This window comes from Dipodomys merriami, unplaced genomic scaffold, assembly GCF_024711535.1.
Source record: "Dipodomys merriami isolate MVZ:Mamm:240054 unplaced genomic scaffold, mDipMer1.0.p SCAF_40, whole genome shotgun sequence".
NCBI lineage: Eukaryota > Metazoa > Chordata > Mammalia > Rodentia > Heteromyidae > Dipodomys > Dipodomys merriami.
Genome location: NW_027205604.1, coordinates 2,215,895 through 2,287,983, shown reverse-complemented (window position 1 = coordinate 2,287,983; position 72,089 = coordinate 2,215,895).

Sequence of the window (72,089 nt, the reverse complement as noted above, 5' to 3'; positions counted from 1 at the left end):
CCCTCACCCTAACCCAATTCCTAACCATAACCCTTAAACTAACCCTGAACTTCACCCTAACTCTAACCCTGCCCCTCATCCTAACCATCATCCTAACCCTAACTAAACCCTCACCCTGACCCTGAACCTAACCCTAAACCTCACCTGCAACCTAACAGTCACGCTCAAGCTCACCCTCACCCTAACCCTAAGCATAACACTCATCCTAACCCTAACCCTCACCCTCATCTAACCCTCAGCCTATCCCTAACCCTAACCCTAATGCTCACACTCACCCTAACCCTAACCCTCACACTCAACCTCACCCTCAGCTTAAACCTAAGCCTAACAATAACCCTAACCCTAACCCTCACAATCACCCTCAACCTAAGCTTAACCCTAACCCAAAAGCTAACCCTCACCCTCACCCTCACCCTAACCCTAACGCAAACTCCCAAACGAACCCTCACCCTCAAACTCAAACTAAACCTCACACTCAAGCTAAACTTCAACCTAAATCTAACCCTCACCTTAACCCTCAACCTAACCCTAATCTTCACCCTCACCCTCACCCTCAGGCTCAACATAACCCTAATCCTAATCCTAACACTAAACCTCACCCTCACCCTCAACCTAAACCTATCCTTAACCCTAACTGTCACCCTAACCGTAACCTCCAACCTAACCCTAACCCTCACCCTAACCCTAACCCTCACCCTCACCCTCACCCTCAGCCTAAGCCTAACACTATCCCTAACCCTCACACTCACCATTACCATAAAACTAACCCTAAGCCTCACCCTCACTCTCAACCTCAGCCTAACCCTATCCCAAACACTCAACCAAAACTTCACCCTCACCCTCACCCTAACCCTTATCCTCACCCTAAACATCATCCTAACCCTAACACTCACCCTAACCCTCACCCTAGCCCTCACAATAACCCTAACCCTCACCCTAACCCTAACTCTCAACCTAACCCTTACCTCACCCTAACACTAAGCCTAACCCTAACTTGAACCCTTACAGTAACCCTAAACCTCATCCTAACCCTCACAGTAACCCTAACCCTCACCCTAAACATAATCCTACCCCTCACCCTACCCCTCACTCTAGCCCTAACCCCAACCCTAAACCTCACCCTCACCGTCACCCTAACACTCACCCTAACCGTAACCGTCACTGAAACCCTAACCCTCACACTCTCCAGAACCCTTATCTTCACTCTAACACTCACCCTCACCCCAACCCTCACCCTTACCTTATCCTCACCCTAAACCTAACCCTCACACTAACTCTAACCTTAACTCTAACCCTACCCCTCACCCTACCTATAACCCTAAATCTAACCCTAACCCTCACCCGAATCCTAAAACCTAACCTCACCCTCACCTTAACCCTCAACATTACCTTAACCCTCACCCTAACCTTAACCCTCATCCATAACCTAACCCTCACTCTCACCCTCACCCTAACCCTCACTCTCATTCTACACATCACCCTAACCATAACGCTGACCCTAACCCTAATCCTATCACTCACCCTAACCCTAACACTCAACCTAACCCTCAACATAACCCTAACCTCCAACCTAACACTAACCCTCGCCCTAACCCTAACGCTAACCCTCACCATAATCCTAACCCTCACCCTAACCCTTAAACTCACTCTAACCCTAACACTCACACTATGCCTAATCCTCACCCTAACCCTAATCCTAAGCCTCAACCTAACCCTAACCCCGACCCTAACACTCACCCTCACCATCACCCTAACACTCACCCTAACCCTCACCCTTACCCTCACCCTAACCCTAACCCTAACACTCACCCGCAGCCTAAACCTCACCCTGAACCTTAACCTCACCCTCACCCTAACCCTAAACCTCACCCTAACCCTAACCCTAACCCTAAACCTCATCCTCACCCTAAACCTCACATTAACCCTAACCCTAATCCTCAATCTAACCCTAACCCTAACCCTAACCGGAACCCTTAACCTAACCCTCACCCTAACCCTAAACCTCACCCTTAACTTCAAGCTCACCCTCAGCCTAACCCTCACCTTTACCCTTACCATCACCCTCACCCTTACCCTCACCCTAACCCTAACCCTCACCCTAGCCCTCACCCTAACCCTAACCCTAACCCTCAACCTCACCCTCACCCGCAGCGTAACACTAACCCTATCACTATTCCTAACCCTAAACCTCACCCTCACCTTAACCATCACCCTAATTCTTACCCTCACACTAATCCTAACCCTAACCCTAACCCTAACTCTCACACTAAACCTAACCCTCACCCTAACCGTAACCCTACCCCTTATTCTAACCCTCACCTTAACCCTAACACTAACCCTCACCCCAACCCTCACCCTAAACCTCACTGTCACCCTAAACCTTACTCTAACACTAATAAGAACCCTAACCCTCACCCTCACCATAACCCTCACCCTAATCCTAACCCTAACCCTCAGCCTAACCCTCACCCTAACCCTAAGCATAACCATAAACCTAACCCTCACCCTAACACTCACCCTAAACCTAACCCTCACCCTAACCTTAAAACTCACTGTAATCCTCAACCTAACACTCACTCTCACCCGCACCCTCACCCTATCCCTCACCCTAACCCTAAAACTAACTCTAACACTCACCCTAACCCTCATGCTATCACTTACCCACACCACAAACATAACCTTAACCTTAAACCTCACCCTCACCCTAAACCTCACCCTAACCCTAAACCTAATACTAACCCTCACCCTCACTCTAACACTAACCCTAACCCTAACCCTCACCTAACCCTAACCCTAACCTTCAACATCACCCTAACCCTCACCATCACCCTAACCATAACCCACACCCACACCCAAACCCTCAAGCTCACCCTCACCCTAAACTTCACCTAATCCTCACCCTAACCCTAAACATTACCTAACGAAGACCCTCAGCCTAACCCTCAACTTCACCCTAACCCTCACCCTCACCTTAGCACTCACCCTAACCATAACCCTAACCCTAACCCTAACCCTAAACCTTACGCTCACCCTCACCCTCAAGCTCAGCCTAACCCTAACCCTATCCCTAATCCTAACCCTAACCCTCACCCTCACCCTAACCCTCACCATAACCCTTAACCTCACACTCACCCTCACCCTAACGGTAACTCTCACACTAAACCTAACACACACACTAAACGTAACCCTACCCCTCACCCTAACCCTCACCCTAAACTTAACCCTAACCCTAACCTTCACCCTCATGCTAGCCCTCACCCTAACCCTAATTCTAACCCTAACACTCATCCTCACCCTAAACCTCACACTAACCCTAACCGAACTCCTCAATCTAACCCTAACACTAACCCTTAACCTAACCCTCAACCTCAGCCTAACGCTCACCGTTACTCTTACCATCATGCTCATCCTAACCCTCACCTTAACCCGAACCCTCATAATAACCCGAACCCTAACCCTAACCCTATCCATCACCATAACACTAACACCAACATAACCATTACCCTCATCCTAAACCTATGCCTAAGCCTAACCCTAACCCTATCTCTCACCCTCACCTTAATCCTCACCCTAACCCTAATCCTAAACCTAACCCTAACCCTAACCCTCACCCTAAGTCTAATCCTCTCCCCCACAGTCACCCTCAGTCTAACCCTAAGTCTAAGCCTAATCCTAACCCTAACCTTCACACTCACCCTCACCCTAAACCTAATCCTAACCCTAACCCTAACCCTAAACCTCAACCTAACCCTCGCCCTAAACCTAGCACTAACCCTAACACTAACCCTAACCATAACCCTCACCCTAACCCTCCACCTCAACCTAACTCTAACTCTAAACCTCACCCTCACCTTATCCCTAATCCTAACGTTAAACCTAAACCTCACCCTAACCCTAACCCTAACTCTCACCCTCACCCTCACCCAAACCGTAACTATAACCCTAACCCTAATCCTCATTCTAACAATAACCCTCACTCTCATCCTAACCCTCAGCCTAACCCTAAGCGTAACCCTAAATCTAACCCTAACCCACACACTCACCCTCACCCTAACACTAATCCTAACCATAAACCTAACCCTAACCTTCACCCTAAACCTCACCCTAAACATAAACCTAAAATTAACCCTAACCCTAACCCTCATCCTAACACTCACCCTAACCCTAACTCTAACCCTAAACCTCACACTCACCCTAAACCTAATTCAAACCCTAACCCTAAACCTAAACCTCACACTGACCCCAACCCTCACCCTCACCCTCATTATAAACTTAACTCTAAACCTAAAAATAACCCTAAACCTAACCCTAACCCTCACGCTAACCATAACCCTCACCCTAAACCTAACACTCACCCTAACACTTACCATCACCCTTACCCTAACCCTAACTCTAACACTACCCCTGACAGTAACCCTAAATCTCACCCTAACCCTCACCCTAACATTTACCCTCACCCTAACAATAACCCTAAATCTAACACTAACCCTCACAGTAACCCTAACTCTCACCCTAACCCTAAACCTCATCCTAATTCTAACCCTCACCCTCACCCTAGCCCTCAACTTAACCCTAATTCTAACCCTAACCATCACCCTAATCTTAACCTTTATCCTCACCCTAAATCTCACACTAACCATAACCCTAACACTAACAATAACCCTAAACCCAACCCTAAACCTCACCCTAACCATAACCCTCACCCTAACCCTAAACCTCACCATAACACTTACCCTCACCCTAACACTAACCCTCACACTAATGCTAAACCTCAACATAACCCTAAACCTCACCCTAAATCTAACCCTAACCCTCAACCTAACCCTAACTCTAACCCTAACCCTCACTCTAAACGTAACCCTCATCCTCACTCTAAACATCACCCTAACCCTATCCCTCAACCTTACCGTAACCCTCACCCTCAGACTAACCCTCACCTTTAACCTCACCGACACCCTCACCCTAACCCTAAACTTAACCCAAAACCTAACTCTCAACCTAACCCTAAACCTTAAACTCTCCCTAACCCTAACCCTAACCCTCACCCTAACCCTAAACCTCACCCTCAACCTAATCCTCAAGCCTAACCCTAAGCCTAACCCTAAACCTAACCCTAACCCACACACTCACCCTCACCCTAACCCTAATCCTAACCATAACCCTAATCATAAACCTCAACCTAACCCTAAACCTAAAACTAACCCTAACCCTAACCCTCATCCTATCCTTCAACCGAACCCTAACTCTAACCCTAAACCTCACCCTCAACCTAACCCTAACTCTAACCCAAACCCTAACCCTAACCCTCACCCTAACCCTAACCCTCATCCTCACCCTCACCATAAACCTAACCCTCACCCTAACCATAACCCTTACCCTAACCATAACCCTCACCCTAACCAAAACCCTCACCCTAACATTTACTCTCACCCTAACAATAACCCTAACTCTAACACTAACCCTCACAGTAACCCTAAATCTCACCCTAACCCTAAACCTCACCCTAAACCTAACCCTAAACCTCAGCCTCACCCTAGCCCTCACCTTAATCCTAATTCTAACCCTAACCCTCAACCTAAACCTAACCCTCATCCTCACCCTAAAACTCACACTAACCCTAACCCTAATCCTCAATCTAACCCTCACCCTCATCTTAACCCTCACCCTAACCCTTACCCTCACCCTAACCTAACCCTCACCCTTAGGGGAAGACACACTGTCAGCCTAAGCCTCACCTTTACTCTTACCATCACGCTCACCCGAATCCTCATCCTAACCCTAACCTTCATCCTAACACTCACCCTAATGCTAACCCTGTCCATCACCCTAACCCAAACCCTCACCCTCACCCTCACCCTCAACCTAAGCCTAACCCTAACCCTAAGCCTAACCCTCACCCTCACCCTAGCCCTCACCCTAAACCTAATCCTAACCCGATCCCTCGTCCTAACCCTCACCCTAACCCTAAACCAAACCATCACCCAAAACCTATTCCCCACCCCCAACCTATTCTCAGCCTAAACCCTTATAAGCCTAATCCTAAACCTAACCCTAACCCTCACCCTCAGCCTCACCCTCACCGCAAACTAAACCCAAACCAAAACACTAACAATAACCCGAATTTTAAACCTAGGCCTAACCCTATTCCTCACCCCCACCCTCACCCTCAGCCTAACCCTAAGCCTAACCTAGGCATAACCCTAACCCTCACCGTAACCCTAACCCTAACCCTAATCCTAAACCTAACCCTAATAATCAGCCACAACCTCACCCTAACACAAAACCAAACCCTAACCCTTACCCTAACCCTAAGCCTAACCCTAGCCTTAACCATAACGCTCACACTCACCCTCACGCTAACCCTAATCCTAAACCTAACTCTATCCCTAACCCTAACCCTCACCCTAACACTCACCCTAGCCCTCACCCTAACCCTAATCCTAACCCTAAACCTCATCCTAACTCTCTCCCTAAGACTAACCCTAACCCTCACCCTAACCCTAACCCTAACACTAACCCTAACTCTAACCCTAAACCTCACCCTCACCCTAACCCTAACCCTAACTCTAACCGAAACCCTAAACCTAAACCTCATCCTAACCCCAAACCTAACCCTCACCCTTACCCTAACCATAACCGTAACCCTAACCCTAACCCTAACAATAACCCTAATCCTAACCCAACACTCACCCTAACCCTAACACTAACCCTCACACTAACCCTAACCATCACCCTAACCGTAAACCTCACCCTAACCGTAAACCTCACCCTAACACTAACCCGAACTCTCACCCTAGCCCTCACCCAAACCCTAATCCTCATCCTCACCCTAAACCTCACACTAACCCTAACACTAATCCTCGATCTAACCCTCACCCTCACCCTAACCCTTACCCTAACCCTCACCCTAACCCTAACCCTCACCCTTACCTTAACCCTCACACTCGGCCTAACCCTCACCTTTACCCTTATCGTCACCCCCACCCTAAATTTCACCCTAACCCTAACCTTCACCCTAACCCCCACCCTAAACATAACTCTACCCCTAAACTTCACTCTCGCACTAACCCAAATTCTAACTATAACCTTAATACAAAAACTCACCCTAAACCTAACCCTCACACTCACCCAAACAGTAACCGTAACCCTCACCCTAACCCTAACAATATCCTCACCCTAACCCTAACCCTCAACCTAACACTTACCCACAGCCTAACACTATGCCTAACCCTAACACTAACCTTCACCCTCACCCTCAACCTAAACGTAACTCTAACCCTAACCCTATCAATAACACTAAACCTAACCCTAACCCTAACCAAAACCCTCACCCTCAGCCTCAACCTCACAGCAACCTTAACCCTAACCATAGCACTAACGATAACCCTAAAACTAACCCTAACCCTAATCCTCACCCACACCTCACCTTCAGCCTAACCCTAAGCCTAACCCTATCCCTAACACTAACCCTCACCGTAACCCTGACCCTATCCCTAACCCTAACCCTAAACCTAACCCTATCACTAACCCTAAAACTCACCCTAACCCTCACCCTAGCCCTCAGCCTAACCCTAACCCTAACCCTCACCCTCACCCTAGCCCTCACCTTAATTCTAATGCTAACCCTCACCCTAACCCTAACCCTCATCCTCACCCTAAACCTCACACTAACCGAATCCTCAATCTAACCCTCACCCTAACCCTAACCCTAAACCTTAACCTAACCCTAAACTTAACCTTAACACTCACCCTTCCTTAACCCTCACCCTCAGCCTAAACCTCACCATTACTCTTACCATCATAATCACCCTAAACCTCACCCTAACCCTAAATCTCATCCTTACAATCACCCTAACCTAAAACCTACACAGCACCCTAACACTAACCCTCACCCTCAACCTCATGCTCAGCCTAACCCTAAGCCTAAGCCTTACCCTAAACCTCAACCTAACCCTAACCCTCATCCTCACCGTAAACATAACCCTGATCCTAACCCTCACCCGAACCCTAACCCTAACCGTAAACCTTACCCTAAAACTAACCCTAACCCTCACCATCCCCCTAGCCCCCACCCTAAGCCTAATCCTAACCCTAATCCTCACCCTAAATGTAAAATTAACTGAACCCTAACTCTCACCCTAACCCTAACCCTAACCCTCACCCCAACCCTCACACTCACCCTAACCCTAACACTAATCCTAACCCTCAGCCTAACACTAACCCTAACCCTAACCCTAAACCTAACCCTCACACTCACCCTAACACTAACCCAAATTCTAACCCTAAACCTAAATGTCACCCTCACCCTAAACCTCACCCTAACCCTAACCCTAACCCTCAGCCTCACACTAACCCTAACCCTAAACCTCACCCTCATCCTCACCCTAACGCTAAATCTAACCCTAAACCTCACACTCACCCTAACTCTAAATCTAACCCTACCCCTAAACCTCACCCTAACCCTAACCCTAAACCTCTCCCTAGCCCTCACCCTAACTCTAACCCTAAACCTAAACCTAACCCTAACCCTCACACTCAACCGCACCCTCACCCTCACAGTAACTCTAACCCTAACTCTAACCCTAACCTTAAACCCCACCCTAACCCTAACCCTAACTCTCACCAGCACCCTCACCCTCACTGTAACTCTAACCCTTACCCTAACAGTAACACTAACCCTAACCCTAATCCTCACCCCCACCCTGACCCTCAGCATAACCCTAAGACTAAGCCTAACCCTCAACCTAACCCACAAACTCACGCTCACCCAAAGCCTAAACCTAAACGTAACCCTATCCCTAAACCTCAACCTAACCCTCACCCTCACCCTAAATCTAACCCTAAACCTCACACTCACTCTAACTCTAAATCTAACCCTACCACTAAACCTCACCCTAACCCTGACCCTAAACCTCTCCCTAGCCCTCACCCTAACTCTAACCCTAACCCTAAACCTAACCCTAACCCTCACACTCAACCGCACCCTCACCCTCACAGTAACTCTAACCCTAACTCTAACCCGAACCTTAAACCCCACCCTAACCCTGACCCTAACTCTCACCAGCACCCTCACCCTCACTGTAACTCTAACCTTTACCCTAACAGTAACACTAACCCTAACCCTAATCCTCACCCCCACCCTGACCCTCAGCATAACCCTAAGACTAAGCCCTCAACATAACCCACACACTCACGCTCACACAAAGCCTAAACCTAAACGTAACCCTATCCCTAAACCTCAACCTAACCCTCACCCTCACCCTAACCCTAACCCTAACCCTAAACCTCACCCTAACCCTCCCCCAAACTCTAACTCTAACCCTAACCCTCACCCTCAACATTAACCACACTGTAATTCTAACCGTAACCCTAAAAGTAAGAGTAACCCTAACCCTCACCCTAACCCTAACCACACTGTAATTCTAACCGTAACCCTAAAAATAAAAGTAACCCTAACCCTCACCCTAACCCTAAACATAACCCTCTCCCTCAGCCTCACCATCACTGCAAACTTAACCCTAACCATAACACTAACAATAACCCTAACCCTAACCATAACCCTAATCCTCACCCCCACCTTCACCCTCAGCCTGACCCTAACTTAACCCTAACCCTAACCCTAACCCTGACCATAAACCTAACCCTAACCCTAACCCTCACCGTAACCCTAACCCTAACCCTTAACCTAACACAAACCGTAACCCTAAACCAAACCCTAAACCTAACACTAATCCTCAGCCTCACCTTCCCCCTAACCCGAACCCTAACACTGACCCTCACCATAAACTTCACGCTCACCCTCCTCCTAACCCTATATCTAACCCTAAACCTCACCTTCACACTAACCCTAACCCTAACCCTAACCCTAAACCCCAATCTAACCCTAATCCTAACTATCATCCTCACCCTCACCCTCACCATAACTCTAACCCTAACCCTAACAATAACACTAACCCTAACCGTAACCCTAAACCTAACCCTAATCCTCAGCCTTACCCTCACCTTAACCCTAACCGTAACCATAACGCTCACCCTAACCCTAAGCCAAACCCTAACCCCAACCCTCACCCTCACCCTCACCCTAACCCTAATCCTAAACCTAACACTATACCTACCCCTAAAGCTCACCCAAAGCCTCACCCTAGCCTTCACCCTAAACCTAATCCTAATGATAAACATCATCCTAACCCTCACCCTAACCCTAAACTGAACCTTCACCCTAACCCTAAACCTAACCTTCACCCTAACCCTAATCCTAACCCTCACCCACATGCTCGTGCTAAGCCTAAGCCTAACACTAACCTAACCATAAAACTAACCCTAAACCTAACCCTCATCCTAACCCTCACTGTAACCCTACGTCTAACCCTAAACTTCACCCTCACCCTAAACCTAACTCTACCCTAACCCAAGCCCTAAACCTCACAGTAACACTAACCCTAACCCTCACCCTCACCCTCAATGCAACCCAAATCCTAAACCTAACCCTAACAGTAACCCTAACACTAATCCTAACCCTCACCCTTACCATAACATTCATCCTAACCCAAACCCTCACCCTAACACTTACCCTCACCCTAACACTAACCCTAATCATAACACAAACACTCACACTAACACTAAACATCACCCTAACCCTAAACCTCACCCTAATCCTAACACTAACCCTCACCCTAACCCTAACCCTCATCCTCAACCTAAACCTCACACTAACCGAACACTAATCCTCAATCTACCCATCACTCTAACCCTAGCACTCACCCTAACCCTAACTCTCACCCTATACCTCACCTTAACACTAACTCTACCCCTAAACCTCACCCTCACCCTAACCTTAACTCTAACACTAACCCTAACACTAAAAACCTCACCCTAACCTTAACCCTAAACCTCAGCCTCAACCTCACCGCAACTCTAACACTAAACCTACCAATAACACTAACCCTCGACCTAACCCTAACCCTCACCCTAACCCTAACCCTAACCCTCACCCACATGCTGGGCCTAAGCCTAAACTAAAGCCTAAGCCTAACCCTCACCCTAACCCTCACCCTAAACCTAACCCTAACACAAACCCTAACTCTAACCCTAAAACTCACCCTTACCCTAACCCTAACTCTAACCCTAACCCTAAACCTAAACGTCATCCTAACCCTCACCCTAACAATAACGCTAACCCTAACCTTAACCCTACCCTAACACTACCCCTAACCCTAACACTAAACCTAACCCTAACGCTAACCATAACCATAACCATAACCCTCACCCTAACCCTAACCTCACCCTAACACTAACCCTAATCCTCACACTCACACTAGCCCTCACCCTAACCCTAACTCTCACCCTCAACCTAAACCTCATCCTAACCCTAAACTTAACCTGAACACTAACTCTCACCCTAACCCTAACTCTAAACCTCACTCTAACCCTAACCCTCTCCCATACCATAACCCTCAACCTAGGCCTAACCCTCATCTTTACCCTTACCGTCACCCCCACCTTAACCCTCACCCTAACCCTAAACCTCACCCTAACCCTCACCCTAACCCTAACTCTACCCCTAAACCTCACCCTCACCCTAACCCTAACTCTAACACTAACCCTAACACTATAAACCTCACCCTAACCTTAACCCTAACCCTCACCCTCACCGTAACCATAACCCTAAACCTAACCCTAACAATAACCCTAACCCTAACCCTAATCCTAAACCTCACCTACAGCCTAACCCTAATCCTAACCCTAACCCTCACCCTAAACCTAACCCTCACCCTTCCGTAATCCTAACCCTCACCCTAACCCTAATCCTAATCCTAACCCTCATCATAACCCTCCCCATAACCCTTACCCTTCCCCTCACCCTAACCCTAACCCTCACCCTCACCATCACCCTCAGCCTAACCCTAAGCCTAACCCTAAACCTAAAGCTAACCCTCACCCTCACCCTAACCCTAACACTAACCCTAACCCTAACCATCACCCTAACCCTCCCCCTAACCCTATATCTAACCCTAAACCTCACCCTAACCCTAACACTAAGCCTAACCCTAAACCCCACCCTAACCCTAAAGGTAACCCTCACTCGCACCCTCAACCTCACTGTAACTCTAACCCTAACCCTAACAATAGCACTAACCCTAACCCTAATCATCACCCTAACTTTAATCCTTACCCCCACCCTCACCCTCAGCCTAAACCTAAGCCAAAGCCTACCCCTCACCCTACCCCTCACACTCACCCTCACCCTAACATTAATCCTAAAACTACCCCTATCCTTAAACCTCAACCTATACCTCACCCTCACCCTAACCCTAACACTAAACCTAGCCCTCAATTTCACCCTAACCCTCCCCTCTCAACCTAACTCTAACCCTAAACCTCACCCTCACCCTAACCCTAACCATAACACTAACCCTAAACTTCACCCTAAACCTAATCCTCACCCTCACCCTCAACCTCACCGTAACTGTAAACCTAACCCTAACAATAACACTAATCCTAACCCTCAATTTAACCTTAACACTAACCATAACACTAAACCTAACCCTAAACCTAACCCTAAACCTAAATCTCAACCTAACCCTACTCCTCAGCCTCACCCTCACCCTACCCAAACCCTAACCCTAACCCTCACCATAACCCTAAGCCTAACCCTAATGCTAACCCTAACCCTCACACTAACCCTCACCCTAACCCTAAATCTAACCCTATCCCTAACCCGAATAATCATCCTAGCCCTCACCCTAACTCTAATCCTAACCCTAAAAATCATCCTAAACCTCACCCGAACCCTAACCTTAACCGTCACCCTAAACCTAACCCTAACCCTCACCCACATGCTGGGCCTAAGCCTAAACCAAAGCCGAAGCCTAACCCTAACCCTAAACCTCACCCTAACCCTAACCCTAACACAAACCCTAACTCTAACCCTAAACCTCACCCTTACCCTAACCCTAACACTAACTCTAACTCTAAACCTAAACCTCATCCTAACTCTAACCCTAACCCTAACCTTAACCCTACCCTAACCCTACCCCTAACCCTAACACTAAACCTAACCCTAACTCTAACCCTAATCCTAACCCTAACCATAACCCTCACCCTAACCCTAACCTCACCCTAACACTAACCCTAATCCTCCCTCTCACCCTAGCCCTCACCCTAACCCTAACCCTCATCCTCATCCTAAACCTCACCCTAACCCTAAACTTAACCTGAACACTAACTCTCACCCTAATCCTAACCCTAACCCTAACCCTCACCCTTACCATAACCCTCATCCTAGACCTAACCCTCATCTTTACCCTTACAGTCACACCACCTTAACCCTCACCCTAACCATCACCCTAAACCTAACCATCACCCTAAGCCTAACTCTACCCCTAAACCTCACCCTAACCTTAACCCTAACCCTAACACTAAGCCTAACACTAAAAACCTCACCCTAAACTTATCCCTAACCGTCACCCTCACCGTAACCCTAACCCTAACCCTAACCCTAACAATAACCCTAACTCTAGCCCTAATCCTAACCCTCACCCTCACCCTAACCCTAATTCTAACCATAACCCTCACCCTAACCCAAACCCACACCCTTCCGTAACGATAACCCTCACCCTAACCCTAACCCTAACCCTCACCCACATGCTGGGCCTAAGCCTAAACCAAAGCCTAAGCCTAACCCTAACCCTAAACCTCACCCTTACCCTAACCCAAACTCTAACCCGAACCCTAAACCTAAACCTCATCCTAACCCTAACCCTAACAATAACCCTAACCCTAATCTTAATCCTACCCTAACCCTACACCAAACCCTAACACTAAACCTAAACCTAACCCTAACCCTAACCCTAACCATAACCCTCACTAACCCTAACCTCACCCTAAAACTAAACCTAGTCCTCACACTCACCCTAGCACTCACCCTAACCCTAACTCCCATCCTCACCCTAAACCTCACCCTAACCCTAAACTTAACCTGAACACTAACTCTCACCCTAACCCTAACCCTCACCCTCACCCTAACCGTGACCCTCACCCTAGGCCTAATCTTCATCTTTACCCTTAACATCACCCCCACCTTAAGCCTCACCGTAACCCTAACCCTCATTCTGACCCTCACCTTAACCCTAACCCTACCCCTAAACCTCACCCTCACCCTAACCCTAACTCTAACCCTAACCCTAACACTAAAAACCTCACCCTAACCTTAACCCTAACCCTCACCCTCACCGTAACCATAACCCTAACCCTAACCCTAACAATAACCCTAACCCTATCCCTAACCCTAATCCTAACCCTAACCCTAACCCTCACCCTTCTGTAAGCGCAACCCTCACCCTAAACCTAATCCTAAACCTAACCCTCATCATAACCCTCCCCATAACCCCAACCCTAACCCTCACCCTAACCCTAACCCTCACCATCACCCTCAGCCTAAACCAAAGCCTAACCCTAACCCTAAACCTAAACCTCACCCTCACCCTAACCCTAACACTAACCCTAACCCTAACAATCACCCTAACCCTCCCCCTAACCCTATATCTAATCCTAAACCTCACCCTCACCCTAACCCTAACCCTAAACCCCACCCTAACCCTAAAGCTAACCCTCACCCGCACCCTCACCCTCATTGTAACTCTAACCCTAACCCTAACCATAACAATAACCCTAACCCTAATCATCACCCTAACATTAATACTTACTCCCACCCTCACCCTCAGCCTAAACCTAAGCCGAAGCCTAACCCTCACCCTAACCCTCACACTCACCCTCACCATAAACCTAATCCTAAACCTAACCCTATCCCTAAACCTCAACCTAACCCGCACCCTCACCCTAACCCTAACACTAACCCTAGCCCTCAACCTCACCCTAACCCTCCCCCCTAACCCTAACTCTAACCCTAAACCTCACCCTCACCCTAACCCTAACCCTAACCCTAAACCTCACCCTAACCCTAATCCTCACCTTCACCCTCAACCTCAGCTTAGCTCTAACCCTAACCCTAACAATAACACTAACCCTAACACTATCCCTAACAGTAACCCTAACCATAAACCTCACCCTCAGCCCTACCCTCACCATAAACTTAACCGTAACCATAACACTAACAATAACCCTAACCCTTACCATAACCCTAACCCTAACCCTATCCCTCAAATCACCCTCACCCTAACCCAAATCCTAAACCTAACAATATCCCTAACACTAAACCTCACCCTAACCCTCACCCTAGCCCTCACCCTAATCCTAATCCTAACCCTAAGCCTCATCCTAACCCGAACCCTAACCCGAACCCAAACCCGAACCCTAACCCGAACCTGAACCCTTACCTTCATGCTCGGCCGAAGCCTAAACCTAAGCCTAACCCTAACCCTAACTCTCACCCTCACCCAAACCCTAACACTACCCCTTACTATAACCCTAAACCTCACCCTCACCATAACCCTAACTCTAACCCTAACCCTAAACTTAATCTCCTCCTAAACCTAACCCTAACACTCAACCTCACCCTAAACATTAACCTCACACTAACCCTAACTCTCACCCTAACTCTTACCCTCATCCTAACACTAACGAAACGCCAACACTAACGCTCACACTAACCCAAATATTACCCTAACCCTAAATCTCACCCTAACACTAACCCTAACCCTCACCCTCATCCTAGCCCTCACACGAGCCCTAACCCTCATCCTCACCCTAAACCTCACACTAACCCTAACACTAATACTCAATCTAAATCTCACCCTCAACCTAACACTAATCCTAACCCTCACCCTTACCTTAACCCTCACACTCAGCCTATCCCTCAACTTTACCCTTAACATCACCCCCACCATAACCCTCACCCTAACCCTAACCCTCACCCTAACCCTAACTCTACCCCTAAACCTCACCCTCACCCTAACCCTAACTCTAACCCTACCCTAACACTTAACCTCACCCTACCCTAAACCTAACCCTCACCTTCACCCTCACCGTAACCATAACCCTCATCCTAACCCTCACCCGAACCCTAACCCTAACCCTAAACCTTACCCTAACACTAACCCAGCCCTCACCCTTGCCCTAGCCTTCACCCTAACCCTAATCCTAAACCTAATCATCACCCTAACACTAAACTTAACCAAACCCTAACTGTCACCGTAACCCTAATGCTAACTCTCACCCAAATCCTAACCCTCACCCTCACCCTCAACCTCAGCCTAACCCTAAGCCTAAACCAAAACCTAACCCTAACAAAAACCCTCACCCTAACCCTAATCCTAATCTTAACCCTAACCTTATACCTCACCCTCACAAAAACCCTCACCCTAACCCTAACCTTAACACTAACACTAACCCTAACCCTAACACTAACCCTAAACCTAACCCTCACCCTAACGCTTCCCCTAAATCTATATCTAACCCTAAACCTCACCCTCACCGTAACCCTAACCCTAATCCTAAACCTCACCCTAACCCTAACCCTAACCCTCAACCCCACGCTCAACCTCACCGAAACTCTAACCCTAACCCTAACAATAACAGTAACTCTAACCCTAACCATCACCCTAACCCTAATCCTCACCCCTACCCTCACCCTCAGCCTAACCATAAGCCTAAGCCTAACCCTCAACCTAACCCTCACACTCACGCTCACCCTAAACCTAAACCTAAACGTAACCCTATCCCTAAACCTCAACCTAAGCCTCACTCTCACCCTAACTCTAACACTAACCCTTACCCTCACCCTCACCCTCAACCTCACTGTAATTCTAACCTTAACACTAACAATAACAGTAACCCTAACCCTAACCATAACCCTCACCCTCAGCCTCATCCTCACTACAAACTTAACCCTAACCATAACACTAACAATAACCCTAACCCTAATCCTAACCCTAAACCTCACCCCCACCCTCAACCTCAGCCTAACCCTAACTTAACCCTAACCCTAAAGGTAACCCTAAACCTCACCTTAACACTAACCTAACCCTAAACGTAACACCAACCCTAACCCTAAACCAAACACTAAATCTAAACCTAATCCTCAGCCTCACCCTCACCCTAACCCAAACTCTAACCCTAACCCTCACCATAACCCTAAGCCTAACCCAACCCTAACCCTCACACTCAAACTCACCCTACCCCAAATCCTAAACCTATCCCTATCCTAACCCTAACCCTAACCCTAACCCTCACCCTAGCCCTCACCCTAAACCTAATCCTAACCCTAAACCTCATCCTAACTCTCAGCCTAAACCTAACCCTAAAACTCACCCTAACCCGAACCCTAACCCTCCCCCTCATGCTCGGCCTAAGCCTAAGCCTAAGCCTAAGCTTAACCCTAACCCTCACCCTATCCCTAACCCTAAAACTAACCCTAACTCTAACCGTAAACCTCACCCTCACCCTAACCCTAACTCTAACCCTAACCAGAAACCTAAACCTCATCCTAACCCTAACCGTAACCCACACCCTCACCCTCACCTTAACCGTATAACCCTAACCCGAACACTAACAATAACCCTAACCCTAACCTTCACCCTAACCATAACCATCACCCTAACCCTAAACCTCACCTTAACATTTACCCTCACCCTAACACTAATCCTAACCCTCAACCTCACCCTAGCACTCACCCTAACCCTAACCCTCATCCTCACCCTAAAACCTCACACTAACCCCAACATTAATCCTCAATCTCACCCTTACATTCATCCTAACCCTAAACCTAACCTCACCCTAATCCTAACCCTCACCTTTACCGTAACTCTCACCTTCAGCCTAATCCTCACCTTTACCCTTACTGTCACCCCCACCCTAACCCTCACTCTAACCCTAAACCTCACCCTAACCCTCACCCTAACCCTAATTCTACCCCTAAACCTCACCCACTCCCTAACCCTAACTCTAACCCTAACCCTAACACTAATCCTCACACTAACACTAACCCTAACCCTCACCCTCACCCTCACCGTAACCCTAACCTTAACCCTAAACCCTACAATAACCCTAACCCTCACCCTAACCCTCACCCTATCCATAACCCTCACCCTAACCCTAACCCTCACCCTAACACTTAACCTCACCCTAACACTAACCCTAACCGTAACACTAACCCTCACACTAACCCTAACCCTCACCCTAATCCTAAACCTCACCCTAACCCTAAGCCTAACACTAACCCTAACCCTCATCCTAGCCCTCACCCTAACCCTAAGGCTATCCCTTACCCTCACCCTAACCCTAACCCTCATCCTCACCCTAAACCTCACACTAACCCTAACCCTAATCCTCAATATAACCCTCACACTAACCCTAACCCTAAAACTAAGCCTAACCCTAACCCTCACCTTTATCTTAACCCTCACCCTCAGCCTAAACCTCACCTTTACCCTTACCATCTTCTTCAAACTAACCCTAAACCTCATCCTAACCCTCACCCTAACCCTAACCATAACCATCACCCTATCCCTAATCCTCACCCCCAACCTCACACTCAGCCTAACCCTAAGCCTAAGCCTAAACCTAACCCTCACACTCACCCTCACACTAACCCTAATCCTCACCCCACCCTCACTCTCAGCTTATCCCTAAACCTCAAGCTAACACTCACCCTAACTTAAACCTCACACTCGCCCTCACCCTAACCCTAATCCTAAACCTAACCCTAAACCTAACCCTAAACCTCAAGCTAACACACAACCTAACCTTAACCCTAATACTAACCCTAACCCAAACATTTAACCTAAGACTCCCCCTAACCTTAAATGTAACCCCAAAACTCATCCTAACCCTAAGCCAAATCCTAACCCTAACCCTCACCCTAACCCTAACCCTCAACCTCACCGTAACTCTAACTCTCATCGTAACCCTAACCCTAAACCTAAACCTCAACAAAACACTAACCCTAACCCTCACCCTCACCCTAGCCCTCATCCTAAACCTAATCCTAACCCTAAACCCTCACCATATCCCTACCCCTAACACTAACCCTAACCCTAAAACTCACCCTAACCCTGAGCCTAACCCTAACCCTAAACCTCAAGCTAACCCTCACCCTAAACTGAACCCTAACTCTAACCCTAACGCTAACACTCGACCTAAACCTCACCCTAACCCTAAATCTAACACTAACCCTAACAATAACCCTCAACCTCAGCCTCACCCTAACCCTAACTCTGACCCTAAACCTCACACTCAGCCTAACCCTAACCCTAACCCAAACCCTAATCCTAACCTTAAACCTGACCCTAACCCTAAACCTCAAGCTTACCCTCACCCTAAACTTAACCTAACTCTAAACCTAACGTTAAAACACTCGACCTAACCCTCACCCTACCCCTAAATCTAACACTAACCCAAACCCTAACCCTCACCCTAAGCCTCACCCTAACCCTAACTCTAACCGTAAACCTCACACTCAGCCTAACCCTAACCCTAACCCTAACCCTAAACCTCACCCTAACCCTAACCCTAAAACTCAACCACACCCTGGTCCTCACCCTAATCCTAATCCTAACCCTAACCCTCATCCTAATCCTCACCCTAACACTAACCTTAACCCTCACCCTCACCCTCACCCTACCCTTATGGTAACCCTAACCCTCAATCTAAACCTAACCCTCATCCTCAATATAACCCATAACCTAACCCTCAACCAAACCGTAAACTTAAACCGAACCCAAACTCTCACTCTAACCCTAACCCTAAACCTCACCCTAACCCTAAGCCTAAACCACAACCTCACCCTAGCCCTCACCCTAACCCTAATCCTAACCATAACACTCATCCTAACCCTCTCCCTGAACCTTAACCTAACCCTCAACCTAACCCTAACCCTCACCCTCAAACTCACCATCAGCCTAACCCTAAGATTAACCCTAAACCTAACCCTTAACACACACACTCACCCTCACCCTAACCCTAATCCTAACTCTACCCTAACCCTAAACCTAACCCTCATAGTAACTCTCACCCTAACCCTAACCCTAACATTAACCCTAACACTAACCCTCTACCTAACCCACACCCTAACCCTAATTCTAAACCTAAACTTCACCCTCACCCAAAATTTAACTCTAACCCTAACGCAAATCCTAAACCTCAACCTAACCCTAAGCCTAACCCTCACACTCATCCTCACAGTAACCTTAACACTAAACCTTACCCTAACAATAACCCTAACACTAATCCTAACCCTCAACCTAACCATAGCCCTCAACCTAACCCAAACCGTGACCCTAACACTTACCCTCACCCTAACACTAACCCTAACCATAACACTAACCCTCACACTAACCCTAACCCTAACCTTACCCTAACCCTAAACCTCAACCTAACCCTAACCCTTATGCTCAACGTAACCCTAACCCTAACCCTAACCCTCACCCTAACCATAACCCACAACCTAACCCTAACCCTCATCCTAACACTTACCCTCACCCTAACACTAACCCTCACCCTAAACCAAACCCTAAACCTAAACCTCACCCTCACCCTCACCGTAACCGTAACCCTAACCCTAACGCTAAAAATAACCCTAACCCTAACCCTAACCCTCAACCTAACCATAACCCTCACCATAACAATAACCCTCACCCTAACACTTACCCTCACCCTAACACTAACCCTCACACTAACCCTAACCATCACCCTAACCCTAAACCTCACCCTAACACTAACCCTAAACCTCACCCTCAACTTAGTGCTCACCCTAACGCTAACCCTAATCCTCAACCTAAACCTCACACTAACACTAACACTTATCCCCAATCTAAACCTCACCCTCACCCTAACCCTAACCCTAACCCTCACCCTAACCCTAACCCTCACCCTTACCGTAACCCTCACCCTCAGTATAATCCTCACCTTTACCCTTACCATCACCCCCACCCTAACCCTCAGCCTAACCCTAACCCTCACCCTAACCCTAGCTCTACCCATAAACCTCACCCTCACCCTAACCCTAACTCTAACCCTAAGCCTAACACTAAACCTCACCCTAACCCTAACCCTAACCCTCACCCTCAACCATACACTCAGCCTAACCCTAAGCCTAACCCTAACACTAACCCTAACCCTAACATTAACCCTCACACTAACCCCTTCCCTCACCCTAACCCTAATCTGAACCCTAACCCTCATCCTAACCCTCACCCTAACCCTAACCCTAACAATCAACCTAACACTAATCCTCACCCCCAACCTCACCCTCAGCCTAACCCTAAGCCTAAGCCTAAACCTAACCCGAACCCTCACACTCACCCTCTCCCTAAAGCTAATCCTAACACTAACTCTAACACTAACCCTAAACCTCAACCTTACGCTCACCCTAACATTAACCCTAAAACTAACCCTAATCCTAACCCTCGACCTAACCCTCCAACTAACCCTAAACCTAACCCTAAAACTCACCCTCCCCCTAACCCTAATCCTAACCCTAAACCTAAACTTCACCCTAACCCTAAACCTAACCCTCACCCTCAACTTCACCATAACTCTACCCCTAACCCTAACACTAATCCTAACACTAAACTTAACCCTAATGCTAAAACTCACCCTCACCCTAACCCTAATCCTAACCCTAACCTTCACCCTAACCATCACCGTCACCCTCACCCTAACCCTAACCCTCATGCTAACCCTCACCCCAAACCTAAACCTAACCTTAAACCTTACCCTAACATTAACCCTAAGGCTAACACTCACCTTAGCCCTCAACCTAACCCTAATCGTAACCCTAACCCTCACACTCAACCTCACCCTCAGCCTAACCCTAAGCCTAAGCCTAACCCACAGCCTAACCCTCACACTCACCCTCACTCTAATCCTATTCCTAAACCTAACCCTATCCCTAAACCTCAACCTAACTCTCACCCTCACACTAACACTAACACTAACCCTAACCCTAAACCTCACCCTAACCCTCACCCTAAACCTAATTCTAACCCTAAACCTCACCCTCACCCTAACCCTAACCATAAACCTAACGCTAAAGCGCACCCTAAACCTTAGCCTAAACCTAACCCTCCCCGTCCCCCTCAACCTAACCGTAACTCTAACCCTAACCTTAACAATAACACTAAACCTAACCATAAACCTAACCCTAACTGTCAACCTTACCATAACACTAACCCTAAAACTAAACCTCACGCTAACCCTCCCCCTAACCCTAAACCTCACCCTCACCCAAACCCTCACCCTCACCCTAAAGCTAACCGTAACTCTAACCCTAAGCCTAACAATAACACTAACCCTAACCCTAATCATAACCATAACCCTCACCCTAAGCCTCACCCTCATCGCATACTTAACCCTAACTATAACAGTAAAAATAACCCTAACCCTAACCCTAACCCTAATACTTACCCCCAGAGTCAACCTCAGCCTAACCCTAAGCCTAAGCCTAAGCCTAACCCTAACCCTAACGCTAACCCTCACACTAACCCTAACCATCACCCTAACCTTAAACCTCAACCTCACCTTAGCCCTCACCCTAACCCTAACACTGATCCTCACCCTAAACCTCACACTAACCCTAACACTTATCCTCAATCTAACCCTCAACCTCACCCTAACCCTAACTTTAACCCTCACCCTAAGCCTAATCCTCACCTTTACCGTAACCCTCACCCTCAGCCTAACCCTCACCTTTAACCTTACCATCACCCCCACCCTAACAATCAACCTAACCCTAACCCTCACCCTAAACCTAACTCAACCCCTAAACCTCACCCTCACCCTAACCCTAACTCTAACCCTAACCCTAACACTAAACCTCACCCTAACTCTAACCCTAACCCTCACCCTCAACCAAACGCTCAGCCTAAACCTACGCCTAACCATAACCGTAACACTAACCATCACACTAACCATCACACTAACCCTCATCCTCACCCTACTTAATCCTAACCCTAACCCTCATCCTAACCCTCACCCTAAACCTAACCAAAAAAATCACCCTAAATCTAATCCTCAACCCTACCCTCAACCTCACCCTCAGCCTAACCCTAAGCTGAACACTAAGTCTAACCCTAACCCTCACACGCACACTCACCATAACCCTAATCCTAACCCTAACTCTAACACTAACCCTAAACCTCAACCTAACCCTCACCCGAACCTTAACCCTAAAACTAACCCTAACCCTCTACCTAACTCTCCAACTAACCCTAACCCTCACCCTCACCCTAGCCCTCACGCTAACCTTAACCCTCAACCTCACCCTAACCCTCACCCTTACCGTAATCCTCACCCACAGCCAAACCCTCATATTTACCCTTACAGTCACCGCGCCCAACCCTCACCCTAACCCTAACCCTCACCCTATCCTTAACCCTAACCCTAACTCTACCCATAAACCTCAACCTCACCCTAACCCTAACGATAACCCTAACCCTAAACCTCACCCTAACCCTAACCCTAACCCTCACCTTCACCCTCACTGTAAGTCTAAACCTACCCTAACAATAACACTAATCCTCAACCTAAATTAACATTAACCCTAATCCGACCACTCACCCTCACCCTACCCCTCATTCTAACCCTCACCCTCACCCTCACCCTAACCATAACGTCACGGTAACACTAACTCTCATACTAACACTCACCCTAACCCTAACCCTAACACTAAACCTCACACAAACACTAACCCTAAACCTCACCATCACCCTAGACCACACCCTAACACTAATCATAACCCTAATCATCATCCTAACCCTCATCCTAACCCTAACCCGCACCCGAAACCTAACCCTAACCCTAAATCTCAAACTAACCCTAACCCTCACCCTAACCCTAAACTTAACCCAAACCCTATCTTTCACGCTAAACCTAACCCTAACCCTCACCCTAACCCTAACCCTCACCCTCAGCCTCAGCCTAAACCTAAGCCTAAGCCTAACCCTAACCCTAAACCTCACACTCACCCTAACCCTTACCCTAATCCTAATCCTAACTCTAACACTAACCCTAAACCTCAACATAACCCTCCCTCTAACCTTAACCCTAAAACTAACCCTAACCCTAACCCTCGACCTAACCCTCCAACTAAACTTAACCTTCACCCTCACCCTAACCCTCATGCTAACCTTAACCCTCATCCTCACCCTAACCCTCACCCTTACGGTAAACCTCACCCTCAGCCTAACCCTCCCTAACCCTCACCCTAACCCTAACCCTCACCCTAACGCTCACCCTAACCCTAAATATACGCCTAAACCTCACCCTCACCCTAACCCTAATCATAACACTAACCCTAAACCTCACCCTAACCCTAATCCTAACCCTCACCCTCACCTTCACCCTCACCCTAACCCTAAATCTAACACTAACCCTCACCCTAACCCTCACCCTCAGACTCACCCTAAATCTAACTCTAACCCTAACACTCATCCTAACCCTCACCCTCACCCTAACCCTAAACCTAACACTCAACCTAACACTAACCCTCACCCTCACCATAACCCTTACCCCAACCCTCACCCTAACCCTAAACTTAACCCGAACCCTAACCCGAAACCTAACCCTAACCCTCAACCTCAACCTCACCCTCAGCCTAATCCTAAGCCTAACCCTAAACCTAACCCTAACACACACCCTCACCCTCACCCTAAACCTAATCCTAACCCTAACCCTCCCCCTAACTCTCACCGTAACCCTAACCATAACACTAACCCAAACCCAAACCCGGAACCTAACCCTCACCCAAACCCTAACCCTAACACTAACCCTAACCATAACCCTCGTCCTAACCACCCCCCAACCCTATATCTAAACTTAAACTTCACCCTCACCCAAACCCTAAACCTAACCCTAACCCTAAACCCCACCCTAATTTAACCCTAAATCTTACCCTCATCCTCACTCTCAGCCTAACCCTAAGCCTAAGCCTAAGCCTAACCCTCACCCTAACCCTTACACTCACCCACACACTAATCCTAACCCTAATCCTAACCCTAAACCTATCCCTAAACCACATCCTAACCCTCCCGCTCTCCCTAACCCTAACACTAACCCTAACCCTAAACTTCACCCTAACCCTCCCCCTAAAACTAACTCTAACCCTAAACCTCACACTCAACCTAACCCTAACCCTAAACCTAACCCCAAATCTCACCCTAAACCTCATCCTAACCCTAACTCTCACCCTCACCCTCAAGCTCACCGTAACTCTAAACCTAACCCTAACAATAACACTAACCCTAACCATAACCCAATGTCTAACCATAACACTCATCCTCAAACTCAACCTCACCACAAAATTAACCCTAACCATAACATTAACAATAACCAGAACCGTAACCCTAACCCTAATACTCACCACATTCAACCTCAGCCTAACCTTAATGCTAAACTTAACCCTAACCCTAAACCTAACCTTAAAACTAACCCTAACCCCAACCCTAAACCAAACCCTAATCCTCAGCCTCACCATCAACTTAACCCAAACTCTAACCCTAACCCTCACCCTAACCCTAAGCCTAATCCTAACCCTAAACCTAACCCTAATTCTCACACTCACCCTCACCCTAATCCTAATCCTAAACCTAACCCTATCCCTAACCCTAACCCTAACCCTAACCCTAACCCTTACCCTAGTTCTAACCTTAACCCTAATCCTAACCCTAAACCTCATCCTAACCCTCAGCCTAACCCTAACCCTAACCCTCACCCTAACCCTCACCCTAACCCTAATACTAACCCTAACTCTAATCCTAAACCTCACTCTCACCCTAACCCTAATTCTAACACTAACCCTAAACCTAAACCTCATCCTAACCCCAACCCTAATCCTCACCCTCAACATAACCTTAACCCTAACCCTAACCCTAACAATAAAACTAACCCTAACCCTCACCTTAACCAGAACCCTCACCCTAACCCAAACCCTCACCCTAACACTTACCCTCACCCTAACACTAACTCTAACCCTAACCCTAACCCTCACAATAACCCTAACCCTAACCCTAAACCTCAACCTAACCCTCAACCTCACACTAACGCTAACACTAACCCTAAACCTAAACCCTACCCTAACCCTAACCCTAACCCTCACCGCCAACCTCACCCTCACAGTAACTCTAACTATAACCCTAACAATAACTAACCCTAACCCTTACTATACCCCTAACCCTAATCGTCACCCCCACCCTCACCCTCAGCCTAACCCTCAGCCTAAGCCTAACCCTCACCCTAACCCTCACACTCACCCTAAACCCCACCCTAATTTTAACCCTAAATATCACCCTCATCCTCACTCGCAGCCTAACCCTAAGCCTAAACCTAAACCTCACCCTAACCCTTACACTCACCCACACCCTAACCCTAATCCTAACCCTAAACCTTTCCCTAAACCACATCCTAACCCTCCCGCTCTCCCTAACCCTAACACTAAACCTAACCATAAACTTCACCTTAATCCTCCCCCTAAAACTAACTCTAACCCTAAACCTCACACTCAACCTAACCCTAACCCTAAACCTAACCCCAAATCTCACCCTAAACCTCATCCTAACCCTAACTCTCACCCTCACCCTCAAGCTCACCGTAACTCTAAACCTAACCCTAACAATAACACTAACCCTAACCATAACCCGATGTCTAACCATAACACTCATCCTCAAACTCAACCTCACCGCAAAATTAACCCTAACCATAACACTAACAATAACCAGAACCGTAACCCTAACCCTAATCCTCACCCCCACCCTCAACCTCAGCCTAACCCTAACGCTAAACCTAACCCTAAACCTAAACCTAACACTAAAAAGAACCCTAACCCCAACCCTAAACCAAACCGTAATCCTCAGCCTCACCGTCACCCTAACCCAAACCCTAACCCTAACCCTCACCCTAACCCTAAGCCTAATCCTCTAACCCTCACACTCACCTAATCCTAATCCTAAACCTAACCCTATCCCTAACCCTAACCCTAACCCTAACCCTTACCCTAGCCCTAACCCTAACCCTAATCCTAACAATAAACCTCATCCTAATCCTAACCCTAACCCTCACCCTAACCCTCACCCTAACCCTAACACTAACCCTAACTCTAATCCTAAACCTCACTCTCACCCTAACCCTAATTCTAACACTAACCCTAAACCTAAACCTCATCCTAACCCCAACCCTAATCCTCACCCTCAACATAACCTTAACCCTAACCCTAACCCTAACAATAAACCTAACCCTAACCCTCACCCTCACCAGGACCCTCACCCTAACCCAAACCCTCACTCTAACACTTACCCTCACCCTAACACTAACTCTAACACTAACCCTAACCCTCACAATAAACCTAACCCTAACCCTAAACCTCACCCTAAACCTCAACCTTACACTAACCCTAACACTAACCCTAAACCTAAACCCCACCCTAACCCTAACCCTAACCCTCACCGCCAACCTCATCCTCACAGTAAATCTTATTCTAACCCTAACACTAACCCTAACCCTTACTATCCCCCTAACCCTAATCGTCACCCCCACCCTCACCCTCACCCTAACCCTCAGCCTAAGCCTAAACCTCACCCTAACACTCACACTCACCCTCACACGATACCTAATCCTAAACCTAAAAATATCCCTAAAACTCAACCTAACCCTCATCCTCAGCCAAACCCTAAACCTAAACCTGACTCTAACCCTCCCCCTAACCCTAAGTCTACCCCTAAACCTCACCCTCACGCTAACTCTAACCCTAACCCTAACCCTAAACCTCACCCTACACCTCACCCTAAACCTAACCCTCACCCTCACCCTCAACCTAACCTTAAATCTAACCCTAACCCTAACAGTAACTTTAACCCTAACCATAACCATAACCATAACCCTCACCCTCAGCCTCACCCTCACCGCAAACTTAACCCTAACAATAACACTAACAATAACCCTAACCCTAACGCTAACCCTAAACCTCACCCTAACCCTAACCCTAACCCTAACCCTAACCCTCTCCCTTACCCTGCCCCTAAACCTAACTCTACCCCTAAACCTCACCCTCACCTTAAAATTAACCCTAACCCTAATCCAAAACCTCACCCTAAACCTTACCCTAACCCTAACCCTAACCCTCACCCTAATCCTAAGCCTAACCCTAACCCTCAACCTAAGCCTAATCCTCAAGATCACTGTAATCCTAACCCTAACCTTCACCCTATCCCTAAACTTAACTCGAACCCTAACTCTCAACCTAACCCTACCGCTGACCGTTACCCTAACCCCAACCCTTACCCTCACCCTCACCCTAATCTTAAGCCTAAACCTAACCCTCCACCTAACCCTCACACTTACGCTCACCGTAACCCTAACACTCACACTCACCCTAAACCTTACCCTAATCCTATACCTAACACTAAGCCTAACCCTCACCCTCACCATAACCCTCACCGTAACCCTAAATCTAACACTAACACTAACCCTAACCCTCACCCTCAGCCTCACCCTAACCCTAACTCTAACCCTAAACCTCATTCTCACCCTCACCCTAACTGTAACCCTAAACCTCACCCTCACCCTAGCCCTCACTCTAACCCTAATCCTAACCCTAACCCTCATCCTAACCCTTACCCTAACACTAACCCTAACCCTTACCCTCACCCTCACCCTAAACCTAACCCTAACCCGAAACCTCAACCTAACCCTTACCCTCACCCTCACTGTAACCCTTACCCAATACTCATTCTAACCCTAAACTTAACCGGAACCCTATCTCTCACCCGAGGCCTAAGCCTAACCCTCACCCTAACAATAACCCTCACCCTCACCATCACCCTAAGCCTAACCCTAAGCCTAACCCTAACCCTAACCCTAAAACTCACACTTACCCTAACACTAAACCTAATCTTAATCCTAAACCTAACCCTAAACCTCACCCTCAACCTAATACTCACCTTAAGCCTAACCCTAACATTAATCATAACCCTAACCCTAAACCTCACCCTAACACTAACCCTAACCCTCATCCTCACCTTAGGCCTTACCCTAACCCTAACCCACATCCTCACCCTAAACCTCACACTAACCCTAACACTAATCCTCAATCTAACCCTCACCATCAAACTCAGCCTAATCCTATCCCTCCCCCTGACCCTAATGCTAACCCATACAGTAACCCTCACACTCAGCCTAACCCTCACCTTTACCCCTACCATCACCCCCACCTTAAACATCACCCTAAGCCTAACACTCACCCTAACCCTGACTCTACCCCTAAACCTCACCCTCACCCGAATCCTAACTCTAACCGTAACCCTAACATTAAATCTCACCTTAACCCTAACCCTCAACCTCAACCTCATTCTCAGCCTAACCCTAAGCCTAAGCCTAACACTTTCCCTAACACTCACCCTGACCCAAGCCCTCACCTTAACCCTAATCCTAACCCTAACTCTCATCCTAACCCTCACCCTAAGCCTAAACCTAACAATCAACCTAACCCTAATCCACACCCCCACACTCACTCTCAGCCTAACCCTAAGCCTAATCCTAATCCTAACCCTAACCCTCACACTCACCCTCACCCTAACCCTAATCCTAACACTAACCCTAACCCTAAACCTTATCCTCAACCTAACCCTCACCCTAACCTTAACCATAACACTAACCCTAACATTAACCCTCGACCTAAACCTCCAACTAACCCTAAATCTAAAACTAAACCTCACCCTCACCCTAACCATAATCCTAACTTTAATCCTGAACCTGACCCTAACCCTAACCCTAATCCTCAACCTTACCCTCACCCTCACCATAACTCTAACCCTAACCCTAAAAATAACACTAATCCTAACCCTAAACCTAACCCTACTCCTAATCCTAACCCTAATCATAACACTCACCCCCACCCTACCACTAATCTTAACCCTAACCCTCAAAGTAATCCTAAAGCTCACCCTCACCTTAACCCTAACCCTCATCCTAACCTGAACCCAAACCCTAACCCTAAACCTAAACCTTACCCTAACACTAACCCTAACCCTCACCCTCACACTAGCCCTCAGCCTAACCCTAATCCTAACCCTAATCCTCACCCTAACCCTAAACTAACCGAAACCTAACTCTCACTCTAACCCTAATGCTAACCCTCACCCTCACACTAACCCTCACCCTCACCCTCACCACCAGCCTAACCCTAAGCCTAACACTAACCCTAACCCTAACCCTCACACTAACCCTAACCCTAACACTAATCCTAATCCTAAACCTAATCCTAAACCTCACACTCACACTAAACCTCACCCTAACCCTAACCCTAACCCTATCACTAACCCTAAACCTAACCCTCACCCTCAGCCTCACCCTAACCCTAACTTTAACACTAAACCTCACACTCACCCTAACCCTAACTTTAACCCTAACCCTAAACCTCACCCTAACCCTAACCCTAAACCTCTCCTTCACCCCAGCCCTCACCCTAACCCTGACCCTAACCCTAAAACTAACCCTAACCCTCACACTCAACCGCACTCTCACCCTCACAGTAACTCTAAGCCTAACTCAAACCCTAACCCTCAACCCCACACTAACCCTAACCCTAACTCTCCCCAGCACCCTCACCCTCACCGTAACTCTAACCCTTACCCTAACAATAACACTAACCCTAAACCTAACCATCTCCCTAACCCTAATCCTCACCCCCACCCTGACCCTTAGCCTAAACCTAAGCCTAAGTCTAACCCTCAACCTAACCCACACACTCACGCTCACCCTAAACCTAAATCTAAACGTAACCCTATCCCAAAACCTCAACTTAACACTCACACTCACCTTAATCCTAACACTAACCCTAACCCTAAACCTCACCCTAACCCTCCCCAAACCCTAACTCTAACCCTAAACCTCACACTCACCCTCACCCTAACCCCAACCCTAATCCTAAAGCTCATTCTAACCCTAACCCTCACCCTCACCCTCAACTTCACTGTAATTCTAACCCTAAACCGAAAAATAAGAGTAACCCTAAAACTCACCCTAACCCTAATCAAAACCCTCACCCTCAGCCTCACCCTCACTGCAAACGTAAACCTAACCATAACACTAAAAATAACCCTAACCCTAACCATAACCATAACCCTAAACCTAACCCTAACCCTCACCTTTATATTAACCCTCACCCTCAGCATAAATCTCACGTTTACCTTTACCATCATCCTCACCCTAACCCTTAACCTCATCTTAACCCCCACCCTAACCATAAACCTAACCATCACCCTAACCCTAACCCTCAACCTCAACCTCACGATCAGCCTAACCCTAATCCTAAACCTAACCCTCATCCTAACCCTCACCCTAAACCTAACCATAACAATCACCCTAACCCTAATCCTCACCCCCACCTCAACCTCAGCCTAAGCATAAGCCTAAGCCGAACCCTAACCATAACCCTCACACTCACCCTCACCCTAACCCTAATCCTCACCCCCGCCCTCACACTCAGCCTAACCCTATACCTCACGCTAACACTCACCCTAACCTTAACCCTCACACTCACCCTCACCCTAAACCTAAACCTAAACCTAAACCTAACCCTCACCCTAACCTTAACCAGAACACTAACCCTAATCCTAATCCTAATCCTAACCCTAATCATAACAATCACCCTCACCCTAAGCCTAATCCTCAATCTAACGATAACGCTCACCCTCTCTGTAACCTTAACCCTCATCCTAACCCTCACCCTCACCCTCACCCTAACCCTAAACCTTACCCTAACACTAACCCTAACCCTCAACCTCACCATAGCCCTCAGCCTAACCCTAATCCTAACCCTAATCCTCACCCTAACCCTAAACTTAACCTAAACCTAACTCTCACCCTAATCCGAATGCTAACTCTCACCCTAACCCTAAATTACCCTCACCCTCACCACCACCCTAACCCTAAGCCTAACACTAACCCTAACACTAAACCTCACACTCACCATAACCATAACCCTAATCCTAATCCTGAACCTAACCCTAAACCTCACACTCACCCTAAACCTCACCCTAACCATAATCCTAACCCTAACACTAACCCTAACCCTAACCCTCAACCTCAGCCTCACCCTAACCCTAACTTTAACCCTAAACCTCACATTCACTCTAACCCTAACCCTAACCCTAACCCTAAACCTCACCCTAATCCTAAACCTAAACCTCACCCTCACGCCAGCCCTCACCCTAACCCTGACCCTAACCCTAAACCTAACCCTAACCCTCACATTCACCCGCACCCTCACCCTCACAGTAACTCTAACCCTAACCCTAACCCTAACCCTAAACCTCATTCTAACCCTAACCTTAACACTAACCCTAAACCTCACCCTCACCCTAACCCTAAACCTAACACTAAACTCCACCCTAACCCTAACCCTAACTCTAACCTGCACCCTCACCCTCACCTTAACTCTAACCCTTACCCTAACAATAACACTAACCGTAACCCTAACCATCACCCTAACCCTAATCCTCACCCCCACCCTCACCCTCAGCCTAACCCTAAGCCTAAACCTAACCCTCAACCTAACCCTCACATTCACGCTCACCCTAAAGCTAAACCTAAACGTAACCCAATCCCTAATCCTCAACCTAACCCTCACACTCACCCTAACCCTAACACTAATGTTAACCCTAAACCTCACCCTAACCCTCCCCCAAACCCTAATTCTAACCCTAAACCTCACCCTCACCCTAACCCTAAACCTAACCCTAATCCTAAACCTCACCCTAACCCTAACCCTCACCCTCACCCTCAACATCACTGTAATTCTTACTCTAACCCTAACAATAACAGTAACCCTATCCCTAACCCTAACCCTGACAATAACCCTCACCCTCAGCGTCACCCTCACTGCAAACTTAACCCTAACCATAACACTAACAAAAACCCTAACCCTAACCATAACCCTATTCCTCACCCCCACCGTCACCCTCAGCCTAACGCTAACATAACCCTAACACTAAACCTAAACCTCACCCTAACCCTAACCCTAACCCTAAACCAAACCCTAAACCTAACCCTCACCTTAACCCTAAGCCTAACCCAAACCTAACCCTCACACTCACCCTCACCCTAACCCAAATCCTAAACCTAACCCTATCCTATCCCTAACCCTCACCCTATCCCTCACCCTAGCCCTCACCCTAAACCTAATCCTAACCCTAAACCTCATCCTAACCCTCACCCTAACCCTAACACTAAACCTCACCGTAATCCGAACCCTAACCCTCCTCCTCATGCTCGGTCCAAGCCTAAGACTAAGCCTAACCCTAACCCTCACCGTATCCCTCACCCTAACACTAACCCTAACTCTAACCCTAAACCTCACCCTCACCCTAACCCTAACACTAACCCTAACCCGAATCCTAAACCTCATCCTAACCCTAACAATAACTCACACCTTCACCCTCACCGTAACCGTATAACTCTAACCCTAACCCTAACAATAACCCTAACCCTAACCCTAACCCTCACCCTAAACATAACCCTCACCCTAACCCTAGCCCTCACCCTAATACTTACCCTCACGTTAACACCAACCCTAACGCTAACACTAACGCTCACACTAACCCTAAAAATCACCCTACCCCTAAACCCCACCCTAACAATAACCTTAAACCTCAACCTCACCCTAGCACTCACCCTAACCCTAACCCTCATCCTCACCCTAAACCTCACACTAACCCTAACACTAAATCTCAATCTAACCCTCAGCATCACCCTAACCCTAAACCTAAACCTCACCCTAACCCTAACCCTCACCTTTACCGTAACGCTCACCCTCAGCCCAACCCTCATCTTTACCCCTACCGTCACCCCCACCCTAACACTCACCCTAACCCTAACCTTCACCCTAACCCTCATTTTAGCCCTAATCCTACCCCTAAACCTCAACCTCACCCTAACCCTAACTCTAACCCTAACCCTAACACTAAACTTCACCCTAACACTAACCCTAACCCTCACCATCACCGTAACCGTAACCCTAACCCTAAAAATTAACCTAACCCTAACCCTAACCCTCACCCTAACTCTCACCCTACCCTAATTCTACCCCTAAACCTCACACTTACCCTAACCCTAACTCTAACCCTAACCCTAACACTAAACCTCACCCTAACACTAATTCTACCCCTAAACCTCACACTTACCCTAACCTTAACTCTAACCCTAACCCTAACACTAAACCTCACCCTAACACTAACCCTAACCCTCACACTCACCCTCACCGTAACCGTAACCCTAACCCTAACTCTAACAATAACCCTAAACCTAAACCTAACCCTCAACCTAACCATTACCCTCACCCTAACCCTAACCCTCAAACTAACACTTAACCTCACCCTAACAATAACCCTAACCCTAACACTAACCCTCACACGAATCCTAACCCCTCAACATAAACCTAAACCTCACCCTAACCCTAACCCTAACTCTACACCCAACCCTCACCCTAGCCCTCAGCCTAACCCTAACTCGAACCCTCAACCTCACCCTTACCCTAAACCTCATCCTCACCCTAAACCTCAAACTAACCCTAACACTAACCGTAATACTCAATCTGACCCTCACTCTAACCCTAACCCTAAACCTAAAACTAACCCTCACCTTTATCTTAACCCTCAACTTCAACATAAACCTCACCTTTACCCTTGCCATCATCCTCACCCTAACCCTAAACCTAATACAAACCCTCACCCTAACCGTAAACCTAACAATCACCCTAACCCTAAAACTCACCCTCAACCTCAAGCTCAGTGGAACAATAAGCCTAAGCCTAACCCTTACCCTAAACCTCTCCCTAGCCCTCTCCCTAACCCTAATCCTAAACCTAATCCTCACCCTAACACTCACCCTAACCCTAACCCTAACCATCACCCTAACCCTGATCCTCACCCCCACCCTCACCCTCAGCCTAACCCTAAGCCTAAGCCTAACCCTAACCCTAACCCTCACACTCATCCTCACCCTAACCCTAATCCTCACCCCCACCCTGATCCTCAGCTTAACCCTAAACCTCAAGCTAACACTCACCCAAACCTTAACCCTAACATTCACCCCCACCCTAACCTTAATCCTAACCCTAACCCTAAACCTAACCCTAAACCTCAAGCAAACACTCACCCTAACATTAATCCTAACACTAACCCTAACTCTAACCCTCTACCTAACCCTCCCCATAACCCTAAATGTAACCCTAACACTAACCCTAAACCTCAAACAAACACTAACGCCAACCCTCACCCTCACCCTAGCCCTCACCCTAAACCTAATCCAAACCCTAATCCTCAATCTAAACCTCACAGTAACCCTAACCCTAACACTCACCCTAACCCTAAACTTAAACTGAACCCTAACTTTCACCCTAACGCTACCTCTAACCCTCACCCTAAACCTAACCCTCACCCTCAGCCTAAACCTAAGCCTAAGCCTAAACCTAACCCTAACCCTCAAACTCACCCTAACCCACACCCTAACCCTAATCCTAACCCTAACCCTAACCCTAATCCTCAAGCTAAACCTCACCCTAAACTTAACCCTAACAGTAAACCTAACACTAACCCTAAACCTAACCCTCATCCTCAGCCTCACCCTAACCCTAATTCTAACCCTAAACCTCACACTTACCTTAACCCTAACCCTAAACATCACCCTAACCCTAAACCTAAAACTCAAAATCACCCTGGCCCACACCCTAACCCTAATACTAACCCTAAACCTCAGCCGAAGCCTCACCCTAACACTAACCCTAACCCTCACCCTCACCCTCACCCTAACGTAACCCTAACCCTCAACCTAACCCTAACCCTCACACTCAACCCTAATCCTCACTCTAACCCTAAACTTAAACCGAACCCTAAATCTCACCCTAACCCTAACCCTAACCCTAACCCTCACCCTAACAATATTACGCATCCTCACCATCACCCTAAGCCTAAAACTTAGCCTAACCCTAACCCTAACCCTAAACCTCACACTCACCCTAACCCTAACACTAATCCTAATCCTAACTCTCACCCTCTCCCTCACCATAACACTAACACTAACTCAAACAATCACACTAATCCTAACCCTAAACCTAACCCTAACCCTAATCCTAAACCTAATCCTAACACTCACCCTTACCGTAAGCCTAATCCTAACCCTAACCCTCACCTGAAACCTAACCCTAACCATAAACCTTACCCTAACACTAACCCTAACCCTCACCCTCACCCAAGCACTCACCCTAACCCTAATCCTAACCCTAATCCTCACCCTAACCCTAAACTCAACCGAACTCTAACTCTCACACTAAACCTAAACCTAACCTTCAAACTAACCCTAACCCTCACCCTCACCCTCACCCTAACCCTAACCCTAAACCTAACCCTCACACTCACCTTAACCGTAATCCTAATCCTAATCCTAACCCTAACCCTAAACCTCACCTTCACCCTAACCCTCACCCTAACCCTAACACTAACCCTAAAGCTAACCCTCACCCTCAGCCATACCCTAACCCTAACTCTAACCCTAAACCTCACACTAAACCTAACCCTAACACAAACCCTTAACCTAAACCTCACCCTAACCCCAACCCTAAACCTCATCCTCACCCTAGCCCTTACCCTAACCCTAAACCTAACCCTGACCCTCATCCTCACACTCCCCCTAAACGTAACCCTAACCCTCACCCTAACCCTAACCCTCACTCTCAAACTCACCCTCAGCTTAACCCTAAGCTTAAGCCTAAACCTAACCCTAACACACACACTGACCCTCACCCTAACCCTAATCCTATCCCTAATCCTACGCCTTACTCTAACACTAAACCTAACCCTCACCCTTACCCTGACCCTAATCCTAAGCCTAACCCTCACCCTAACCCTAACCTAACACTAAACCTAACCCTAACCCTCAACCTAACCCTCCCCCTAACCCTAACTCTAACCCTAAACCTCACACTCCCCCTAACCCTAATCCAAACCCTAACCCTCAACCTAACCCTAACCCTAACCCTAAACCTCACCCTAACACTAACCCTAACTCTCACCCTCACCCTAGCCCTCAACCTAACCCTAATCCTAACTCTAAACCTCATCCTAACCCTCACTCTAACCCTAACTCTGAAACTCACCCTAACCCTAAACCTAACCCTAACCCTCAACCAACCCTAACCCTCAAGCTCAACTTAAGCCTAACCCTAACCCTCAACCTAACCCTAAACTTAACCTGAACCCTAACTCTCACTAACCCTAAACCTCACCCTCACCCTCACACTCACCCGCACCCTCACCCTCACAGTAACTCTAACCCTATCCCAAACCCTAACCCTAAACCTCACCCTAACCCTAACCCTAAAACTCACCCTCACCCTAGCCCTCACCCTAACCCTAATCCCAACCCTAACCCTCATCCTAACCCTCCCCATAACCCTAAAACTAACCCTCACCCTAACCCTAACCCTCATCCGCACCCTCACCCTCAGCCTAATCCTAAGCCTAACCCTAAACCTAACCCTAACCCTCACACTCACCTGCACCCTCACCCTCACAGTAACTCTAAGCCTAACCCAAACCCTATCCCTAAACCTCACTCTAACCCTAACCCTAACCCTAATCGAAAACCTCACCCTAAACCTCACCTTTACCCTAACACTAACCCTCACCCTAATCCTAAGCCTAACTCTAACCCTCAACCTAACCCTAACCCTCATGCTCACCGTAATCCTAACCCTAACAATCACCCTGACACTAAACTTAAACTTGAACCCTATCTCTCAACCTAACCCTATCCCTAAGACTTACCCTAACCCTAACCATCACCCTCACCCTCACCCTAATCATAAGCCTAAACCTAACCCTCAACCTAAACCTAACACTCACGGTCACCGTAACCCTAACCCTCACACTCACCCTATAATTTACCCTAATACTAATCCTAACACTAAGCCTAACCTTCACCCACTCACTCACCGTAACCCTAACTCTAACACTAACACTAACCCTAAACCTAACCCTCAGACTCACCCTAACCCTAACTCTCAGCCTGACCCTAACCCTAACCCTAAACCTCACCCTAATCCTAACCCTAAACCTCACCCTCAACCCTAATCCTCACTCTAACCCTAAACTTAAACCGAACCCTAAATCTCACCCTAACAATAACCCTAACCCTCACCCTAACAATAATCTGCACCCTCATCATCACCCTCAGCCTAAAACTTAGCCTAACCCTAACCCTAACCCTAAACCTCACACTAACCCTAACCCTAACACTAATCCTAATCCTAACCCTCACCCTCTCTCTCAGCATAACTCTAACCCTAACTCTAAGAATAACACTAATCCTAACCCTAAACCTAACCCTAACCCTAAACCTAACCCTAATCCTAACACTCACCCTCACCCTAACCCTAATTCTAACCCTAACCCTCACCCAAACCCTAACCCTAACCATAAACCTTACCCTAACACTAACCCTAACCCTCACCCTCACCCTCACACTCACCCGCAAACTCACCCTCACAGTAACTCTAACCCTAACCCAAACCCAAACCCAAAACATCACCCCAACCCTAACCCTAAAACTCACCCTCACCCTAGCCCTCACCCTAATTCTAAACCTAACCCTAACCCTCATCCTAACCCTCCCCATAACCCTAACCCTAACCCTCACCCTATCCCTAACCCTCATCCGCACCCTTACCCTCCGCCTAGTCCTAAGCCTAACCCTAAACCTAACCCTAAACCTAACCCTAACCCTCACACTCACCCTCACCCTCACCATAAATCTAACCCTAACCCTAACAATCACCCTAAACCTAACCCTAACCATCACCCTAACCCTAATACTCACCCCCACCCTCACCCTCAACCTAACCCTAAGCCTCAGCTTAACCCTCAACCTAACCCTCACACTCACCCTCACCTTAACCCTAGTCCTAAAGGTAACCCTATCCCTAAACCTCAACCTAACCCTCCACCTCAATTTAACCCTAACACTAACCTTAACCCTAAACCTCACCGTAACCCTCCCCCAAACCATAACTCTAACCCTAAACCTCAAACTCACCCTCACCCTAACCCTAACCTTAATCCTAAAATGAACCCTAACCCTAACCCTCACCCTCAACCTCAACCTCACTGTAACTCTAACCCTAACCCTAACAATAACAGTAACCCTAACCCTAACCCTAACCCTCACCCTCAGCCTCACCATCACTGCAAACTTAACCCTAACCATAACACTAACAATAACCCTAACCCTAACCCTAACAATAACCCTAATCCTCACCCCCACCTTCACCCTCAGACTAACCCTAACTTAACCCTAACCCTAACCCTAACACAAACCCTAACCCTACCCCTAACCCTAACCCTAACACAAACCCTAACCCTCAACGTAACCCTAACCCTAACCCTAACCCTAACACAAACCCTAACCCTAAACCAAACCCTAAACCTAAACCTAATCCTCACCCTCACCCTCACTCTAACCCAAAACATAACCCTAACCTTCACCCTAACCCTAAGCCTAACCCAACCCTAACCCTCACACTCACCCTCACCCTAACCCACATCCTATACCTAACCCTATCCTAACCCTAACCCTCACCCTAACCCTCACCCTAGCCCTCACACTAAACCTAATCCTAACCCTTAACCTCATCCTAACACTCCCGCTAACCCTATACCTAACCCTAACCCTCACCCTCACCCTCACCCTCACCAGCAACCTCACCCTCACAGTAACTCTATCCCTAACCCAAACGTTAACCCTAAACATCACCCCAACCCTAACCCTAAAACTCACCCTAACCCAAGCCCTCATCCTAACTCTAATCCTAACCCTAACCCTCATCCTAACCCTCCCCATAACCCTAACCCTAACCCTCACCCTATCCCTAACCCTCATCCGCACCCTTACCCTCCGTCAAATCCTAAGCCTAACCCTAAACCTAACCCTAACCCTAACCCTAACCCTCACACACACCCTCACCCTCACCATAAATCTAACCCTAACCCTAACAATAACCCTAACCCTAACCCTAACCATCACCCAAACCCTAATACTCACCCCCTCACCCTCAACCTAACCCTTAAGCCTCAGCCTAACCCTCAACCCAACCCTAACACTCACCCTCACCTTAACCCTAGTCCTAAAGGTAACCCTATCCCTAAACCTCAACCTAACCCTCCCCCTCACCCTAACCCTAACACTAACCCTAATCCTAAACCTCACCGTAACCCTCCCCCAAATCCTAACTCTAACCATAAACCTCACCCTCACCCTAATCCTAACCCTAACCTTAATCCTAAAACTAACCCTAACCCTAACCATCACCCTCACCCTCACCCTCACTGTAACTCTAACCCTAACCCTAAAAATAACAGTAACCCTAACCCTAACCCTCACCCTAACCATAACCCTCACCCTCAGCCTCACCCTCACTGCAAACTTAACCCTAACCATAACAGTAACAATAACCCTAATCCTAACCATAACCATAACCCTAATCCTCACCCTCACCTTCACCCTCAGCCTAACCCTAACTTAACCCTAACCCTAACCCTAACCCTAACATTCACCATAACCCTCACCCTAACCCTAAGCCTAACCCAACCCTAACCCTCACACTCACCCTCACCCTAACCCAAATCCTATACCTAAATCTATCCTAACCCTAACCCTCACCATAACCCTCACCCTAGCCCTCACCCTAAACCTAATCCTAACCCTAAACCTCATCCTAACCCGAACCCTAACCCTCATGCTCGGCCTAAGCCTAAGCCTAAGCCTAACCCTCACCCTATCCCTAACCCTAACACTAACCCTAACTCTAACCCTAAACCTCACCCTCACACTAACCCTAACTCTAACACGAACCCGAAACCTAAACCTCATCCTAACCCTAAACCTAACCCACACCCTCACCCTCACCGTACCCGTATAAACCTAACCCTAACAATAACCCTAACCCTAACCCTAACCCTCACCCTAACCATAAACCTCAGCCTAATATTTACCCTTACCATAACACTAACCCTAACGCTAACACTACCACTCACACTAACCCTAACAATCACCGTAAACCTCACCCTAACCCTAATTCTACCCCTAAACCTCACCCTCACCCTATCCCTGACTCTAACTCTAACCCTAACACTAAACCACACCCTAAACTAAACCTAACCCTCACCCTCAACCTCACCGTAACAGTAAACCTAACCCTAAACCTAACAATTACCACAACCCTAACCCTAACCCTCAGCCTAACCATAACTCTTACCCTAACCCTAACCCTCACCCTAACACTTACCCTCCCCCAAACACTAACCCTAACCCTAACACTAACCCTCACACTAACCCTAAACCTCACCCTAATCCTAAACCTAACCCTAACACTAACCCTAACTCTAACCCTAAACCTCACCCTAGCCCTCACCCTAAACCTAAGTCCTACCGTCACCCTCACCCTATCCCTAACCCTCATCCTCACCCTAAACCTCACACTAACCCTAACCCTAACACTAATCCTCAATCTAGCCCTCACTCTAACCCTAACCCTTACCCTAAACCTAACCCTAACTCTCACCTTTATCTTAACCCTCACCCTCAACCTAAATCTCAACTTTACCCTTACCATCATTCTCACCCTAACCCTAAACCTATCTTAACCCTCACCCTAACCATAAACCTAACAATCACCCTAACCCTAACCCTCACCCTCAACCTCATGCTGAGCCTAACCCTAAGCCTAAGCCTAACCCTTACCCTAACCCTCACCAGAGCCCTCTCCCTTACCCTAATACTAAACCTAACCCTCATCCTAACCTTGACATTATCCCTAACCCTAACCCTAACCCTGTCCATCACCCTAACCCTAACCCTAACCCTAATCCTAACCCTAACCCTAACCCTCACACTCACCCTAACACTAACCCTAACCCTAAACTTAACCCTAACTCTAACCCTACACCTCAACCTCACCCTAGCCCAAACCCTAACCCTAATCCTAACCCTAACCCTCATCCTAATCCTCACCCTAACACTAACCCTAAATCTCAACCTCACCATCAGCCTAACCCTAATCCTAACCCTAACCCTCAACCTAAACCTAACCCTCACCCTCAACATAACACTTACCCTAACCCTCAACCTAACACTAAACTTAACCTGAACCCTAACTCTCACCCTAACCCTAACCCAAACCCTCACCCTAAACCTAACCCTAAACCTCACCCTTAGCCTAGCCCTCACCCTAACCCTAATCCTAATCCTAACACTCATCCTAACCCTCCCCCTAACCCTTACCCTAACCCTAACCCTAACCCTCACCTTAAACCTCACCCTCAGCCTAACTCTAAGCCTAACCCTAAACCTAACCCTAACACACACACTCACCCTCACCCTAACCCTAATCCTAAACCTAACCCTAACCCTAACCCTAACCCTACTATTCTCACTCTAACCCTAACCCTAACCCTAACCATAACCATAACCCTAACCTAACCCTCACCCTAACCCCAACTCTAACCCTAAACGTCACCCTCACCCAAAACCTAACTCTAACCCTAACGCAAACGCTAAACCTCACCCTAAACCTAACCCTATCCCTCAACCTCACCCTCACCGTAACCTTAACCCTAAACCTAACCCTAACAATAATCCTAACCCTAATCCTAACCTTCAACCTAACCATAAACCTCACCCTAACCCAAAACCTGACCCTAACACTTACCCTCACCCTAACACTAACCTAACCCCAACATGAACCCTCAAACTAACCCTAACCCTAAACTCACCCTAACCCTAACCCTAACCCTCACCCTAACCCTCACCCTAACCTTAACCCTATAACTCACCCTAACACTACCTTCACCCTCACCCTCAACCTCACTGTAATTCTAGCTCTAACCCTAACAATAACCCTAACCCTAACCCCAACCCTAACCCTCACCCTCAGCCTCACCCTCACAGCAAACTTAACCCTAACCATAACACTAACAATAACCCTAACCCTAAGCCTAACCCTAACCCTAATTCTAATCCTCACCCACACAGTCACCCTCAGCTTAACCCTAAACCTAAACCTAACCCTCACCATAAACCTAACCCTAACCCTAACCCTAACACTAACCCTAACCCTAATCCTAACCCTAAATCTAACCCTAATCTTCAGCCTCACCTGCACCCTAACCCAAACCCTAACGCTAACCCTCACCCTAACTCTAAGCCTAACCCTAACCCTAACCCTAAGCCTCACACTCACCCTCACCCTAACCCTAATCCTAAACCTAACCCTATTCCTAACGCTAACCGTAACCCTCACCCTAGCCATCAACCTAACCCTAACCCTAACCCTAAACCTCATCCTAAACCTGACACTAAACATAAACCTAAAACTCACGCTAACCCGAACCCTAACCCGAACCCTCATGCTCAGCCTAAGCCTAACCCTAAGCCTAAACCTCACCCTCAGCCTAACCCTCACATTACCCTTACTGTCACCCCCACCCTAACCCTCACCCTAATCTTAACCCTCACCATAACACTAACTCTACCCCTAAACCTCATCCTCACCCTAATCCGAATTCTAACCCTAACCCTAACACTAAAACTCACACTAACCCTAACCTTAACCCTCACCCTCAAACTCACCCTCAACTTAACCCTAAGCCTAAGCCAAACCCTTACCCTAACCCTCACCCTCATCATAGCCCTCAGCCTAACACAAATCCTAACCCTAACCATCAACCTAACCCTAACCCTCACCATCACAGTAACCCTTACCTAACCCTAACCCTCACCCTCACCCTAACCCTAATCTTAACCCTAAACCTCAACCTAACCCTAACCCTCATCCTATCCCTCCCCGTAACCCTTAACCTAACCCTCACACTAACCCTAACCCTCACCCTCAACCTCACCATCAGCCTAACCCTAAGTCTAACGCTAAACCTAACCCTAACACACCCATTCACCCTCACCGTAACCCTAATGCTAACCCTAAACTTCACCCTTACCCTCACCGTCAGTGTAACCCTAAGCCAAACCCGAACCTTAACCCTAACACCGACATTCACTCTAACCCTTACCCTAATCCTAATACTAATCCTAACCCTAACCCTCACCCTCAGCCTCAACTTAACCCTAACTCTAACCGTAAACTTCACCCTCACCCTAACCCTAAACTTTACCCTAACTCTAAACCGCACCCTAACACTAACCGTAAACCTCACCCTCACCATAGCCCTCACCCTAGCCCTAATCCTAACACTAACCCTCATCCTAACCCTCCCCATAACCCTAACCCCAACCCACACCCTAACCCTAATCCTCACACTCACCCTAACACTCAGCCTAACCCTAACCCTAACCCTCATACTCACCCTAACCATAACCCTAATCCTAATCCTAAACCTAACCCTAAACCTCACCCTCAGCCTAACCCTCACCCTCACCCAACCCTAAACCTAACACTAACCCTAACCCAAAACCTCACCCTCAGCCTCACCCTAACCCTAACTCTAACCCTAAACCTCACACTCACCCTAACCCTAACCCTAACCCTAACCCTAAACTTCACCCTAACACTAACCCTAAACCTCACCCTCACCCTAGACCTTTCCCTAACCCTAATCCTAACCCTAACCCTCATCCTAACCCTTCCCCTAACCTTAACCCTCACCCTCAACCTCACCCTCAGCCTAACCCAAAGCCTAACCCTAAACCTAACCCTAACACACAAACTCACACTCACCCTAGCACTGTCCTTAACCCTAATCCTAAACCTAACCCTCATCCTAACCCTCACCCTAACCCTAACCATCAACCTCACCCTAATCCTCACCCCCACCCACACCCTCAGCCAAACCCTAAGCCTAAGCCTAACCCTAATCCTAACCCTCACACTCACCCTCACCCTAATCCTAATCCTAAACCTAACCCTAAACCCCAAGCTAACCCTCACCCTAACCTTAACCCTAACACTAACCCTAACCCTCGACCTAACTCTCCCCCTAACCCTAAATGTAACCCTAAAACTCACCCTAACCCTAACCTAAATCCTAATCCTAACCCTCACCCTAACCCTAACCCTCACTCTCACCGTAACCCTAACCCTCATCCTCACCCTAGCCCTCATACTAAACCTAATCCTAACCCTAATCCTAACCCTCATCCTAACCCTCACCCTAACCCTAACCCTAACAATAACCCTACCCCTAACCCTAACCAACACCCTAACCCTAATCCTCACCCCAACCGTGACCCTCAGCCTAACCCTAAGCCTCAGCCTAACACTCAACCTAATCCTCACACTCACCCTTACATTAACCCTAGTCCTAAATGGAACCCTATCCCTAAACCTCAACCTAACCTTCACCCTCACCCTCACCCTAACCCTAACCCTAACCATAACCCTGTCCCGCAGCCTCACCCTCACTGCAAACTTAACCCTAACCATAACACTAACAATAACCCTAACCATAACCATAACCATAACCATAATCCTCACCCCCACCCTCACCCTCAGCCTAATCCTAACTTATCCCTAACCCTAAGCCTAACCCTCACCATAAACCTAACCCTCACCCTCACCCTCACCCTAACCCAAATCCTAAACCTAACCCTGTCCTAACCCTAACCCTCACCCTAACCCTCACCCTAACCCTCATCCTAAACCTAATCCTAACCCTAAACCTCATCTTAACACTCACGCTAACCCTAACCCTAAATCTCACCCTAACCTGAACCCTAACCCTCCCCCTCATGCCTAAGCTTAAGCCTAAGCCTAACCCTAACGCTCTCCCTATCCCTAACTCTAACACTAACCCTAACTCTAACCCTAAAACTCACCCTCAGCCTCACCCTAACTCTAACACTCACCCGAAAGCTAAACCTCATCCTAAACCTAAACCTAAACCACACCCTCACCCTCACCGTAACCGTATAACCCTAACACTAACAATAACCCTAACCCTAAAACTAACCCTCATGCTAAACATAACCCTCACCCTAACCCTAACCTCACCCTAATATTTAGCCTCACCCTAACACTAACCCTAACGCTAACACTACCGCTCACACTAACCCTAAAAATCACCCTAACCCTAAACTTCACCCTAACACTAACCCTAACCCTCAACCTCACCCTAGCACTCACCCTAACCCTAACCCTCATCCTAACCCTAAACCTCTCACTAACCCTAAGACTAATCCTCAATCTAACCCTCACCCTCACCCTAACCCTAAACCTAACCCTCACCCTAACCCTAACCGTCATCTTTACTGTAACGCTCACCCTCAGCCTAACTCTCATCTTTACCTTTACCGTCACCCCCACCCTAACCCTCACCCTAACCCTAACCCTCACCCTAACTGTAATTCTACCCCTAAACCTCACCCTCACCCTAACCCTAACTCTAACACTAACCCTAACACTAAACCTCATCCTAACACTAACCCTAACCCTCACCCTCGCCCTCAATGTAACTGTAACCCTAACAATAAACCTAACAATAATCATGACCCTAACCCTAACCCTCACCCTAACCATAACCCTCACCCTAACCCTAAACATCACCCTAACACTTACCCTCACACTAACACTAACCCTAACCCTAACACTAACCCTCACACTAACCCTAACCCTCACCCTAATTCTAAACCTGATCCTAAACCTAACCCTAACTCTAACCCTAACCCTCAAACTAGCCCTCACCCTAACCCTAAGTCCTACCCTCACCCTCACCCTAACCCTAACCCTCATCCTCACCCTAAACCTCACACTAACCCTAACCCTAACCCTAATCCTCAATCTAATCCTCACCCTAACCCTAACCCTAACCCTCAACCTAACCCTATCCCTAACCCTAACTCTAACCCTAAACCTCACCCTCACCCTTATCCTAACCCTAACCCTAAAACTCACCCTAACACTAAACTTCATCCTCACCCTCAACCTCACCGTAATTCTAGCCCTAACACTAAAAATAACACTAACCCTAACCCTAACTCTAACCCTCACCCTCAGCCTCAACCTCACCACAAAATTAATGCTAACCATAACACTAACAATAACCCTACCCTAAGCCTAACCCTAAGCCTAAATCTAATCCTAACCCCCACCTTCACCCTGATCGTAAACCTCACAATAACCCTAAAAGTAATCCTCAATCTAAACCACACCCTCACCCTAAACCTAACCGTAACCCTCACCGTAACCCTAACACTCACCCTTACCGTAATCCTCACTCTTAGCCTAACCCTCAACTTTACCCTTACTGTCACCCTCACCCTAACCCTCACACTAACCCTAACCCTCATCCTAACCCTAACACTAACCCTCACCCCCTACTAAACCTCACCCTAACACTAAACCTAACCCTAACCCTAACCCAAAACCTCACCCTAACACTAACTCTAACCCTAAACCTCACTCTGAGCCTAACCCTAACCCTAACCCTAATCCTAAACCTCACCCTAAACCTAAACCTTACCCTAACACTTACCCTCAACCTAACAGTAACACTAACACTAACCCTCACACTAACGCTAACCATCACCCTAAACCTAACGTCACCCTAACCCTAACTCTAACCCTAAACCTAACCCTCATCCTAACCCTCACCCTAACCATAAACCTAAACATCACCCTAACCCTAACCCTCACCCTCACCTTTAGCCTCAGCCTAACCCTAAGCCTAAGCCTAAACCTAACCCTAAACCTCACACTCACCTTAGCCCTCACCCTAACCCTAAGCCTAAATCTAACCCTCATCCTAACCCTCAACCTAACCAGAACCAGAACCATCACTCTAAACCTAATCCTCATCCCCACCCTCACCTTCAGCCTAACCCTAAGCCTAAGCCTAACCCTAACCTAACCCTCACATTCACCCTCAGCCTAACCCTAATCCTAACCCTAACACTAACCTTAAACCTAAGCCTCAACCTAACCCTCACCCTAACCCTCACCCTAACCCTAACCCTCACCATCACTTTAGTCCTCCCCCTAACCATCACCTCAAAACTAACCCACACCTTCACCGTAACCCAAACGCTAACCCTGACCCTAACCCTACCACTAACCCTAACCCTAAACCTGACCCTAATCCGAACACTAACCCTCACCCTCACCTTTGCCCTCACTCTAACCCTAATTGTAACCCTAAACCTCATCCGAAACCTCACCCTCACCCTAACACTAACCCACACGCTAACCCTAAACTTAATTCTAACCCTCACCCTAAACCTACCCGGACACTCACCCTAACCATAATCCTCAACTCAACCTCACCCTCAGCCTAACACTAAGCCTAGCCCAAACCCTAACCCTAACCCTCACACTCACCCTCACCCTAACAGTAATCCTAGCACTAACCGTAACCCTAACCCTAAACCTCAACCTAACCCTCACCCTAACCCTAACACTAACACTAACCCTAACCCTAACCCACACCCTAACCCTCCCCCTAAACATAATTCTAACCCTAAACCTCACACTCACCCTAATCCAAATCCTAACCTTGACCCTAAATCTCACCCTAACCCTAACCCTCACCCTCACCCTCAGCTTAATGCTAAGCCTAACCCTAACCCTAAGCCTAACACAAGCACTCACCCTAACACTAACCCTAATCCTAATCCTAACCCTAACCCTAACCCTCACCCTCATCCTAATCCTCACCCTAACCCTAACACTAACACTAACCCTAACCCTAACCCTAACACTAACACTAACCCTCACCCTAACCCTCACCCTAACCGTAACTCTAACCCTAAATCTCACCCTCACCCTCACCCTAACCCTCACCCTCACCCTGACCCTCAGCTTAACCCAAAGCCAAAGCCTAACGCTAACCCTAACCCTCACCCTCACACTAGCCCTCACCATAACCCTAAATGTAACACTAACCCTAACCCTAACACTCACACTAACCCTAACCCTAACCCTAACTCTAACCCTAAATCTCACCCTGACCCTAACCCTAACCCTAACTCTAAACCTCATCCTAACCCTAACCTTAACCCTCAACATCACCCTCACCCTCACCCTTACATTAACCTTAACCCTAACCCTAGCCCTAAGAATAACCCTAACCCTAAATCTAACCCTAAACCTCACTCTCACCGTAACTCTAACCCTAACCCAAACCCTCACACTAACCCAACCTCTGACACTAAACCTAACGCTAAACTTCACCCTAACCCTCAACCTAACCCTAATCCTAAACCTAACCCTCACCCTAATCCTAACCCTCACCCTCACTGTAACACGAACCCTAAACCTCACCCAAACCCTAAACTTAAACCTCACCCTAACACTAACCCTAACACTCACCCTCACCCTAGCCCTCACTCTAACCCTAATCGTAACCCTGACCCTAACCATAACCCTCACCCTCACTGTAACTCTAACCCTAACCCTAACAATAACACTAATCCTAACCCTAACCCTAACCCTAACCCTAATCCTATCCCTAACCCTCACCCTCAGCCTCACCATCACTGCAAATGTAACCAAGACCATATCCCTAACAATAATCCTAACCCTAACCCTAATCCTAACAATCACCCTCACCCTAACCCTAATCCTAAACCTAACCCTCACTCTAACCCTTACCCTAACACTCACCGTTACCCTAACCCTCATCCTAACCCTCACCCTAACCCTAAACCTCACCCTAACACTAACCCAAATCCTCACCCTCACCCCAGCCCCCACCCTAACCACCATCCTAAACCTAATCCTCATCCTAACTCTCACAATAACCCTAATCCGAACACTCACCCTAACCCTAATACGAACTCAAAACTTCAACCTAACCCTACCACTCAAATTCACTGTAACCCTAACCTTAACCCTCACCCTAACCCTAAACTTAACCCGAACAATAATTCTCATCCAAATGCTAACCCTAAGCGGAACACTTACCCTAACCCTTACCCTGACCCTCAGCTTAATGCTAAGCCTAACCCTAACCCTAAGCCGAACACAAGCACTCACCCTAACACTAACCCTAATCCTAATCCTAACCCTAACCCTAACCCTCACCCTCATCCTAACCCTCACCCTAACCCTAAAACTAACACTAACCCTAACCCTAAACCTAACACTAACACTAAACCTCACCCTAACACTCACTGTAACCGTAACTCTAACCCCAAATCTCACCCTCACCCTCATCCTAACCCTCACCCTCACCCTAACTGTAACACTAACCCTAACCCTAACACTCACACTAACCCTAACACTAACCCTAACTGTAACCCTAAACCTCACCCTGACCCTAACCCTAACTCTAAACCTCATCCTAACCCTAACCCTAACCCTCAACATCACCCTCACCCTTACCCTTACCTTAACCTTAACCTTACCTCTAACCCTAAGAATAACCCTAACCCTAACCCTAAACCTCACCCTCACCGTAACTCTACCCCTAACACAAACCCTCACACTAACCCAAACTCTGAAACTAAACCTAACGCTAAACGTCACCCTAACCCTAAACCTAACTCTAACCCTAACCCTAGCACATACCCTAACCCTAATCTTAACCCTAACCCTCACTCTAAACATAAACCATACCCTAACCCTAAATCTAACCCTCAACTTCACCCTCAGCCTCAGCCTAACACTAACCCTAACCCTAACCCTCACACTCACAGTCACAGTAACCCTAATCCGAACACTAACCCCAAACCTAACCCTAAAACTAACCCTAACCCTAACCCTCACCCTAAAGCTCACTCTAAACCTAACCGTAACGCTAAACCTCACCTTCACCCTAACCCTAATCCTAAACCTAACCATCACACTCACCCTCACACTCACCCGCACCTTAAACTTAATCCTAATCCTAACCCTAACCCTAACTGTAACCCTAACTATAACCCTAACCCTAACACTAACACTAACCCTAATCCTCAACCTCACCCTCACCCTCAGCCTAACCCTAAGCCTGTCCCTAACACTAACCCTAACTCTAACCCTAAACCTCACCCTCACCCTAACCCTATCTCTAAACCTAACCCTAAACCTCACAGTGACCCTAACCCTAACCCTCACCTGCAACCTCAGCCTCACTGTAACTCTAACCCTAACCCTAACAATAACACTAACCCTAAACCTAACGATCACCCTAACCCTAATCCTCACCCCCACCCTCACCCTCAGCCTAACCCTAAGCCTAAGCCTAACCCTAACACTAACCCTCATCCTCACTCTCACCCTAACCCTAATCCTAACCCTAACCCTATCCCTAAACCTCAACCTAACCCTCACCGTCACCCTAATGCTAGCACTAAACCTAACCCTAACCCTCACCCTAACCCTCCCCCTAACCTGAACTCAAACCCTAAACTTCACCAGCACCCTTACACTAACCCTAACCCTAACCCTAAACCTCACCGTAAACCTCACCCTAACGACACCCTCGCCCTCACTCTCAATGTGAACGTAACTCTAAACCTAAGCCTAACAATAACAATAACCCTAACCCTAACAATAACCATAACCCTCACCCTGTGCCTCATCCTCACCGCAAACTTAACACTAACCATAACACTAAAAATAACCCTAAACCTAACCCTAAGCCTAAGCCTAAGCCTAACCCTAAACCTAACCTTAACCATAAAATGAACCCTAACCCTAACACAAAACCTAACCCTAGCCCTAACCCTATATCTAAACCTCATCCTAACCCTCACCCTAAACCAAACCCTAATCCTCACCCTAACCCTAACCCTAACCCTCACCCTCACTCTCAGCCTAAGCCTAACCCGAACTCTAAACCTCACCCTAACCCTCACCTTATACCTAACCTTAACACTAACCCTAACTCTAACCCTAAACCTCACCATCACCCTAACCCTAACTCTAACCCTAAACCTAAAACTAAATCTCACCCTAAACCTACACCTAACCCTCACCCTCAACCTCACCTTAAACCTAACCCTAACCCTAACAATAACCCTAACACTAAACATAACCCTCACCCTAACCATAACCCTCAACATAACCCTAACCCTCAATCTACCCCTCACCCTCACCCTAACCCTAACCCTAACCCTAAACGTAACCCTTACCCTCACCTTAACCCTCAGCCTAACCATAAGCCTAAACCTAACCCTAACCCTCACACTCATCCTCATAATAACACTAATCCTAAACCTAAGCATAACCCTAACCCTAAACCTCAACCTAACCCTAACCCTAATCCTAACCCTAACACTAACCCTAGCCCTAACCCTCAACCTAACCCTCCCCCTAACCCTCACCCTAACCCTAAACCTCATCCTAACCCTCACCTTCACCGTAACCCTAAACCTAACCCAAACCCTCACCCTAACCCTAACCCGAACCCGAACCCGAACCCGAACCCTAAACCTCACCCTAACCCTAAACCTAACCCTCACCCTCAACCTCACTCTAACGGTAAACTTAACCTTAACCATAACACTAACAATAATCCTAACCCCACCCCGAATCCTAACCCACACCCTCACCCTAAACTTAACCCTCACCCAAACCCGAACCCTCACCCTAACACTTACCCTAACACTAACCCTAAACCTCACCCTCACCATAACTCTAACCCTAACACAAACCCTCACCCTAACCCTAACTCTGACACTAAAACTAAGGCTAAACGTCACCCTAACCCTAAACCTAAACCTAACCCTCATGCCAGCACATACCTTAACCCTAATCCTAACAACCCTAACTCTAACCCTCACACTCACCCTCACCTTAACCTTAATCCTAATCCTAACCCTAACCCTTACCCAACCCTAACTCTAACCCTAATCCGAACCCTAACCCTAACCCTAATCCTCAACCCCACTCTCACCCTCAGCCTAACCCTAAGCCTATCCCTAACACTAACCCTTACTCTAACCCTAAACCTCAACCTCACCATAACCCTATCTCTAAACCAAACCCTCAACCTCACCCTGACCCTAACCCTAACCCTCACCTGCAACCTCAGCCTCACTGTAACTCTAACCCTAACCCTAACACTAACACTAACCCTAACCCTAACGATCACCCTAACCCTAACCCTCACCCCCACACTCACCCTCAGCCTAACCCTCAGCCTAAGCCTAACCCTAACACTAACCCTCACCCTCATTCTCACCCTAACCGTAATCCTAACCCTAACCCTATCCCTAAAACTCAACCTAACCCTCACCCTCACCCTAATGCTAAAACTAAACCTAACCCTAACCCTCACCCTAACCATCCCCCTAACCCGAACTGTAACCCTAAACCTCACCAGCACCCTTACACTAACCCTAACCCTAACCCTAAACATCACCGTAAACCTCACCCTAATCCTCACCCTCACCCTCACTCTCACCATGCCCGTAACTCTAACCCTAACCCTAACAATAACAGTAACCCTAACCCTAACCCTAACAATAACCATAAACCTCACCTTGTGCCTCACCCTCACCGCAAACGTAACACTAACCATAACACTAACAATAACCCTAAACATAACCCTAATCCTAAGCCTAAGCCTAAACCTAACCCTAACCCTAACCCTCACCCTAACCCTAACCCTAACCCTAACACTAACACTAAACATAAACCTAACTCTAACCCTAACCCTAAACCTCATCCTAGCACTCATCCTGAACCTAAACCTAACCCTAACCCTCACTCTCGGCCTTAGCCTAAGCCTAAGCTTAAGCCTAACCCAAACTCTAAACCTCACCCTAACCCTCACCTTAACCCTAACCCTAACAGTAACCCTAACTCTAAACCTAAACATCACCATCACCCTAACCCTAACTCTAACCCTAACCCTAAAACTAAACCTCACCCTAACCCTAAACCTAACCTTCACCCTCAACCTCACCGTAACCCTAAGCCTAACACTAACAATAACCCTAACACTAAACCTAACCGTCACCCTAACCATGACCCTCAACATAACCCTAACCATCAATCTACACCTCACCCTCACCATAACCCTAACCCTAACCCTAAACATCACCCTAACGCTAACCCTAACACTCACGCTAACTCTAGCCCTCCCCCTAAACCTAATGCTAACCCTAAACATCATCCTAACACTCACCCTAACTCTAAAACCCTAACACTAACACTCACCCTCAGCCTCACGCTCCGCCTAAGCCTCCGACTCAGCCTAAGACTAACCCTGACCCTCACACTCACCCTCACCCTAACCCTCACCATAACACTAAACCTAACCCTAACCTTCACACTAACCCTCCCCTTAACCCGAACTCTAACCCTAAACCTCACACTCACCCTAACCCTAATCCTAAACCTGACCCTAAATCTCACCCTAACCTTAACCCTAACCCTCACCCTTACCCTCACCCTCACCCTCACCATAACTCTAACCCTAACCCTAACAATAACACTAATCCTAACTCGAAACCTAAACCTAACCCTAATCCTATCCATAACAATCACCCTCAGCCTCACCATCACTGCAAAAGTCACCAGAACCATAACACTAACAATAATCCTAACCCTAACCCTAATCCTAACAATCACTCTCAACCTAACCCTAATCCTAACCCTAACCCTCACTCTAACCCTAATCCTAACCTCAACATAACCCTAACCCTCATCCTAACCCTCACCCTAACAATAACCCTAACCCTCATCCTCACCCTAGCCTTCACCCTAACCCTAATCCTAACCCTATCCCTCGCTCTACCCTAACCCTCACCATAACCCTCACACTCACCCTAACCCTCATCCTCACCCTAACCCTAACCCTCACCCTCACCATAACCCTAAACCTCATCCTAACCCTCACCCTAACCCTAACCCTAACCCTAACCCTCACCTTCACTCTAACAATAAATGTAACCCTAACCCTCACCGTAACCCTCACCCTAATCCTAACCCTAATCCTAACCCTAACCCTAATTCTAAACCTAAACCTAACCCTAACCCTAACCATCACCCTAACCCTAAACCTCACCCTAACACTAACTCTCACCCTCAACCTAGCCCTCAACCTAACCCTAACCCTGATCCCCACCCTTAACCTCACACTAACCCTAACACTAATACTGAATCTAACCCTCAGCCTCACCCTAACCCTAACCCTCACCCTTACCGTAACTCTCACCCTCAGCCTAACCTTCACCTTTACCCTTACGGTCACCTCACCCTAATCCTCACCATAACCTAAATCCTCATCCTAACTCTCACCCTAAAGGCAAACCGAACCATCACCCTAACCCTAACCCTCACATCACCCTCAGTCTCAGCCTAACCCTAAGCCTAAGCCTAACCCTAACCCTAACCCTCACCCTCATCCTAGCCCTCACCCTAACCCTAATCCTAACCCTAACCCTCATCCTAACCCTTAAACTAACCATAACCCTAACCATCATTCTAAACCTAATCCTCATCCCCACCCATAATCTCAGCCCAACCCTAAGCCTAAGCCGAACTCTAACTATAACCCTCACAAACGCTCACCATCAACCTAATCCTAAACCTAACCCTAACCCTAACATTAAAACTCAACCTAACTCTCACCCCAACCCTAACACTAACCCTAAACCTAACCCTCAACCTAACCCTCCCCCTAACACTAACTCTAACCCTAATCCTCACCCTCACCCTAACAATAATCCTAACCCTAAACCTCACCCTAACCCTGATCCTAACCCTCACCCTCACCCTCACCCTTATTGTAACTCTAATCCTAACCTTAACTATAACACTAACCCTAAACCTAACCCAAACCCTGACCCTCACCGTAACTCTAACCCTAATCCTAACCCTCATCCTCACCTTAACCTTTACCCTAACCCTAACCCTAAATCTCACCCTAACGCTAACCCTAACCCTCACCCTAACTCTAGCCCTCACCCTAACCCTAATGCTAACCTAAACCTCATCCTAACACTCACACTAACCCTAAAAGCCTAACCCTAACCCTCACCCTCACCCTCACGCTCTGCCAAAGCCTCCGACTCAGTCTAAGACTAACCCTGACCCTCACACTCACCCTCATCCTAACCCTAACAGTAACACTAACCCTACCCCTAACCCTCACACTAACCCTTACCCTAACGCTAACTCTAACCCTAAACCTCACCCTCACCCTAACCCTAACCCTCACCCACACCCTCCCCATCCGCCTAACAATAAGCCTAACCCTAACCCCAACCCTAACCCTAACACTAACCCTACCCCTCAACCTACCCCTCACCCCAACCCTAACCCTCACCCTCACCCTAGCCCATACCCAAACCATAAGCCTAAGCTTAACACTCACCCTAACCGTAACCCTCACCCTCACCCTAACTCTAAACCTAACCCTAACCCTAAACCTAACCCTCACACTCACCCTCACCTTAACCCTAACCCTAATCCAAACTAACACTAACCCTCAACCCCACACTAAAACTTACCCTATCCCCAACCCTAACCCTAACACTAACCCTAACCCTCACCCTTCCCCTCACACTAACCCTAACCCTCACCCTCAACCTAGCCCATACCCAAACCCTAAGCCTAAGCCTAACCCTCAACCTAACCCTCATTCTAACCCTAACCCCAACACTCACCCTAACCGTAACCCTCACCCTCACCCTCACCCTAATTCTAAACCTAACCTTAACCTTAACCCTAACCCTCACACTCATCCTCACCTTAACCCTAACCCTAATCCTAAACCTAACACTAACCCTCACACCCACACTAATCCTCACCCTAACTCTAACCCTAACACTAACCCTAACCTTAAACCTCAGCCTCACCCTAACCCTAACTCTAACCCTAAACCTCACCCTCACCCTAACCCTAACCCTAATCCTAAACCTCACCCTAAACCTAAACCTTACCCTAACACTTACCCTCACCCTAACACTTACACTAACCTTAATACTAACCCTCACACTAACGCTAACAATCACCCTAAACCTAAACCTCACCTTATCCCAAACCCTAACCCTCAACTACTCCCAGCCCTCACCCTAAATCTAACACGCATCCTCACCCTAAACCTCACACTAACCCTAACACTAATCCTCAATCTAACCCTCACCCTCACCCTAACCAGAACGCTCACCCTTACAATAATGCTCACCCTCAGCCTAACCCTCACCTTTACTCTGTCACCCGCATCCTAACCCTCACCCCAAAGCTAACCCTCATCCTAACCCTCACACTAACCGTAACCCTAACCATCACCCTAGCCCTAACCCTCACCCTCGACTTCAGCCTCAGCATAACCCTAAGCCTAAGCCTAACCCTAACCCTCATCCTAACTCTCAACCTAACCATTACCGGAACAATCACTCTAAACCTAATCCTCATCCCCACCATCACTAACACCAACCCTCACACTCACTCTCGCCCTCAGCCTAACCCTAAGCCTAAGCTTAACCCAAACAGTAACCCTCACACTCACCCTCAGCCTAACCCTTATCCTAACCCTAACCCTAACCCTAAACCTAAACCTAAACCTAACCCTCACCCTAACCCTAACTTTAACCCTCAAACTAATGCTAACCCTGACACTCACTGTAATCCTAACCCTAAACCTCAAACTAACACCAATCCTCACACTCACCCTCGCCCTCAGCCTAAACCTAAGCCTAAGCCTAACCCTAACCCTAACCCTCATACTCACCCTCACCCTAACCCTAACCCTAACCCTCACGCTTACCCTCACCCTCACCTTCACCGTAACTCTAACCCTAACCCTAACAATAACACTAATCCTAACTCGAAACATAAACCTAACCCTAATCCTACCCCTAACCCTCACCTTGAGCCTCACCATCACTGCCAAGGTAACCAGAACTATAACATTAACAATAATCCTAACCCTAACCCTCACCCTCACCCTAACCCTCATCCTCAACCTAACTCTCACCCTAACCCTAAGTCTCTCCCTCACCATAACCCTAACCCTCATCCTAACCCTCACCCTAACCCTAACCTTAACCCTTAACCTCACCCTAACAATAACTCTAAACCTCACCCTCACCCTAGCCATCACCCTAAACCTAATCCTAAACCTAATCCTCATCCTAACACTCCCCCTAATCCTTAACCGAAAACCTAACTCAAAACCATCACCTTAACCCTAAACTTAACCCGAACCCTAACTGTCACCCAAATGCTAACCCTAACATGAACCCTAACCCTAACCCTCACCCTCACCCTCAGCTTAATGCTAAACCTAATCCTAACCCTAAGCCTAACCCAAGCACTCACCCTAACACTACCCCTAATCGTAATCCAAACCCTAACCCTAACCCTCACCCTCATCCTAACCCTCACCCTAACCCTAACACTAACCCTAACCCTAACCCTCACTCTAACCCTAACACTAACACTAACCCTAACCCAAACCCTCACCCTAACCCTAACCCTAACCCTCAAGCTCACCCTAACCCTAACCCTAACATTAACCCTCACACTCACCCTCAACTTAATCCTAATCCTAATCCTAACCCTAATCCTCACCTTCACCCTAACCCTCACCCTAACCCTACCCCTAACATCAACACTAACCCTAACCCTAACCCTAACTCTCACCCTAACCCTAAGCCTAACCCTACCCCTAACCGTAACCCTCACACTTACCTTCAATCTAAACCTGATCCTAACTCTAACCCTCACCTTTATCCTTACTGTCACCCTCACCCTAACCCTACCCCTAACACTATCACTAACCCTAACCCTAACCCTCACCGTTACCCTAAACCTAAACCTCACCCCAACCCTACCCTAACCCTCACACTCAGGCTCAGTCTAAGCCTAAGCCTAACCCTAAGCTTAAGCCTAACCCTAACCCTCACACTGACCCTCACCCTAACCCTAACACTATCACTAACACTAACTCTAACTCTAAACTTAACCCTCACCCTAAACCTAACTCTAACCCTAACCCTAAACATAAACCACACCCTAACCCTAACCCTAACTCTCACCCTCACCATAAATGTAACACTAACCCTAACCTAACAATAACCCTAACCCTAACCTTAACCCTCATTCTAACCATAACCCTCACCCTAAACCTAACCCTCAAACTAACACTTACCCTCACCCTAACACCAACCCTAACACTAACACTAACACTCACACTAACCCTAACCATCACCCTAACATTAAACCTCACCCTAAGCCTAACCCTAACCCTCACCCTCAACCTAGCCCTCACCCTAAGCCTAACCCTCATCCTCACTCTAAACCTCACACTAACCCTAAACTTAATCATCAATCTTAACCTCACCCTCACCCTAACCCTAACCCTCACCCTAACCCTAGACCTTACCTTAATCCTCACTCTCAGCCTAACCCTCAGCTTTACCCTTAATGTCACCCTCACCCAAATCACTCACCCTAACCATAACCCTCATCCTAACCTTCACCCTGACCATAATCCTAAGCATCACACTAACCCTAACCCTGACCCTCAACCTCACCATCAGCCTAACCATAAAGCCTAAGCCTAACCCTAACACTAACCCTCACCATCACTTTACCCTCACCCTAACCCTAATCCTAACCCTAACCTTAATCATAACCCTAAACCTAACACTAACCCTAACCATCACCCAATACCTAATCCTCATCCCCAATCTCACCCACAGCCTAACTCTAAGTCTAAGCCTAACCTTAACCTTATCCCTCACCCTCACCCTCACCATAACCCTAATCCTAAACCTAACCCTAACCCTAAACCTCAAGCTAACCCTCACCCTCACCCTAACCCTAACATTAAACCTAACCCTAACCCTCACCCTAACTCTCTCCCTAACCCTAATTCTAAACCTAAACCTTACCCTCACCCTCAACCTAAACCTCACCCTCACCCTCACCCTCACCATAACTCTAACCCTAACCCTAACAATAACCCTAACCCTAACAATAAACCTAACCCTAACCTTCACCCTAACTCTCCCCCTAACCCTAACTCTAACCCTCACCCTCACCCTCACCATAACTCTAAAACTACCCCTAACAATAACCCTAACCCTAACACTAACCTTAACCCTCACCCTCACCGTAACCCTAAACCTAACCCAAGCCCTCACCCTAACCCTAACCCTAACCCTAACCCTCACCCTCAGCCTCACCCTCACCGAAAACTTAACTTAACCATAACACTAACGATAACCCTAATCCTAACCCTAATCCTAACCATGACCCTCACACTAAACCTAACCCTAACCTTCACCCTAATCCTAAACCTCAACCTCACCGTAACCCTAACCCTAACACTCACCCTAACCCTAAACCTAACCCTAATCCTAAACCTTGCCATAATGCTAACCCTAACCCTCACACTCACCCTTGCCCTCATCCTAACCCTAATCCTAACCCTAAACCTCATCCTATCCCTCACCCTAATCCTAACCCTAAACCTCACCCTAAACCTAACCCTCACCCTCACCCTCACCCTCAGCCTAAGCCTAAGCCTAAGCCTTACCCTAAACCTCACACTCAACCTCATCCTAACCCTAATCCTAATCCTAACACTAACACTAACCCTAACACTAACCCTCACCCTAACCCTCCCCCAACCGTAAATCTAAACCTAAACCTCACCCTCACCCTAACCCTAACCCTCACCCTCACCCTCAGCCTAACCCTAAGCCTAACCCTACCCCTCACCCTAACCCACCAACTAACCCTAACTCTAAACCTAATCCTCACCCTCAACCTAACCTTAACCCTAAACCTCACCCTATATCTCACCGTAAGCCTAACCTTCACCCTCACCCTCACCCTCACCTTAAGTCTAACCCTAACCCTAAAAATAACACTAACCATAACCCTAACCCTAACCATAAATCTCAACCTCAGCCTCACCCTCACTGCAAACTTAAACCTAACCTAACACTAATTTTAACCCTTACCCTAACCCTAACCCTAACCCTAACTCTAACCCTAACCCTAACATTAATCCTCACCCCACCCTCACCCTCAGCCTAACCCTAAGTCTAACCCTAACCCTAACTTTAACCCTAAACCTCACCCTCACCCTAACCCTATCTCTAAACCTAACCCTAAACCTCAGCCTAAACCTAACCCTAACCCTACCCGCACACTCACCCTCATGGTAATTCTAACCCTAACCCTAACAATAACACTAACCCTAACCCTAACCATCACCCTAACCCTAATCCTCACCCCCAGACTCACGCTCAGCCTAACTTTAAACCTAAGCCTAAGCCTAACCCTCACACTCACCCTCACCCTAACCCTAATCGTAACACTAACCCTATCCCTAAACCTCAACCTAACCCTCACCCTCACCCTAATGCTAACACTAAACCTAACCCTAACCCTCCCCCTCTCCCTCCCCCTCACCCGAATTCTAACCCTAAACCTCACCAGCACCCTAAACATAACCCTAACCCTAACCCTAAACCTCACCCTAAAACTCACCCAAGCCCTCACCCTCACTCTCACCATGACTGTAACTCTAACCCTAACCCTAACAATAATACTAACCCTAACCCTAACCCTAACACTAACCATAAACCTCACCCTGAGCCTCACCCTCACTGCAAACTTAACACTAACCATAACACTAACAATAACCCCAAACCTAACACTAACCATAACCATAACCATAACCCTCACCCTAAAACTAACCCTAGTCCTAACCCTAACCCTCACCCTAACCCTAACCCTCATCCTCACCCTAAACATCACTCTAACCTTAACACTAATCCTCAATCTAATCCTCACCCTCACGCTAACCCTAACCCTAATCCTCACCCTAACCCTCAACATGACCATTACTGTCACCCTCACCCTAACCCTCACCCTAACCCTAATCCTCATCCTAACCCTCACCCTAACCATGAACCTAACCATCATGCTAACCCTAACCCTCAACCTCACCTTCAGCCTCAGCCTAAAGCCTATGCCTAACTCTACCCTAATCCTCACCCTCACCCTACCCCTCACCCTAACCCTAATCCTAACCCTGACCCTCATCCTAACCCTAACCCTAAAAATAACCCTAAACCTGACCCTAACCCTCATTCTAGACATAAAACTCACCCTAACACTAACCCTCACCCTAACACTAACCCTCACCCTAACACTTACCTTCACCCTAAAACTAACCCTAACCCTAACACTAACCCTCACACTAATTCTAATGATCACCCTAACACTAACACTCACCCTAACCCTAAACCTAACCCTCATCCTCACCCTAGACCTCAACCTAATCCTAACCCTCATCCTCACTCTAAACCTCACACTAACCCCAAAAACGAATCCTCAATCTAAACCACACCCTAACCCTAACCCTAAACCTCACCCTAAATCTAACCCTCACCCTGACTGTAATCCTCATTCTAAGCCTAACCCTCAACTTTACCCTAACTGTCACCCTCACCCTAACCCTCACACTACCCTAACCCTCATCGTAACCCTCACACTGACCATAACCCTAAGCATCACCCTAATCCTAACCCTAACCCACAACCTAACCCTAACACTCACTCTCACACTAACCCTCACACTAACACTAACTCTCACCCTAAACCTCACCCTCACCCTAACCCTAACCCTCAACCTCACCCTCACCCTCAGCCTAACCCTAAGCCTAAACCTAACCCTCACACTCACCCTCACAGTAACCCTAATCCTAATCCTAACCATAACCCTAACCCTCACCCTAACCCTAACACTAACCATAACATTAACCCTAACACTAACCCTAACCCTAACCCTCACCCTAACCCTAACTCTAAAATTAAACCTCACCCTCAACCTAACCCTAACCCTAAACCTCACTCTAACCCTAACCCTAAACCTCACCCTCAACCTAGCCCTCAGCCTAACCCTAATCCTAACCCTAACCCTCACCCTAACCCTCACAATAACCTTCACCCTAACCGTAATTCTAACATTCATCCTAAACCTAAACCTCACCCTCAACCTCACCCTCAGCCTAACCCTAAGCCTAACCCTTAACCTAACCGTAACCCACACACTCACCCTCACCCTAACCCTAATCCTAATCCTAACCCTAACTCTAACCCTAACCCTCACACTAACTCTCATCCTAACCCTAACCTAACACTAACCCTAACCCTAACCGTCAACCTAACCCTCACCCTAAGCCTATCTAACCCTAAACCTCACTCTACCCCTAACCCTAACTCAAACTCTAATCCTAACCCTAAACCTCACACTAACCCTAACCCTAACCTCACCCTCATCTTCACCCTCAACTTAACCCTAAACCTAAAATTAAAAATAACCCTAACACAAACCCTAACCCTCAACCTAACTGTAACCCTCACCCTAACCCTTACCATCACCCTAACACTAACCGTAACCCTAACACTAACCCTCACTCTAACCCTAAAACTCCCCCTCACCCTAAACCTCACCCTAACCCTAACTCTAACCCTAACCATCAACCTCACCCTAGACCTCACCCTAACCCTAATTCTAACTCTTACCCTCACCTAACCCTCAACCCTTATCCTCACCCTAAACCTCACACTAACCCTAACCCTAATCCTCAATCTAACCCTCCCCCTCACCCTAACCCCTAACTGTCACACTTACCCTAACCCTCACCCTAACCCTAACCCTCACCCTTATCTTAACTCTCACCTACAGCCTAACCCTCAACTTTACCCTTACCTTCACCCTCACCTTAACACTCAATCTATCCCTAAACCTCATCCTAACCTGCAAGCTAACCATAACACTAACCATCACCCTAACCCTAACTCTCACCCTCAATCTCACCCTCACCCTAACCCTAATCCTAACCCTAACCCTAATCCTAACCCTAACCCTCACCCTCAGCCTCACGCTCACTCCAAAAGTAACCTTATCCATAACACTAACAATAAACCTACCCCTAACCCCAATCCTAACCCTCAACCTCACCCTAACCCTAATCGTAACCCAAACCCTCACCCTAACCCTAAACCTCACCCTCACTGTAACCCTAACCCTCATCCTAACCCTCACCCTAACCCTAAGCATCACCCTCAGTGTAACACTAACCCTCACCCCCAACATAACCCTCAGCCTAACCCTAAGCCTAAGCCTAACCCTAACACTAACCCTCACACTCAACCTCACCCTAACCCTAATCCTAACCCTACCCTATCCCTAAAAATCAACCTAACCCTAACCCTCAACCTAACCTTCCCACTAACCCTAACTCTACACCTAATCCTCACCCTCAACCTAACTCTAACCCTAAACCTTACCCTAAATCTCACCGTAAGCCTAACCCTCACCCTCACCCTCACCGAAACTCTAACCCTAACCCAAAGAGTAACACTAACCATAACCCTAACCCTAACCATAAACCTCACCCTCAGCCTCACTCTCACTGCAAACTTAAACCTAACCATAACACCAACATTAACCCTTACACTAACCCTAAACCTAACTCTAACCCTAACCCTAACCCTAGTCCTCACCCCCACCCTCACCCTCATCCTAACCCTAAGCCTAACCCTAACATTAACCCTAACTTTAACCCTAAACCTCACCCTCACCCTAAACCTATCTCTAAATCTAACCCTAAACCTCAGCCTAACCCTAACCCTAACCCTAACCACACCCTCACCGTCATGGTAACTCTAACCCTAACCCTAACAATAACACTAACCATAACCCTTACAATCACCCTAACCCTAATCCTCACCCCCAGCCTCACCCTCACCTTAACCCTAAGCCTAAGCCTAACCATAACCCTCACCCTCACCCTCACCCTAACCCTAATCCTAACCCTAACCCTATCCCTAAACCACAACCTAACCCTCACCCTCACCCTAATACTAACACTAAACCTAACCCTAACCCTCACCCTAACCCTCCCCCTCACCCTAACTCTAACCCTAAACCTCAGCAGTACCCTAAACCTAACCCTAACCTTAACCCTAAACCTCACCCTAAACCTCACCCTAACCTTCACCCTCACTCTCACCATGACCGTAACTCTAACCCTAACCCTAATAATAATACTAACCCTAACCCAAACACTAACACTAACCATAACCCTCACCCTGAGCCTTACCCTCGCCGCAAACATAACACTAACCATAACACTAACAATAACCCTAACCCTAACCCTAAGCCAAACCCTAACCCTTACCCTAACCCTAACCCTCACCCTAACCCTAACCCTAAACCTAACCCTAATCCTAACCCTAAAACTAACCCTAACCCTAAACCTAACCCTAAACCTCATCCTAAACCTCACCCTAAACATAACCCTAACCATCACCCTAAACCTAACCCTAACCCTCACTCTAACCCTCACACTAACTCTAACCCTAACACTAACCCTAACTCTAACCCTAAACCTCACCATCACCCTAAACCTAACTCTAACCCTAACCCTAAACCTAAACCTCACCCTAACCTTAACCTAACCCTCACCCTCACCCTCAGCTTAACCGTTACCCAAACCCTAAAATAACCCTAAGCCAAACCCTAACCCTAACCCTCACCCTCACCGTAACCCTAACCCTAACCCAAGCCCTCAACTTAAACCTAACCTTAACCCTAACCCTAAACCTCACCATAACCCTAACCCTAAACCTCACCCTCAGCCTCACCCTCACCTTAAATTTAACCTTAATCATAACACTAACAATAAACCTAACCCTAAACCTAATCCTAACCCTCACCCTCACCCTAACACTAACCCCAACCCTAACCCTCATCCTAACCCTAAACCTAACCCTAATCCTAAACCTCGCCATAATTCTAACCCTAACCCTCACCCTCACACTAGCCCTCATGCTAACCCTAATCCTAACACTAAATCTCATCCTAACCGTCACTCTAATTCTAAACCTAACTATAACCAAACACTAATACTCACCCCCACCCTCACCCTCAGCCTAAGCCCAAGAGTAACCCTAACCCTCACACTCACGCTCACCCAAACCTAATCCTAAACCTAACCCTAACCCTAAACCTCAAACTAACCCTCACCCTAACCCTAACCCTAACACTAACCCTAACCCTAACCCTGACCCTAAACCTAACCCTGACCCTAACACTAACCCTGACCCTAACCCTAACCATAACCCTAACACTAACCCTCACACTAACCCTAACACTCACCCTAACCCTAAACCTCACTCAAACCCTAACCCTAACCCTAAACCTCACCCTCACCCTAGCCCACACCCTAAACCTAGTTCTAACCCTTACCCTCACCTAACCCTAACCCTCATCCTCACCCTAAACCTCACATTAAACCTAACCCTCATCCTCACCCTAACCCCTAACCCTCACACTTACCCTAACCCTAACCCTCACCCTAACCCTCACCCTTATCTTAAACCTCACCCACAGCCTAACCCTCAACTTTCCCCTTACCATCACCCTCACCCTAACACTCACCCAACCCTAAACTTCATTCTAACCTTCAAGCTAACCGTAACCCTAACCATCAACCTAAGCGTAACTCTCACCCTCAATCTCACCCTCAGCCTAAACCTCAGCCTAAGCCTAACCCTAACACTAACCCTCACCCTCACCCTAGCCCTCACCCTAATCGTAACCCTAAACCTCATCCTAACCGTCACTCTAATTCTAAACCTAACTATCACCAAACACTAATCCTCACCCCCACCCTCACCCTCAGCCTAAGCCCAAGGGTAACCCTAACCCTCACACTCACCCTCACCCAAACCTAATCTTAAACCTAACCCTAACCCTAAACCTCAAACTAACCCTCACCCTAACCCTAACCCTAACACTAACCATAACCCTAACCCTGACCCTAAACCTAACCCTGACCCTAACCCTAACCCTGACCCTAACCATAACCATAACCCTAACACTAACCCTCACACTAACCCTAACTCTCACCCTAACCCTAAACCTCACCCTAACCCTCAACCTCACCCTAACCCTCAACCTCAACCTAACCCTAATCCTAACCCTAACCTTCACGCTCAGCTTCATCCTCACTGCAAAGGTAACCTTAACCATAACACTAACAATAACCCTAACCCTAACCCTAACCCTCACCCTAACCCTAATCCTAACCCTAAACCTCACCCTAACCCTAAACCTTACCTTCACCATAACACTAACCCTCATCCTAACCCTCACCCTAACCCTAATCCTCATCCTCAACAAGACACTAACCTTCACCCCCACCCTCACCCTCAGCCTAACCCTGAGCCTAAGCCTAACCCTAACCCTAACCCTCACACTCACAGTCACAGTAACCCTAATCCTAACCCTAACCCTAACCATAAACCTCACCCTCAGCCTCACTCTCACTGCAAACTTAACCCTAACCATAACACTAACAATAACCCAAACCCTAACCCAAACCCTAACCTTAACTCTAACCCTAAATCTAAACCTAACCCTAATCCTCACCCCCATCCTCAGCCTCAGCCTAACCCTAAGCCTAACCCTAACACTAACCCTAACTCTAACCCTAAACCTCACCTTCACCCTAACTCTATCTCTAAACCTAACCTTAAACCTCACCTTAACCCTAAACCTAAACCTCACCCGCACCCTCACCCTCACCGTAACTCTAACCCTAACCCTAACAATAACACTAACCCTAAGCCTAACCATCACCCTAACCCTAATCATCACTCCCATCCTCACCCTTAGCCTAAGCCTAAGCCTAAGCCTAACCCTAACCCTAACCCTCACCCTCACACTGACCCTAACCCTAACCCTAACCCTATGCCTGAACCTCAACCTAACCCTCCCCCTCCCCCTAATGCTTACACTAAACTTAAACCTAACCCTCACCCTAACCCTCCCCTTCACCCTAACTCTAAACTTAAACCTCACCAGCACCCTAACCGTAACCTTAAACCTAAACCTCACCCTAAACCTCACCCTAACCCTCACCCTCACCCTCACTCTCACCGTGACCGTAACTCTAACCCTAACCCTAACAATAACACTAACTTTAACCCTAACCCTAACCCTAACACTAACCATAACCCTCAAATGAGCCTCACCCTCACTGCAAAATTAACACTAACCATAACACTAACAATAACCCTAACCTTAACCCTAAGCCGAACCCTAAACCTAACCCTCACCTTAACCCTAACCATAAACTTAACCCTAACCCTAACCCTAACCCTGAAAGTAACACTAACCCTAACCATAACCAAAAACCTCATCCAAACCCTCACCGTAAACTTAACGCTAACCCTCACCCTAACCCTAACCCTCACCTTCACAATCCGCCTAAGCCTAACCCGAACTCTAACTCTCACCCTAACCCTCACCCTAAACCTAACCCTAACACTAACCCTAACTCTAACCCTAAACCTCACGCTCAACCTAACCCTAACTCTAACCCTAACCTTATACCTAAACTTCAACCTAAACCTAACCCTAACCCTCACACTAACCCTCACCCTAACCCTAACCTAACACTAACCCTAACCCTAACCCTCACACTAACCCTCACCCTAAGCCTAACTCTAACCCTAAACCTCACCCTAACCCTAACCCTAACTCTAACCCTAATCCTAACCTTAAACCTCACCCTAACCCTAACCGTAACCCTCACCCTCACCCTCAACGTAACCCTAAACTTAAAATTGAAAATAACCCTAGCAGGAACCCTAACCCTCAACCTATCTGTAACCCTAACCCTAAACCTAACCCTCACACTAACCCTCCCCTTAACCCTAACTCTAAACCTAAAGCTCACCAGCACCCTAACCCTAACCTTAAACCTAAACCTCACCCTAAACCTCACCCTAACCCGCACCCTCACCCTCACTCTCACCGTGACCGTAACTCTAACCCTAACCCTAACAATAACACTAACCTTAACCCTAACCCTAACGCTAACACTAACCATAACCCTCAACCTGAGCTTCACCCTCACTGCAAACTTAACACTAAACATAACACTAACAATAAACCTAACCTTAACCCTAAGCCTAACCCTAACCCTAACCCTCACCTTAACCCTAACCATAAACCTAAACCTAACCCTAACCCTAACCCTAAAAGTAACACTAACCCTAACCATAACCAAAAACCTCATCCAAACCCTCACCCAAAACCTAACGCTAACCCTCACCCTAAACCTAACCCTCACCCTCACAATCCGCCTAAGCCTAACCCGAACTCTAACCCTCACCCTAACCCTCACCCTAAACCTAACCCTAACACTAACCCTAACTCTAACCCTAAACCTCACAATCAACCTAACCCTAACTCTAACCCTAACCCTATACCTAAACCTCAACCTAAACCTAACTCTAACCCTAACCTAACACTAACACTAACCCTAACCCTCACACTAACCTTCACCCTAAGCCTAACTCTAACCCTAAACCTCACCCTAACCCTAACCCTAACTCTAACCCTAATCCTAACCTTAAACCTCACCCTAACCCTAACCCTAACCTTCACCCTCACCCTCACCCTCAACGTAACCCTAAACTTAAAATTAAAAATAATCCTAGCAGGAAACCTAACCCTCAACCTATCTGTAACCCTAAACCTAAACCTAACCCTCACCCTAACACTTACCCTCACCCGAACCCTAACCCTAACTCTAACCCTAATCCTAAACCTAAATCTCACCCTAACCCTAACCCTAACCCTCACCCTCACCCTCAATCTCACACTCACCCTAACCCTATTCCTAATCCTAACCTTAAGCCTCACCCTCAGCCTCACCCTCACTCCAAAAGTAACCTTAACCATAACACTAACAATAAACCTAACTCTAACCCTAATCCTAACCCTCACCCTCACCCTAACCCTAATCCTAACCCTAACCCTCACCCTAAACCCTAACCCTCACCCTCACTGTAATTCTAAACCTCATCCTAACCCTCACCCTAACTCTAATCCTCACCCTCCCTGTAACACAAACGCTCACTCCCAACCTCACCCTCAGCCTAACCCTAATCCTAAGCCTAACCCTAATTCTAACCCTCACACTCACCCTCACCCTAACCCTAATCCTAACCATAACCCTATCCCTAAAAATCAACCTAACCCTAACCCTCACCCTAACCCTCCCACTAACCCTAACTCTAAACCTAATCCTCACCCTCAACCTAACCCTAACCCTAAACATCACCCTAAATCTCACCTAACCCTAACCCTCACCCTCACCTCACCCTCACCGTAACTCTAACCCTAACCCTAAAAATAACACTAACCATAACCCTAACCCTAACCATAAACCTCACCCTCAGCCTCACCCTCACTGCAAACTTAAACCTAACACTAACCATAACACTAACATTAACCCTTACTGTAACCATAACCCTAACCCTAACCCTAATCCTCACGCCCACGCTCAGCCTCATTCTAACCCTAAGCCTAACCCTAACATTAACCCTAACTTTAACCTAACCTCACCCTCACCCTAACCCTATCTCTAAACCTAACCCTAAACCTCAGCTTAACCCTAACCCTAACCCTACCCGCACCCTCACCCTCAATTTAACTCTAACCCTGACCCTAACAATAACACTAACCCTAAGCCTAACCATCATCCTAACCCTAATCCTCACCGCCAGCCTCACCCTCAGCCTAACCCTAAGCCTAAGCCTAACCCTAACCCTCACCCTCACCCTAACCCTAATCTTAATCCTAACCCTATCCCTAAACCTCAACCTAACCCTCCCCCTCACCCTAATGCTAACACTAAACCTAACCCTAAACCCCACCCTAACCCTCCCCCTCACCCTAACTCTAACCCTAAACCTCACCAGCACCCTAATCCTAACCCTAACCCTAATGCTAAACCTCACCCTAAACTTCACCCTAACCCTCACCCTCACTCTCACCATGACCGTAACTCTAAACCTAACCCTAACAATAATACTAACCCTAACCCAAACCCTAACACTAACCATAACCCTCAGCCTGAGCCTCACCCTCACTGCAAATTTAACATTAACCATAACACTAACAATAACCCTAACCCTAACCCTAATCCTAAACTTAATCCTAACCCTAACCCAAACCCTCAGCCTAACCCTAACCCTAAACCTAACCCTAATCGTAACCCTAAAACTAACCCTAACCATAACCATAACCACAAACCTCATCCTAACAGTCACCTTAAACCTAACCCAAACCCTCACCCTAAACCTAACCCTAACCCTCACCCCCACCCTCGGCCTAAGCCTAAGCCTAAGCCTAACCCGAACTCTAACCCTAACCCTAACCCTAACCCTAACACTAACCCTCACTCTAACCTTAAACCTCACCCTCACCCTAACCCTAACACTAACCCTCACCCTAACCCTAAACCTCACCCTCACTGTAACCCTAACATTAACCCTCACCCTAACCATAAACCTAACCCTAATCCTAAACCTCACCATAATGCTAACCCTAACCCTCACCCTCACCTTTGCCCTCATCCTAACCCTAATCCTAACCTTAACCTCATCCTAAACCTCACCTTAATCCTAAACCTAACCCTCACCCTCACCCACAGACTAACCCTAACCCTAACCCTCACACTCAAACTCACCCTAACCCTAATCCTAACACTAACCCTAACCCTAACCCTAACCCTCACCCTAACCCTCCCCCTAACACTAACGCTAAACCTAAACCTCACCCTCACCCTCACCCTAACCCTAACTCTAACCCTAACTTTAAACCTAAACCTCAACCTAACCCTAAACCTTACCCTCACCCTGACCCTCACCGTAACCTTAACCCTAACCCTAACCCTAACAAAAACCCTAAACCTAACACTAACCCTAACCCTAACCATAACCCTCACCCTAACGGTAACCCTCACCCTAACACTTACCCTCACCCTAACCCTCAACGTAACCTTAACCCTAACCCAAACAATAACCCTAAAGTTAACACTAACCCTAACCCTAACCATAACCCTCACCCTAACGCTATAACTCACCCTAACACTAACCCCCACCCTAAAACTATCCCTAGTCCTAACACTAACCCTCACACTAACCCTAAACATCACCTTAACCCTAAACCTCAACCTAACCCTATCCCTAACCCTCACCCTCACCCTAGCCCTCACACTAACCCTTACCTCATCCTAAACCTAAACCTAACCCTCACCCTAACCTTAACACTAAACCTCACATTAACCCTAACCCTCATCCTCAACATCAACCTCACCTTA